The sequence below is a fragment of the Vigna angularis genome, chromosome 2, assembly GCF_016808095.1.
Source record: "Vigna angularis cultivar LongXiaoDou No.4 chromosome 2, ASM1680809v1, whole genome shotgun sequence".
Classification (NCBI taxonomy): domain Eukaryota; kingdom Viridiplantae; phylum Streptophyta; class Magnoliopsida; order Fabales; family Fabaceae; genus Vigna; species Vigna angularis.
In genome coordinates this window covers 15,423,839-15,495,927 of record NC_068971.1, presented here as the reverse complement: position 1 = coordinate 15,495,927, position 72,089 = coordinate 15,423,839, and the positions used below count along the sequence as shown (strand labels likewise).

The 72,089-nt window shown below is 32.8% G+C and overlaps 2 protein-coding genes across 2 annotated transcripts; both read left to right on the top strand.

Moving 5' to 3' along the window:
* Positions 1–40,277: 40,277 nt before the first annotated feature.
* LOC108320378 (ERBB-3 BINDING PROTEIN 1) lies at positions 40,278–45,340 on the top strand. The gene is made up of 10 exons (XM_017551782.2): positions 40,278–40,440; positions 40,602–40,721; positions 40,888–40,972; positions 41,082–41,231; positions 41,336–41,489; positions 44,038–44,253; positions 44,333–44,469; positions 44,557–44,648; positions 44,729–44,908; positions 45,057–45,340. The coding sequence occupies exons 2-10, from the start codon at positions 40,631–40,633 to the stop codon at positions 45,134–45,136; spliced, it is 1,185 nt and encodes a 394-aa protein (XP_017407271.1). The 5' UTR covers positions 40,278–40,440; positions 40,602–40,630; the 3' UTR covers positions 45,137–45,340.
* A 14,422-nt stretch (positions 45,341–59,762) lies between these two features.
* LOC108320405 (ERBB-3 BINDING PROTEIN 1) lies at positions 59,763–65,396 on the top strand. The gene is made up of 10 exons (XM_017551816.2): positions 59,763–59,951; positions 60,095–60,221; positions 60,383–60,467; positions 60,582–60,731; positions 60,835–60,988; positions 64,054–64,269; positions 64,347–64,483; positions 64,577–64,668; positions 64,757–64,936; positions 65,085–65,396. Exons 2-10 carry the CDS (start codon positions 60,131–60,133, stop codon positions 65,162–65,164), a joined length of 1,185 nt encoding a protein of 394 aa, XP_017407305.1. The 5' UTR covers positions 59,763–59,951; positions 60,095–60,130; the 3' UTR covers positions 65,165–65,396.
* Positions 65,397–72,089: the final 6,693 nt, after the last annotated feature.

Here is a 72,089-nt window from a genome sequence, read left to right as displayed (position 1 = left end):
TCCAGAAAAAATTTAAAAAAGTCGAGACGGACGGGCCAGGACATGAAAGAGATGGGTCTGTATATTTGAAACGGACCGATCACGACTACGACATAAGCGTTTATAAAAAAAGTCGAATTTAAAAAGTCGACGACGATCAAAGATCAAACGAACTCTTAGAAAAACTTTTATTGGCCACATTGAAATAAATTATTTTGAATAATTTAATAATTATAACTAGTTATTAGTATAAATGATTATGATATCAAAAAATACTATGATTAAGATTATTTGAAAAACAAATTTGACCCCTCTCATGCATTATTTCTTCGATTTTTAGTATTTTAACAAACATATGATCAATATCCAGCAACATTATCATTAATATGACCATAAATAATCATTAAAAACTCATTTGCATTTCTTAATTTATAACGTTTTGAATCGATTCTTTATTACTTAGAATCGATTATATTAACTTAGCAAAATTGAGAGTGAAATTATATGAATATAGAGTGGCGCATCAAACTTTTTAACTTCAAGCCCTCCAAATCTCCCCTTCTTCGCGGGTGATTCAAAAGTAGACAATTACTGGGGAGCGGGACGTCATTTTGTTTTTAAATGAATCAAACAAAATTTATTGATTTTTTTCTGAATGATGTTTGAACGTCGAATTTGGCGGGGCTTCGACGTTCATACAAGAAGGTGGAGTGTGGCAGTTACTAAGCATAATTACACGATGTACGTCATCAGTTCATCTATAAATATAGCTTGCATTCCACATAATCCATGCCTCCTGTTTCCGTATTGAACATATTAGGATTCATGTTTTTTATATCCTTGGCGTTTTCCTTTCCTTAGATTTCGAAACATGTTTTTCCTTTAAATTGCAATTTGCTCGGTTGAATTTCAAAGTGCCTCATTCATGTCTCAGTTCATATGAAGGTTGTCTTTGAAATTCAAGTGAACAAAATGCTTTTTATAGTACAGAAATGGTTAAGTTATCTTACTGAAAGGGAAGTGCTTAGGAAAAAGAAATATGGTTCACAATATGTTTAATGCTAAAAAAATTTTGAGATCTAAAATAATTATATAAAATTGTTGTTCAACTTCATCATTTAAAATTGTTTGATTCTTTTTTAAGTTGTCCATAACTTGCACTCCTCCGTTAGATTTCAGAGCTATCTTTTTTCTAAGGGAGGATACAACTTAAGGACAATTTAAATTTGGAATCAATTTACACAGTTGACGTCGAATGTTAAGTACCCATGATGCAAAGACCTGGAGTTTAATCATTGTTCACATCCATTTTATGTGATAAATGACGTCCTATACCCCCTTATTACTTTTTCACTGAATTATGTTTTAACGTCGAATTCGGCGGGGAATTGACGTACATTTGGATCAAAAAGTACATTTCGATGAAGTACATTTGGATATATTTTGTTTTTCCCCTCTCATAGAACATCGAAGGCAGCGCGGCAGTGACGTGAAGGGAATTGCAGTATGTTGGGAGCATTAATGATGAGCTCTTAACTTCACATTAATCTAACGTCTTATTTGATAGGGCTTAGACATTTTTTTCTTCCGCAATAGCAAAAGGTGGCACTCTTATGATTCTTTTTTCTTTAAAATCAGACATGAAATTTTTTCTTTTTACTTTTTCCTTAATTGATTCAAGTTAGCAGTGTACTGAAATTTGCACTTTTAACTAGTGATCAATTTTTGATCAATATCATAACAACATAATATTCTATTCTCAACTAGATTGAGGGTTAGTCCACATACAATGCAATCAACATTCACAAATCACAGATCGTTTACTAAAATAAATCTTCATTTCATTTCAATCTAAAACTGAAAGAAATACAGAAACCATAGGTGGCTTGCTAGCCATGATTACAAAATAAAAAACAAAAAACATAGAAATGTAGGCTCTAAAATAATTATCAAGAAGATTCTATTGAATCTTCATCATCAGAATCTTCAGTATGATCTTGATCAAGAGTAGGTGGACTTCCAACAGTTTGCTCATCAATGAAGAACCATCCATTCACAGTCTTTTTCAGCCCAATAGATGACATACTTGGTATACCAATTTCTTCAAACCTTTTGCACACAATTCTTCTTTCTTCTTAAGATACATCTACTCCTTGGAGTTCCAACACCTTGCTGATAAATATTCCATATGGCAATTTGCGTGCATAATCATCTCCTGCAACGATCATGTGGTGTTTTAGTACCGCAACCCAGTTCGTTAGGATTCTAGTCTTGATAGCATTCAATAGAAATACATCTTCTGTTGACATTTTGTCCTCGTTCAATCTTCCAGGCAGTAGTAGCCATGTCAGGACATAAGCAATCATTTTCTCCTCCTTGTAACCCGAGCAACCTTCTCTTTTCCTCTTGATTATGACGATGGAGAAGTCATTTCTGAATAGAATTCTAGGAACGTCTTTCACAATCTCGACTTCTTAACTTCATAACTTCGCAGCTTAAAAAACACAAAGGAGACGTCGAATTATAGAGGACATCGACGTACTAATTGTCAGTCAGAAGACAAAGAGTTAGAAAAAGACGTCAAATTTCAGGGATATTCGACGTTTTCTTCTTCATCCTCCCGCCCTCTTATTTTGCTTTTTTCCTTTATAAAACCGCTCATAAGCTCCCATTACCATTATATTTCAATATAATATTTATATTGTAAGATAACCTCCCATTAGAAATGCAACGTTACCGATATTCGAGGTTTTCTTCTTCAGCCTCCCACCCTTTTTCTGTCCTTTTGTCTGTGATATTTAAAGAGAATAAAATTTTATTTGTTTAGAATATTAATTTAATTTCATATGGAAAATAATAATAATAATAATATTTTATGAGAATTGAATTTAGTTATAGATCACAATAATTAAAATCGTAATAAATATTATTATATTATTTAAAGTAATTTGAAATGAATGTTTTAGGCTAAAGATATGTATGATTATACTAAAAGACTTTGATTGATTTTTAAATTATAATACCTTAAGTTTGAGAAAAAATTAAGTTGACTGATAAACTAAAGGTGTTAAGATAGAATATTGTGGACAAAAATGAAGATAGGTCAGTTAGAAAAAAATGTTGTCAAAAAAATGTTGTCGAAGTATAATTATCCAAAAATATTTAGACAAGTTAACAACGGAGATGCATCACACCAGGTCAAATATCAAGAAGAGACAGCATGTATAGGGAATAGTCAGACAGATCTAGACCAAAAATTAAGCGGAATGGGATGGATCGAAGATTAAGGCAGATTAAGTTTGACGGTGGAGACTGGTTGACCCAAAATGAATGTTCGGAGATTAAGACTAAAGGTCCAGACAAACTAACATAAGTTGGAGGTCGGGATGGGCTGACCCGATCAAAAGGTAGGATAGAGGACTATCTCCATATTAATAATTAGTATAGGAAATAAAAGAAATTGTATTTTTCTTATCAAAGATTAACATCTTTGTGGCGAATCTTTCTTTTAGGGTTTCTTAGGTGCCTTAAACATTTATACCAATATATAGGGACACCAAATACATATGTAGACATTTTGGAAGTCATAAATTTGAATTTGCAATGTTGAGAGAGGATTCTTTTGGTTCTTGGTTCTCTGATTCTTATCAAAGATTAACATCTTTGTGGCAAATATTTCTTTTAAGGTTACTCAGGTGCCTTAAACATTTATACCTATATTGTGGTGTTTCCATCTTTGTCTTATGAACCATAAGTAAAATTTTAAAAAGTCGAGATGGACGGGCAAGGTCATGAAAGAGATTTGTCAGAATTCTAGGAACAACAAAAATTTTCTTAGGGACCAACGATATTTTAACAACTTTTTTGAAAAAATACTATGTCACTATTTTATTGGTCTGTATATTTGAAACAGACCGATCACGACTACCACATAAAAGTCGACGATGATCAAAGATCAAACGAACTCTTAGAACAACTTTTATTGGATGGACTAATTTGACATTTTCGAGCAAAACTCAGGAAAAAATAGGATTTTAAACCTATAAATGATTATGATTTAAAAAGTCGATGACGATCAAAGATCAAACGAACTCTTGGAACAACTTTTATTGGCCACATTAAGATAAATTATTTTGAATAATTTAATAATTATAATTAGTTATTAGTATAAATGATTATGATATAAAAAAATACTATCAATAACATTATTAGGAAAATATTATGAATAACATTATTTGCATTTCTTAATTTATAACGCTTTGAATCGATTCTTTATCACTTAGAATCGATTATATTAACTTAGCAAAATTAAGAGTGGAATTATATGAATATAGAGGGGCACATCAAACTTTTTAATTTCAAGCCCTCCAAATCTCACCTTCTTCGCGGGTGATTCAAAAGTAGACAATGTTTGGGGGGCGGGACGTCAATTTATTCTTATATGAATCAAACTCAAATTTGTTGTTTTTTTTTTGAATGATGTTTGAACGTCAAATTCGGAGGGGCTTCGACGTCCATACTAGATAGTCAGTAAGCATAGTTACACGATGTACGTCATCGGTTCATCTATAAATATTGCATCCATCACATAATCCCTTGCTTCCTGTTTTTGTATTGAACATATTAGGATTCATGTTTTTTATCTCCTTGGCATTTCCTTTTCCTTAGATTTCGAAACATGTATGTTCTTTAAATTGTAATTTGCTCGGTTGAATTTCAAAGTGGCTCATTCATGTCTCAGTGCATATGAAGGTGGCCTTAGAAATTCAAGTGAACAAAATTCTTTTTATAGTACAGAAATGATTAAGTTATCTTACTGAAAGGAAAGTGCTTGGGAAAAAGAAATATGGTTCACAATATGTTTAATGCTGAAACAAGTTTTAGATCTAAAATAATTATGTAAAAATGTTGTTCAACTTCATCATTTAACTATGTATGAATCCTTTAAAAAAATTGTCTTGGAGTTGTCTTCTACCATTAGATTTCAGAGCTATTTGATTTCTTATGGTGGAAACAACTGCAATACAAATTAAATTTATACTGTTGACGTCAAATGTTGAGTGCATTCGATGAAAAAGTCTGGAGATTCTGTCAAATATTTGTGATCGAAGACGTCCTATATCATTATTCATCATAGAAATGTCTTCGTTTAGTCAACAAGGAGTTCATATCAGAATCCAAAGAGATTTTTTACTTTTTTAGTGAATGATGTTTGAACGTTGAATTCGGTGGGGCTTCCACGTTCATACAATATGACAGTTACTAATCATAATTATACGATGTACTGCTTTTATAATGATTTAATTTTCTTCAGCGGATCATCTAATTTTTAATATTTTTTTCTTTCTTCTTTTTAATCATTCAATAGCACGTCCGACTCTGTGGAGTAGTGGGACATTAATGGTGTGTTGTTTCCAACGATGTTTTTCACGTCTTTTGTTGGGGGCTAGATGTCAATTAGTTCTTATCTGAATCAAAAGAGATGTATTACTTTCCACTGAATGATGTTTGAACGTCAACTGCGGCTGGGCTGTGATGTGGCTACAGATGATGGGCTATGGCAGTTGCTAAGCATTATTCATGATATAATGTACGTCTATTTCTTAGACAGTCTGACGTCATCATTTCATCTATAAATATAGCTTAAATTTTTCTTAATGCCCGCCTTCCTGTTTCTCTATTGAACATATTAGGATTCATTGTTTTTATATCCTTTGTGTTTTCTTTTCCTTATATTTCGAAGCATTTTTGTTCCTCAAATTGTAATTTTGCTCACTTTAATTTCAAAGTGCCGCATTCAGGTCTCAATTCATATGAAGGTGGCCTTTGAAATTCAAGTGAACAAAATGCTTTTTATAGTACAAAAATGATTAAGTTATCTTAGTGAAAGGGAAGCGCTTAGGAAAAATAAAAATGGTTCACAATATGTTTAATGGTGAAACAATTTTATGATCTAAAATAATTATATAAAGAGGATGTTCAACTTCATCATTCAACAATATATGAATCGTTTTTTAAATTGTCTTGGAGTTATATTCTACCTTTAGATTTCAGAGCTATTTGATTTCTTATGGTGGAAACAACTCCAAGACAAGTTAAATTTATAAAGTTCACGTCGAATATTGAGTCAATTTGACGCAAAGGCCTGGTGATTGACGTCTTCTTTTTGGGATCACTAACGTCCTATATCTTAGAGGATTTAAAAAAGAAATCTCCTTTTACAAAACACAACATCTAAAATGAAGACCAAAGATGATGGAAGACATTATAACCAAAACCAGGAAGTAAAAAATAAATAATAAAACCAAAGGAAAAAGTTAACATCAATTTGGTTGCGAAAGTAATGTAGGATAGGTTTTGAAAGGGCCCTACTTGAAATTCATAAGTGTTAACTTTTTTCTATGTTTTCCCCCATGCTTTCATGGTTAACAAAGAAATGTCTTCGTTTAGTAAAGGAAAAGAAGGAAAACACAAGATAAAAGTTAACATGAATTTGATTATCGAAGTTATGTAGGATAGGTTTTCAATGGGTCTACTTATTTATCAACGTGAAGGGCATTGGAGTGGTTGGGAAGATTAATTATGTGACCAGAATGTTACGTCAAATTCGGATGGTATTCGACATTTTAATCTTCATCCAAAAGCCAATGTTCGCTCTATTTGTTATTATTTTTTCTTTTTCCTTTTAAACTCTCACTTTAACGTCCAAGCCCCATAGATCTTCGACGTTTTTTTTTGTTAGAAGCACCAAAGATATTTGACTTTGAATGATGTTTGAACATCAAAATCGGTCGGGATTCGACGTTCATACAAGATAGAGATCCACGCCCATTATTGATACCACTCGACGTGTATCGAATGAATTTATTGTTAACGTTGGCTGTTATGTTATTTGACGTTGAACGCGTGACGTTGCGCACCCTTATTTACACTGAATTTGAAAATTGTATGTACACTGAGGTTTTTCTATATAGGTAAGCCCTAATACTGAGGAAAATTATCTGGTATCCAAATTCAAATGGTTTCTTCATCACATCCTTCAAGAGACAGAGGAAAGGTTGTTGTGGCTGTAAGAAATGCTGATCTCTCCGGGTGGATCAGTGATGAGGAGACTCGTCTAGAGTTTCTGAGGTGGATGAAGTTTAAACATATTGTTCCTCACAAATATCTGAACCTCGACTTATTTGAAAAAGGGGGATTTCACTTCCAAGAATGGATTGAAACTCAAGGTCTCTCTACACTTGTCCAGATGAAGGGTGATTGGTACCCTGACTTAGTAAGGGTCTTCTACAACAATATGAGAAACATAGGTGGTGTCCTTCATTCTCGAGTAAAAGGAGTAAATGTTCACATTGACAATGATGTATGGTTTCAACTTGCAGGATTAAAAGCCGAAGAGTTATTCTCTCACTTACGGTACTTAGAAACAAACAGATGGCTGAAGAAAAATGACGTGTACAATAACTGGTTAAGGTTTCCTGGGAGATACTCAATTGAAAGATTATATGTGCATGAGGGACTGAATAAAGAAGAAAAGATAACAACACACATTCTTGCTTGGGTGATTTTACCTGCTAGACCTGTACAAGTACAAGACAGAATGACAACTGAAGATGTTTTTTTGTTGTATGCCATCAAGAATCATGTTACTACCAATTGGGTGGAAGTAATAAAAGATCATATGATTGATGCAGGAACCAAACATGCACAACATCTACCATATGTTGTGTTTATCAGCAAAATCTTGACCCTTCAAGGTGTGGATGTTAGTGTTGAAAAGAAATGCTCTTGTAACTGCTCAAATGTGATAAATCGAAACACCTTGACTTCCATTGGCCTTGTGAAGACCACAAAGGGATGGTGCTTCAAGGATGAAGAGAATATGGTTCAAAGATTTGGAAGCAAACCTGCACTAAATGAAGACCGCACTAACTTCGTCCCTGAAACCAATTTTGAAAGATTTGTTGTTGAAAAACTCAGGAGACTCGAACAGAAGATAGACGCTCTGCATGAGAAAAAAAATAAAAATGATTATCCAACTGAAGATTCAAGTGAAGAGTCTAGTGAGGAGGATTCAATGGAAATATTCTGAATTAGAATAGAGGCTTAGAGTTTTAGTATGGAGTCGATTTTGTGTTTCTGTTATGTGTATGTTTTGCTTCTAATCTGATTGTAATAATTATGAATATGAATGAAATTGTACTACTTGAAACGAAATCCAAATCTGTTAACTTATTTCTTATGTTTTCTATAGCTCTTTCTTGTGTCACCCTAACTTTTGTGATAACCTTGGAAAAGCTATGAGGAAACATAAAAAATATGATATCAGAGAGACAAGTTACGACTAAATTTTATAAGTGGAGGACTAGATCAAGGATCCGCAAGTGTATTTATGGAAATGGACTTGATCTTTGATGTCAGCTTTTACAATATGCGACGTAACATTCATTTTTTCCTATTTTTAACTTTTAAAACATCGACATTTTTAAGAATTCAACGTAATAAAACTTCAAGGATTTAAAAAAAACCATAATAACATTAAACAAAGGAAAAATATGAAAATATAACCACGAAAAGTATATATTAAAATTTCAAACAGAGTTCAAACATACAAAAATATACTAAAATATATTAAAATATTACATTAATTTCAGAAAAATAAACTAAAATGGACTTTTCTTCCTAATCTGAGTCAAATGTCTCCATAGACTCATCTTCTGTTGTGTCGTCTTCATCATTAGATTCACTTGCTGAGGGAGTTATGAGAGCATTGTCTTCATCTGATTTCTTGTGAATCATGATCAGAGATTTTTCAACTTTTGAAATTCTTGTTGAAAGCCTTCGAAATTGATCCACAACAAATCTTTCAAACTCAGCCTGTGGAGTGAAGGTAGAAGGACTTTCGTCAACATCCTTGAACACCCAACCATCTTTTGTTTTCTTTAGACCATTATGTCTCAATGTCGCTTTTCCTATTTCATTTGATTTGGTGCACCAAATTTTTTTTTCACTAGTAAGATCAACTTGATGATGCTTCAATACACGGCTGATAAAAACACCATATGGCAGAATATGTCCATGACTACTTGCAATTTCTATCATGTGCTCACTCATAACAGCAACCCAGTTGGTTGGTATCCGGGTTTTTATGGCATGAACCAAAAATAAATCTGCAGTAGTTAGACGATCACGTAAACATTTTCTAGGTAGTATTACCCAAGTAAGTACAAAAGCACACATTTTTTCTTCCATTTTCAATCCATCAAGTATATACGGCTTGTATACCTTTAGCCTTGTTGGACTTCTCAGATATTCCTAATAAATTTTCTTCTTTTTGGTCAATTGGTTGAGTTCAGAATTTCTTTCATGAGACATGAAGCCTTATGCTTTGAGACCAGTAAAAGATAGCCATATTTCGTCATCAATTTTAATATTGACACCTTTCACCCGAGAGCGTATAACACCATCGACAACCTACAGATTGTGGTAGAAGACCTGTACCAGGTCAGGATAGAAATCACCGATCATTTCTACAAATTTTAGAAAACCAACATCTACAAGCCATTCTTGAAAGATGAACTCCTCCCTTCTGAATAATTCCACATCCAAGAACTTGTGAGGGACCACCTTGAAGAGTTTTCTATAACATCCAAATTTGTATCGTTCTTCGTCATCACTGATCCACCCATTTGGACTACATTTCTTACAAGGTGTGCAGCTTTCTTTCCACGCCGTGAAGATGAAGAAGCCATTTGAGAAAAAGATTTAGAAATTTACAGGAAGACTTAAAGAATTTTGTTTCTGACAATGATACATGATAAATTTAATCAAACTATATGACGACTTTTACATGAACAAGAAACTACATAAAAAAAACACAGGAATTAAATAAAAAAACACCAGAAAAAGTTAACAAAGAAATGTCTTCATTTAGTAGAGGAACAAATGGAAACCCTAAGGAAAAAGTTAACATGAATTTGGTTACGGAAGCTATGTAGTGTAGGTTTTCAAACAGTTGTTCCAAAGGATCTGAAACTGTATTTAAAGAAAATGTCGGGAGCCACTAATGCGCTCAACTACTCCAGTGCCCATCAATAATAAAACTTCGAACCCTTTAGAAATTCGTCGCCCATCAAGTTAATCCTTATATTGTCAGAGTTAAACTTCAACCGCATAATAAAACGTCAAACGATTTAGAAATTCGTCGTTGCTGAAATTATTTTATTGGGATATATAAGATTGAAAATTTTAGTTGGGCCTGAAACTGATAAGATTTGATGCACAACTTTATAAATACTAGATTTGAAAACGCACTCAGTGTTTTCTAAACTGAAGAGTTACAAACCCTAGAAATGTAAAAGACGTTCCAGAATCTGATCAGAAATGGCTTTTTCATCATCATCAAGAAGAAAATGGAAGGTTGCCCGGATTGCAAGGAATGCTAATCCTACAGGTTGGATTAGTGATGAAGACATTCGACGGAAGCTTTTTAGTCTAAGGAAGATTAAAACTATGGTTTCTCCCAAATATCTGAAACTGGTGAGGGTGTTCTACTCCAACTTAGAGATGAGTGATGAAACATTTCGTTCCACAGTCAAGTAGGTTGATATAAAGGTTTGGATTGGTCATCAGCAAGTTTATCCCATCTCTGAATCTTGGAGTGCAAACAAAATAGATTTTACAAAAACTGAAGAAGATGAGTGAGCTAAATGGTATGCGGTGAAAATAGATTGTAGGTCAGAATCGCTAAAAAGATTATTGGGGCTCAAGTAAATTGAAAGCTGACTGCAAGAGAAGAATATGGATTTTCGTTCTTTGATTTTAATTTTGTAATCAGTGGCTTCTTAAGCCATCTTTTGTTTTGTTGGTTGTAATTATCTTTTGTATGTCAGAATTGCTAAAAATATTCTTGGGGCTCAAGTAAATTGAAAGTTGACACAGTCATTGATAAAAGACTCTAAGGATTGAAAAATCATCGACAAAATAGAAAGGAAGGTGATGTGAACAACCAGAAAGGGATCAACAATAATTCTGCAACACAAGAATACGAATTTTCGTTGTTTGATTTTAATTTAGTAATCAATGGCTTCTTATGCCATCTTTTGTTTTGCTGGTTGTAATCATCTTTTGAATATTAATAAAATTCTCTTTTAGCAATAACATTAGTGAATAGTGATAGAATGGTTTAAATTGATTAAATCACTTTTATGATTGTAATTGAAATTTTTAATGTTACATCATTACATTAAATATACCATTGCGCTCTTTTTGCAATAGTACGTCGATTTGTAAACCTACTCGACGTAATCTTAATAGAAAAGTTATGAAACGAAGAGGTTAAGGTCATTTTTCAGACTTCGGCGTATTATTGTTAGCCATATTACTCCCTTTTTATTTCTTTTTCCTTTAAACCAACAATAAACGTCCAATTTATTTTTCCTTTATTCGTTAACCAAACCCAAAGGTCGCTCCCTTGTTTTATTTATCCTTTTTAAATTCAAATAGAACGTCCAACTTAATATGGGAAAACGCAGTTGGTTGGGCTTGATAAATACTATGTTAGAAACGAAGAGCTCCATGTCATATACTGACACCACTCGACGTCCAGGTATATGGGAAAAGACTGTTGGTAGGGCATGATAAGTGCTACGTTAAAACGAAGAGATACATGTCAATATTGACACCACTCGACGTCCACGTTATTTGGGAAATACATAGGGACGTCATTTTCCTTCAGTATTCAACGTAAAATTATTTGAAGGATTTCTAAAAGAAATCCATTATTACGTAAGTTCATAAATGGAAACGAAACAAAGGAAAAACATAATAACACTAAACATAGCGAATGAAATGAAAATCAAACGACGAAAAGATCTGTGGGATTGTTAAAATGTAGAAGGATTTTTGTGAATGGAGGTTGTAGCGTTTTGAAAGGGTGTAAAATCCAAATCTTTCAACCGTTTTCTTTGGATTTCTATCACTCTTACAAGCTCTTCGCCATGACACACTCTTTCAAGCTATTCGCCATGACAAAGAATCAAACCACGAGGAAATTACTCACTTTGGTGAACTTGAAAGAAATGATAGAGAAACAAAGAAGAAAGTTAAGAGATTGTTATGAGATATTTGGTGAATGGAGGTTGTAGTGTTTTGAAAGGGTTAACATGAATTTGTTTACGGAAGTTCTGTAGTTTAGTGAAGGAGGAGTAGCGTTTTGAAAGGATGCGAAATCCAAATCTTTCAACCTTTTCCTTTGGTTTCTATAATCCTTCAAGTTTTTTTGTGTCCTTGAAGGAGATAACAGAAAATACAAAGTAAAAAATAACAAATGGAGTTCATAGCAGAAATTTTATAAATAGATGTCTACAAGTTATCTAAGGCTGCGAAACTGTATATATAGAAAAAAAGAATGATTGTTGGGAAAGGCCTGATGTGGGGTGACCTTTGGCTTCAATAATAAAAGGTAGTCCGAAGGCAAAAGGTTGTTATAAGAAATTTTATAAATGGATGTCTACATAAATAATTACGGTTGGGAAAGGCCTGATATGGGCTTCAATAATAAAAGACAGTCTACTTAAATGATATATGGGAACATGCAGTTTGCTGTTAGAAACGAAGAGGTTGACGTCAATTTCTGCAGACTTCCAAAGTGTCTTTTTGGTTTAATTCTTTTTTATTTTAATCCAACACTAAAGTCTAACTCTAGGGCACTTCGACGTGAAAGGCATTGGAGTGGTTCTCTGTTCTGTTATGGGACGTTGAACTTTGACGTTTTATGCGAGTACGGCACGTCAAAGCCAAATACCCACATAATTTAACTTCGCTTAATAAAACATCGAAGCCACGAGTACAAAGACATTTTTTCGTTTGGTTTAGAAGAAAAAATTAAAAACATACTTTATGGAAAATATAACGTCCAATGCAAAGAAGAATTCGACGTTCTGTGGTTGGTTTAAAAGAAAAAGAAAAAATAATAAAAAAAGGAACTAAATAACAAATCGTCTAACCCAGTTTAAAACTAACATTTTATGGGTTGATTTAAATGAAAAATAAACAAATAACTGCTAGCTGTAATATACAATGTCCTTCTTTTGTTACGGTTGACGTCATATTAATTAAATCAATATTTAATATTTATTTATTTTGTATTGGACGTCGACTGCTTCCTTATGGACGTTATGTGATTACGACCAGCACGTCCAACCCGAACTTGTTCAACGTTCTATATTGTTTTAAACGTCAACTCCATAAAGTGTGGGACGTTCTGTTTGGTTTATAAGAGAAAAGAAATAAAGAATAATTAAGGGATTTACTCTTTGGCTCCATGCTGGCATATAAAACGTCGAATATTTGTCGTGATTGACGTCAAATGTGGGTAGGAGCAATACTGCTGGAAGCAAACCACTATTTCATTATTTTTTTTATTTTAAATTGAACGTCAGATGTTTCTTAAGTTGACATTATGTGATTGTTTTACGTCGATCTTGGCCTTATTTGGCGTTAATGCATTTTAGATTACGTCGATATGCTTCTTGTTTGACGTTAATATATTTTAGACGGCGCACTACTTTAGTAATTGACGTGGAGAGAATCAATTTATTTACGACAATGCCACCAATCATTTTTAATGTTGAATATTAAGTGCTACGACGTTGAACACGTGACGTTATACGCTGTTTTTCCACTAGTGTGACTATAAGTAACTCCCACAATTATTTAATGTAAAAGATTATACCCAATTGGTTAAAATATCTATATGTTTATACAAATAAACATAAGAGAGAGAAAATTCGCATAAAAAAATAAATAGATTAGTTCATTAACTTATTAGTCATCCCAACATTAATTTATATGAATATCAAAGTAAACGAAACAAAACAAAACAAAGTAACAACCTTTAAGTCTAAAGTAACTAAAAATTTGAGTAATAAGTCATAAGGTTCGTCCTATAGTTTAATAATCTTAAACTAAAATATCATGCCACTACTAATAAATTTGTCACCTTAAATATCAAATAGTTGATATACTTATTTTACTTGTATATATCAAAAAATCAAAATTTACCGATGAAACTAATTTGAATTAGTATTATGCAACAAATAGTATATAAATAGAATTAGACAAAAATGCACTTCAAATTTTATTTTAAAATTATTATTATACTGACTTTAGTATTTTATATAAGACTATAATAATTGAGATTTTTCTACTTTATGTCATATCATTTTACTTTATTTTTTTAGATTTATATTAAAATTAATATTTTATATACCATAATTGTATGTTATAGGCCTAGGACCGAACTGTCAACGCTGAGTACCATTTGGTCCACCTCCTATATCAAAGTTGGACCATAATTAGATTAGCGTTTAAGGTATTATTATCATTGGGTCAAGAAGTCCAGCAGACGGTTAAAATAACCAAACGGTTAAAATAACCAAAGATATCTGATTGAAGATATTGATAACCAAAGATATTTGATTAAAGATATTGATAATCGACCGAATCTTCAGATAAGTTTGTTTTCATTTGATTATGTACTTATAAATATAAGATCAGAGCCAAATGCCAGGTACGTTCTATGCACTCTCCACTACGTCCAAATACTCAACAATGATAACAATTCACTGAATATTCTATTGTGAGCAGAAGCTCTTCAAACACACGCCTAACTTGAGTGTCGGAGCACCTTTTGCAGGTACCTCACCCCATCAAGAGTACAAGCGAACGGCCTCCGAAATCCAACCGAGCGGTATACACAACTCAAGCATTGGAAAACAAGAAGATTACGACAGAAAGGTACGTCTCTCGGTCCTACACAAATCCCTATCGAAACATTTTGGCGTCCACCGTAGGGTCGAACGACATCCCGCTGAAACCGCAATGAACCAGACAAGGACGCAGTCTCAGCATCATCATGTCGACCAGGCCCCTACATATTGATCCCGATTGAAGAAACTATCACCATCAACGTCAGCAAGCTTCTACGGCTTTACAGATAAATATTTTGATATAACCATCTTAAATTCATTTTATATTATATCATTTAATTTATACTTCTAAACCATTTGGAATATTCATGATTATCCATCTCAACATATAAAAGCAACCTCTATGATTGATGCATCACCTACGAAAAGACTCACCAACAACATAAAAATAGCTTCAACACCTACGTGCATTCGGCTTTGTTTAAAAATACATATATTTTGATAATTATTCTTCCTTGCTGAATGATTTAATTTAAATATTTTAATTCAATATTATAATATTGTTCAAGATTTATTCAGGGTCCAATGACGACTCATCACTTAGCCAAATTTGGCATCAAGTGCTCAACCATTCAATTGTTTGGCCATTCAGCCTCACAAGTATTCGGCCAATCAGCCTCGTAGGTATTCGGCCATTCGGCCATCAGGTGGCCTCAACTGCTCGGCTTTTCATGGCCTCACGCCAATCGTTCTTATCCATATGATCGGAGAAAAGTTTATGCAGAAAAATATTACTTACAGGATAACAAAGCATAAAACACCTACAGCTCATCCGAGACACATATTAATGTGGTTTGCTCAGTTTGACTTGCAAACATTCCACCGAAGATCGAGCGGTCTTATTTGCTTGGCCGACCAGCCTTATAACATAACCTGTTTTGACATTAATACATTGGTTTGTTTGGCTACTCTTTTTCCACCATGTAAAATTTGAGTTGTTATATTTTTTCAGTGCAGGTGATAGGATCCTGCAAACCACTTGGCCAAGAGGAGTACATAAGACGAGAGGTAAAGTCCTCTCACTAGGAAGTTCTCCAGGAACTCCTAGTGCAGCCGAACGGTAAAGCCCGTTCCCTATGATGAACTCCTAGGTCAAAGTCACAAAGCCAAGAGGTAAACCCTCTCACTAGGAAGTTCTCTAGGAACTCCTAATGCAAAGCCGAACGGTAAAGCCCGTTCCCTAGGAAGAACTCTTAGGTCAAAGTCACCAAGCCAAGAGGTAAAGCCCTCTCGCTAGGAAGATCTCCAGGAACTCCTAGTGCAAAGCCGAACGGTAAAGCCCGTTCCCTAGGAAGAACTCTTAGGTCAAAGTCACAAAGCCAAGAGGTAAAGCCCTCTCGCTAGGAAGATCTCCAGGAACTCCTAGTGCAAAGTCGAATGGTAAAGCTCATTCCCTACGAAGAACTCCTAGGTAGAAGTCACAAATCCAAGAGGTAAAGCCCTCTCGCTAGGAAGTTTTCCAGGAACTCCTAGTGCAAAGTCGAACGGTAAAGTCTCTTCCCTAGGAAGAACTCCTAGGTCAAAGTCACGAATCCGAGAGGTAAAGCCCTCCCACTAGGAAGTTCTCTAGGAACACCTAGTGCAAAGCCGAATGGTAAAGCTCGTTCCCTAGGAAGAACTCCTAGGTCGAAGTCACAAAGTCGAGAGGTAAATCCCTCCCACTAGGAAGTTCTCCAAGAACTCCTAGTGCAAAGTCGAACGGTAAAGTTCGTTCCTTAGGAAGAACTCCTAGGACAAAGCCACGAAGCCTAGAGGTAAAGCCCTCTTACCAGGAAGTTCTCACGAAGCCGACCTCCTGAGAAGTTCAGTGTGGACTCTAATCCAACCTTTAGAACAGGTTTGTCTAAACTATCGATATTCTTGTTTTTTCCAGTTAAAATTCGATTGTGGTTTAGTGTGCAAGGTGAACCCCTCAGCCAACTTTGAGTAAACTGCTCTATGAGAAACGTCCTCCATGAACTCGCACCCAAGACTTATAGATCTACGGAATCATAAACTCCTAGAATATGTTCCCCGACGTAAGGAAAAACGAAAGCTCAGAGAACACCGAACGCAACCTCCCCAAATTCCTTATCATAAGTCCTATATTAACTATAGTTAACTCAGACTTGGGGGCATATGTATGGTATAGGCCCAAGACCGAACGGTCAACATTGAGTATCGTTTGGTCCACCCGCTATATCAAAGTTGGGCCATAATTAGACCAACGTTTAAGGTATTATTATCATTGGGCCAAGAAGTCCATCAAACTATTTGAAACTTCTTTTTACCACTTTCTTTTACTTTTATATATGGTCATAATTCCACTAAGCACACAAACATTCTTAATAAAAATAAATACTTGAAAATATGATTTTCAGAATGATTATATTTTATTTTATTGTTCAAATATATTATTGGAATATATCAAAAGTGATATGCGTGAATGTAAAAAAAGTAACAGTATAAAACGTACCGCGTTTAGTACTTAGTAGGGTCCCGTTTGAGTCTTCAGAGTATTTGCACTTGTTTTCAGCGTTCATATCTTTTGCCCTGTATGACCACACCAACAAACAAATTTCACACAAAAGGAAGCAAGAAACAAGGCTAAAAACCAAACATGCGTGTTCTTCATTCCACTCTCTTCCCATTAACAAGGTTTGTGTAACTACTATATGTATTTCCGTAGGTAGATTGTATATGTGGTATTTTCATAACCATAACCATTTTAACATCTTTCACATGCTTCATTCACACATCCGATTTCCTCTTTCTGATATTTACCAATATCATATTTGGTTGTGTACGTATTTCTTTATTAGAAAAAAATTTATTACAAAAATATAATATCAATAAGTCTAATTTAAATAAGTTTAATTCATAAAAGAGATTAATACACTTTCAATTTAAAACTTTAAGACAATAAGTTTGAGTTTTTTATTCTATATGTGACTTGAACCTTTTCATTTCTATTAAATGTGAAATTTAGACTTATATTTGGATTTTCAAGAATTTTTTTCTCAAAACTAAGAAAAGTTAATAATCCACAAAATAGGGAATTTTCTTAGTTTAAAGGAACTTGTAGTATGAAATAAAATTGGAAAAACATTACAAGCTAAGAAGAGCAACTTACACTATAAAATTGACTCAAAATGTAGAGAAAATTCTACTAGAAGCTTGAAGATATGAAGGGGATTGTGAGGGTATTCTAGATTGAGTAAGTTTAAAGGGTTTGGTCCATTATCCATTACAACAACACTAATGTTAATGGAAAGGTATGAAAAGTTCTAGTTGATTCAGAAACAAGAAGACGGTTACATGAGGTTTTTTTTTATGTACCATATAATTGTTATCTTAAACAATGAAGGTTAATTGTAATTTCAAATATAAGTTTTGTAAATAATATAAAATATTTAACCCTTTTATTTATCTATTGTAAAAAGTTACACGATGTGACCTTGTAATGGAAAAATATTATCCATTTCAACTATTTCAACAATATATTTTGAAGAAGTCATTTAAAATATATACTAGTGCAAAATGAGGATATTACAACAATATATTAGATTGATTGTATAGAAATGATGTAATTGAAAACACGATGACAATTTTGTAAATATTAGAAAGCCTATTAGATCGATTACAGAAGAAACTAGTTTAATATCCACCTATTAGATCGTTTATAGAAGAAACTGATCTAATATTTTTATTTAAAAAGTTAAAAAAATTAAGAATCCCTATTAGATTAATTATAGAAAGAACAGATATAATAATTATCTTTTTTTTATTCCCACATTGAGTTTTATCTTCTCTCTTTGAGAGAACCCAAAACTCTCAGCACATATTCTCTCTTTATCTTCTTTTGTATTCTCTCTCTACATTATGCTTCATCTTCTCTCTTCACTACTAGTATCCTCATCGCACTCTAGAACCCGCCCAGACTAATTTTAAACATTGTCACACTTAAACGCTGGTGGGATTTCCCTACTCACCCCTATCTTGCTCGCATCGACATTCATGCGTCACCGACACCTTTGCTCATGTTGTCTCTAGTGCCCTTGATAGGAAGGTGATCCTTTTATTTTAGTAGCAGCCACCAGTGGTAAGAAGGTGTATAAGAATTTTTCATTCTTTAATAACATTTATGTTATGTAAGTGTTTGAAATTCATGATATTATTGCTCTCTAGAAAATGTTTCACTAATTTCATGTGTGTGCTTTCTATTTTTTATGTGTTGTGCTCTTTGAATGAATGAAGGAGGAAGAATGGAGGATGATGATTGATAGGAAGATGTTGCACGAAGGAGATGAATGGGGGATTTTTTTTCACTTCAATTTCTTATATTAGATCGGTTACCCTAGTCTAACTTATTAGGTCGGTAGTTTCTAGATCGGGTGTAACCGGTGTAATATACTATACATAACCGATATAAAACGTAATTTTGTACTAGTATACAATACATGATGTTGGCAAAGACTATTTTGGAAGAACACATATGTATGACTTTTTGAAGTCAGATTTCAGGCAACAATTGTATCCACGATGTAATTACTTTACAATACAAGATTGTAAAAAACTTCAATATTATCCAAATTAAAAGCAAGAAATGAATTAATTGATAAAAATAGTTACACAATTATTGGAAATGTTGAAGGAAATGTTTGTAAAAGGTAACATGTTACATAATTGTATCTATGAAGTGAAGAAGATATGTATACACTAATGATTTTCTATTATACATAAATGAGTTGGTTGCATTCAAGATGTGTTTTCTATGTGGGTTTTTATGGTTTGAAAGTAAACATAATGCAAGTAGTGGTCAAGAAGAAAGAGAGAGTCCTTTTGTTAAGATGGTGTGGTACTATCAACGATACATAACTTTAAAAGATTGTTTAGAATTAAAAATTATGCAAAAAAAAAAATCTCATATGAAATATAAATGTGGAAAATGTGACAAATTTCTTTGACATTTAATTGATTATCCATGATGGAAGAGTATTTACGAAATATGTCTAAAATTTGTTACCAAGTAAATAAACTTAAGAATTGAACTATTTACAAATGACATGAATCCTTTTGGGAATTTAAGTGGTAATTTTGTTGTTGTCTTAAGTTATAGCTTAGATTATGCCTGAGGCTTATGTCTTGTGAGGAAGATCATACTAAAAATTAAAATTATAATGTAAAGTTTTAATTTGTGAATTATGATAAATAAAGTATGTAAACAAAATTGTTTTGTTTGGAAATTGTATATTGTTATATGAAAGTAATACTGTTTTGAATGGTGCAAATTTGACAAAATTATAAAAAATTAAAAGAAAATACTTTCTTTTTATGTCAAATATAGGAATACTTGTATAATAAGTTGGACTTATTATGTCAAATCTAGAATACCCATCATAATAAGTCACTTATTTTGACAAGTCCATAAATATTTGTCATATTAAGTTGGACTTATTATAGCATGTCTACGATTACCTATCTAAGTAAGTTAGACTTATTATATCAGATTCTTTAATAACAATCATAGTAAATTAGACTTATTATGTCAGTTTTTTTCTTAATTGGCATAGAAAACTTAAACTTTATATATTGCCCATATTTATGAAGACAGAAGGACTGTCATGACTTAGGTTCAAGAGTCTAAGAATACTAGTGAACCAAGGAAACACCCCTCTATGCACATCTCCTAGCTTTGGCTCAACCTAGCCAAGAAGGTTGCCATCATTTGGTATCAAGAGCCTTGGTTCTTCAAGAGCTAAGTTTCCTTGGTTTCCTTATCTATCTTTATTGTTTTTTATGTGTTGTTCTTACTTGTCATAATCTTGTTACCATTTTTCTTGTTTTCATGGTTCTACTTTGTTCTACTCTTGGAACCATTCATCTTTGTCACTAGGTGTTCTTGTGTTTTTATGTTCTATGTGTCTTTTCTATTTTTGAGTCATTTCCATTTTTGAGTCATTTCTATTTGTTTTTGTGGGTTATATACGTTATTTGGTGTCATTTCAACTTTTGAATCCATCCATGTTGTCTATAAGTCATGTTTAGTCATTTTCTTGTCTTTATTTCCAAGTTAAACATTGAAAAAATCACCAAAAAGATATGTTTGTATGTTTCTCAAAAATGCACCTTTTAGAAACCTTTGAGTGTTTTTTCTTTGCATATTTGAATTCATATTTTTTTTATTTCATCAACAAATTTATAGAGTTAGGTTTCATACATGTCATTTTGAGTTTCTTGCCAAAATTTTGATTTTAGTAGGATTTCTTTATCATTTTGTGTGTGTGACATTATACACCTTTAAAGGCATCTTTAAAATCTGATTTGGGGTGTTTGTTTGTGTGCTTTATGTTTTGGAAAGTTACAAGAAAAACAAGAGACAAAATAGAAAAAAGAAAAGGTAACAAAAAAAAGTACAAAATGCAAAAGTAAAAAGAAAAAAAAAAACAAGGTACATTTCACACTACCACCACTAATTTTTGTGTGTGCATTTGTATGATGATTTGGTGGTTCTTTTGCACCTTAAATTCACATCCCAAACCTCTATTGAAACAGCTGGTCCATGCCACTTAGTGCTACAAAGATGGTCTAGTGCCACATGTGCTCAAAAATTGGGTAAAGGACAAAAAACACCTTTTCTACTCTAGTAATTTTTTAGTTTTTGTGATATTTTCTAGAGTTTTTCCTTAGGAATCTCTTTTGAGTGTTGAACCTTTATTCTTAACCATTTATTTTCTTGCTTGTCTCCTTTCTTATCTTGTTTTTGTCATCTAAAAAATCCTTTGAGATAGCCTTGTTCGTTTTGACCTTTTCTTGCTCTTCTCCTTAGCTTTTTTTTCTTTTTTGGTGGTGTTGACCTCTTTGGTGTAGGTTTTTCGTCCTAGAGGTGATCCAAAATCTTGGAGGTAGAATCTTAGTTGAAGAAGGCCTTGTGGAGAGCTTGAAGTCTTGGTTGAAAACAAGAAGACAAGAGAGTATACACTTGGTGAGGAAATTGTCTTTGCTTTCTCTTTGTTTTGTAATATTTGGCTTGTTAGGGGATTTTCCTAACAAGAACATTGAACACTTATTATTTAAGCGTTATTTGTAGTTGGTGGATAAGAAAGGACAAAAGTTCCTTCTAATTCATCATTAGGCCACATTGTGTAGATTTAATTGTTTTCTTTAATCGTGATAGTCTAGTATGTGTCAACTTGTATTTCAAGTTTAAATCCCTTTGAGAAGTTTGGTATAAGGAAACTTGAGGTAAGCTTTGGCTAGGAAAAAACTGGTTTCTAAGCAATCCATAGTGATTCACCTCTCTTTCTTATAAGTGAACTTAAGCTTCTCTTGTCTCCTTAAGACTCTTAAGGAATTTTATTTGAAATACTAAGTTTGTTTGCATAACTTAATTTCAAAAATCTTAAAAATGTCTAAGATTATTTGTGAAAATCATTTTTCAAAATTCTTTTGAAACAATTGAGTTTTTATAGTAGCTTGCATTTAAGTCATGGTGAGAATGAGCTACATTATAAAGTTAAAAGTGACGTTCCATTCTTTGGTGAGAATACTAGTGCATTATCATACCTAGCATGGGAGAAAATAATAGAAGAGCTTCATTCATTCATGGTTAGGCATGGTAAATATCATATACTTAGTTTATGCATCTCTAAGCTTGTAGGACATGCAAGTGAATGGTGGAATCAAGACAATCTAAGGTTGAGAAAGGTAAAAAATCTCTAATTGAGGATTGATGTGACTTGAGAGCATGCATGAGAAGAAAATTTGTTTCTTCTTCCCTTGTAATAAACCAAGAGCAAATATGTGAGATGAGATAACTCATTAAAAGAGGAAAAACTTTTCTAAAAAAGTGTAGAAGGGTTCTTCAAAAGAGAAGATGATTTTGAAGAAAAAGTGAGAAAGCTCTTGAGTGACAAGAGAAAAAAAGAGATTCAAAGAATAAGAGATGAACAAATGAGAGAGATAGAAAAGAAAGAAAGAGTTTAAATAAAGCAATATCTTGCTACCTTAGAAGAAGAGCTTAGAATTCTTAATGAAAACCAAGAAAAAGTCCAAAAGGATTTAACGAAGATTAAGAGAAGAAAAGAGGAAAACAAAAGAAAAAAGAAAGAACAAAGAGAGAATGAGGAGCATGAGAAAAGAAAGAAAGAACAAAGAGAGAGAAAGGAGCAAGTAAGAAGAGAGAAAGAAGAGGAGGAAAGAAGAAGAGAGTATGAAGAAAAAAAGATAAAAGAAAGGAATGAGAAAGAAAATAGAGAAAAAGAAGAGATTGAGATAAGATAAGAAGAGGAAGAATTACTAAAGCCCCCTACCACTCCCACAATTAAGGTTGTGACTAAGATGATGAAGGGAGTTTTTCAATCCTCGAACTTTTCTCAATACATTCAACCATATTTCAAAACTCCAACTTTTACTTTTGAAATATTTCCAACTTCTTTTTCACCTCCCACTATTTTTAACTCAAATTTTTCCAAATCGAACTTTGAGTTGATCTTACCTTTTAGGATACAATTAACTTAAAGTAAACACAAACAATTTTGTGAAATATACATTAAAAGTTTTCAAGTAAATTCTTTTGAAATTAACATAAGGTGTTCTTTTAATCTTTCATATAGATATATGTTGTTTGTGACTCATAAGATTATTGATTTTGTGTTTGACGACACTTGCATATGGATCTTTGATCCTAGTGAAAGAAACACAACTTAACCAATAATAAGAAAAATGTTTTTGTCATAAAAGAACATGAAGATTTGAGGACAAATCCTTTTCAAAAGGAAGGGTGTGATGGCATATCCCTAAAAAATTAACTCTTGTGTTGGAATGGATAGTCTTTCAAACATATGCATCCAACACAAGACAAATAAGAGCTTCAAAGATGTTCCTACTCTCGTAGGATTTGATCATTCATTTGATTTAAGGTGTATCATTGTTGGGAGCTATATTCTTCATTTACACACTATTATAACATTTGTTTTAACTTATGTTATAAAATGGGTATTTGACCTTGGTGAAGAAGCGCACAAAACTCCAAAGAAAATAAGAAAATTTTCCTTGTTCCATGTTGAAGATTTGAGGGAAAATCCTTTTCAAGAGGGAGGGAATGATGGAAAATCCCCTATCCATGGTCAAGCATTTTCAAAAGAGTGGAAGTCATCCATGAAGATGACATCAACTCTACCTTATGGGCCACCTTTGGAGCCATCATGAAGCATGGATTGAAAAGTAGTGTAGGATATCTAGGCCATTGTATTAGACCCTGTAGTGTAGGTCTGTTTAAGGCTTGTATTAAGGCCTAAGTAGCAAAGGATTTTCCTTAAGTTAGACAGCCAAACCAAGAGGAAAGTGTGTGCCATGTGTCATGCTTCCATTGGTAGGATTTGATTTTTAGAAGTGGTCACATGGCACCCTAAGAGTGGATTTTAACATAATCGATTAAGTTCCATACTTAAGAAAATTTTGAACAAAATTTCATTCAAAACAATTTGATGCACTCAGTAAACATGTGCAGACATAACCACGAGTTTTAATCGGTTATCCACATAATTCAATCGGTTAAAACTTGGTATTTTGCCTCTGTTAAACATATACTGATATCTGATGAATTTAACAGATTATGCAAACATAGTAATCAATTAATTCATGAGGATATGCAATGTGCAAAGTGTTTTAGTTACCAATGAGGAAGCATTGGTGTCTTGAAGATAATGATTTTGATGATGTTACAAAGTGAAGAATATGAAGACCCTTGTTGTATTAAGTTTAAAATCATTTCCGTATAACAGAAGATACCAGGACCGAGCAGTTAGGACCGAGCGGTGGAAGGCATGACTGAGACCAAGCGAGGTATGACCAAGACCGAGCAGTTAGGACCGAGTAGTGGAAGGCATGACCAAGACCAAGCGAGGCATAAACGAGACCGAGCGGTTGGACGGTGAAGTGGTGGTAGGAAGAATTGAGTCTTGGCAACCGAGCAGAGACATGATTGAGACTGAACGGTCACAAACAAATGAAGGCCGAACATAGTACAAACACTGGCCGAACACAGTTGAAGACCGAACGACATTTGAAACACAGGCCGAACACACGCCGAACATAGTTGAAGACCGAACCACGTATAACAGATGAAAGTCAAACGTAGTTGAAGGTCGAACGGCATATAGCAGTTGAAAGCCGAATAAGACATAAACACAACACATGTACAAGACCGAACGGTGTTGAGTCTAACTAACATTCTAGAATAAAATGTTAAGAGTTGGAAGGTCTACGAGTGAAGAAGAATTGAGCCGAACGTCTAAAGACAGTAAGGGCTCGAGCCGAACGGTGGAAGGAGGTGAAGAACTAGAGCCGACCATTTGAAGAGTTAATATCATATATGTTGCAAAGTCTCGTAGATAATCGATTATCACTTACAATAATCGTTTATCACTGGCAGTTGTAATATGTCTTTTCAGTTTCTAACACTGCGCGAACTTGGGATTATAAATAGACGTCTTCACAACTCTTAGAAGGTAACTTTTCATTTTGAGAGTATTAGAGTTGTGTGCCTAAGGGAAGCTCTCTGAGAATGAAAAGAAATCTATGTCATTTGAGAATACAGTGTGTTTGAGGAAGTTCTTAAGTGATAGTTCTTGCTTTTGTCAAGCCTTGTGAATAGGAGAAGCTCGCGCTTTGTGTGTCAAAGGTTGGAGCGGTTCTCTTCAAGTTGGCAGAGTTGTTGCTTTCAGTTCGTTCATCGAAGGAAGGTTTTGTTGTTCTAAAGTTGCATTCACTTTCATTGTAACTGTGAAACTGGTTTTAGTGAAACAGTTAATCACTCTTTATAGTGATTAACAACTGGACGTAGAATCTGTTAATTCGAACTAGGATAAAAATCATTTGTGTGATTTTCTACTCCCTATACTCTTTACATTTTCTGTACATCAACTATCGTTAAATCGTTTATAAGAAAATTAAAGGAATCATTCTAAAATTGACTGAACAAGCTCTTCGCTTTTAACAATCCGTATCGAACTCTGTTTTTATTTCCGCTGCGCAAAATCGGTACCGGTTGTTGTGTTCCAATAGTTTCAACCAAATGATTCATTCTTAATCAATGAATACACATATCACATAGTTCAACCACAATCACATATGTAATCAAACAATTGTTTTGCCATTTTGTTGTGCAAGAAACTATAAAACATTTCTTTTGTCATAATCAAAAACACATATGTGAGATATGGGTTCAGTTGTACATAACTCCCTCTATCAACAATCTCCCCTTTTTTTTATGATGCACAGCAAGAAACTGTTTTCGAGTTACTCTCCCCCTTTGGGTATTAGCAAAAAATGACAATACAAGTAACATGGAAACAAAGTGCTAAGAGGTACATCAAAAAGAAATTCTTACAGACCATTTTAAGAATATGATGTTCCCTATCATGAAGAAGTGTAGCACTTTAAACAGTATGAGCAATATGAGATTTATAACAGTTTAAATCAAAGCTCATAACATTATATTGAAAACAGTATGACAATATATTAGTGTATATAGATTAGAGTATATACTGATATCAAATGAATGTATCATGATGTATCATGTTCAATTAGCAAAATACTCAATATGATTATGCAACAAATACGAAGCTTAGAGTATAATTGCAATATAAATGCATGATACCATCTTATGCAGCAACAAAATTGATATCACAGTGTAAGAAATTCTGCAACATGTGGCGCAATTTTTCAAAGTGAAGCATATGGATGATTTTCAAAAACATTTTTGAGCAATATGAAACACTTGATATCTAAGATATGCTTAAATTGTATCAAAGTACCAATCATAACATATTAAGCAGTTAATATCATCAATTATAAGCGTGTAAACCAAGTAAGTGACTTTTAATCGATTACGTTATGAATCTAACCGATTAAACTCTCTATTGAGTGAGTTTTTAACATATTATTGATCTGTGTAATCGGTTAAAGTTCGTGAAAGTGCTCAAATGCATAGTTTTGATCAATTTAAACCTTTTGAGATCAATGTTCATCTTGCAAACACAACTTTCTCAACAATGCTGAGTGTTAGCATAGTAATAAACATTATGAAAGCAATAATTGTTATGCAATTTCAATATTCATGAATGAGTATGAATGTCCAACAGTGTATGACAATAAAATAGATCAGATTTCATCCATACAAATAGATTCATCAGTTAAATCCCATTATTTGACATAGCTTTGATCGAGTATGCCTAGCTCATTTCTTATTGTGTAAGATTTTTCTTTAGACATAGGTTTTGTGAAAATGTCAGCCCATTGATGTAGAGTATCAACAAATTCAATTTTAACTTTCCCTTTTGAAACATGATCTCTGATAAAATGATGTTTTATCTCAATATGTTTCGTTTTAGAATGCAGAATGGGGTTTTTTGGTTAAATTTCTAGCACTATTATTGTTACACTTTAGAGGAATATGCTTTAGATGAATACCATAGTCCTTAAGTTAACTCTTGATCCAAAGAGATTGAGCACAACAACTTCCAGTTGCAATGTACTCAACTTCTGTGGTGGATAATGCCACAAAAGCTTGTTTCTTTAAATGTCAAGTGATTAGTGAACATCCCAAAAGATGATAAGTACCATTGATGTTTTTTTTGTCTAATTAACAACCTTCAAAATCTGAATCATTATAACCCTCAAGAGTCAAATTTGAACCTCTAGGGTACCATAGTCCAACATTTTTTGTCCCTTTGAGATACTTCATAATTCTTTTAACTATAGTTAAATGTGATTCTTTTGGACATGATTGGAATCTAACACAGAAACAAACATTGTGCATAATATCGGGACGACTGACAGATAAATAAAGTAAATAACCGATCATACCTTTGTACATCTTTTGGTCAACATCTTTACCTTTTTCATCCTTGTCAAGATAACAGTTTGTAGCCATAGGAGTAATAGATTCTTTGCATTCATTCATCTTAAATTTCTTCAACAGATCAACACAGTACTTTGATAGATGAATGAAAATGTCAGCTTTTTCCTACTTCGCTTACAATCCAAGGAAGTAATTTAGCTCTCCCATCATGGACATCTCAAATTCCTCCTGCATATACACAAAAGAGGATTAGTGAAACCAAATATTATATCAACAACATATATTTGTACAAAAAATAAATATTTTCCAGAATTTTTAATGAATAATGTTAATCAACTTTACCCCTTTTGAATTCTTTCTTGATAAGGAACTCACTCAACCTTTAATACCATGATCTTGGAGCCTGTTTGAGTCCATATACAACTTTTCTCAGTTTGTAAATGTGATCAAGGATCTCAAAGTCTTCAAAGTCAGGGGTTTATTCCACATATACTTCCTCTTTGATATAAAAGGAAACATTTGATGCAAGCAATGGTGAGGAATAAACAAATAGTCCTCTTGTTGATGTGTTGTGGTACTTCCTAGTGATACTAAATTTAAAATATTGTTTGCAATTAAAAATTATGTAAAAAAAGTTACATGAAAAAGATTTATTTGACATTTACTTGATTCTTTAAAATAGAAGAAGATTGATGAAACATTTTTAAAATTTAATGTCGAAAAAAAAACTTGAGAATTGAACTATTTTAAAATGACATAAATTCTTTTGGGAATTTAAGTGGTAAAACACAATTTAGAGCTAATTTTGTTAGTCTTTTTAAAAAAAAATCATTCTTTATGCATGAAAAAAAAATATTGTGTTGTTTCTAATTATTTTAGGATCTGAAAAGAAAAAAAATAACATATATATGTATTAATTATAATCCCTTTATATAAAAAGAATTAAGAAAAATTAATCCACACAGATGAAATAAAAAAATTTGCTAGTTTAAAGGAATTTGTGAAAATTGGTGAAACAAATTTGGAAAAGCACTGCAGGCTAGGAATGAGAGTAGGTTACATTATCAAATTGGCTCAAAATGTAAAGAAAAATTTTATACTAGAGAAGCTTAAAGATGAAAATAGTTTGTGTGCATGTTCTAGATTGAGTAACTTTAAAGAGTTTGGTTCATTTTCCATTACAATAACCCTAATGTGTATGAAAAGGTACGAGAAATTTCCAACTTATTCATAAACAAGAAAAAACTTATATAAGGCTATTTCTAAACTTTATGAACCATCTAATTAATTAAAATCAAAATCATTTAATATTTTATAAATAACTATATATATTTGTTGTATTATATGAATCATAAAGTTTGTATGGTTAACAAATATTCTACCTATTACTCATTTTTTTTTTTTGCATGTGATGTTGAGTTGCAAAAATAAACCACTAGATAAAATTATTGATAAAATTTATGAAAAATATCACTAGTGCAGAATTGGCTTTTAACGTCCCCCAATAGACGTCTGTCCACAAAAGTCCCAACGTATATAATTGACCGGTGGCATATTCGTAAATAAGTGAAACTCGAGACGTTCGTCCTTGGTCGAGCCGGACGTTTATAATATTATAGACGTCCGTCGTAGGGGGATGGACGTTTAATAGGCTGAACAAGTGAACGTTTCAAGTACCCATGTCAGCCCTTAAACGTCCGTCCTTGGTCGAGACGGACGTCTATAATGTTATGAACGTCCGTGTGAGGGGGACGGACGTTTAATAGGCTGAACAAGTGAATGTTTTCAAGTACCCATGTCAGCCCTTAAACGTCCGTCCTTGGTCGAGACGGACGTCTATAATGTTATGAACGTCCGTGTGAGGGGGACGGACGTTTAATAGGCTGAACAAGTGAACGTTTTCAAGTACCCATGTCAGCCCTTAAACGTCCGTCCTTGGTCGAGACGGACGTCTATAATGTTATGAACGTCCGTGTGAGGGGGACAGACGTTTAATAGGCTGAACAAGTGAACGTTTTCAAGTCCTCATGTCAGCCCTTAAACGTCCGTCCTTGGTCGAGACGGACGTATACTAGGCTGAACAACTGAACGTTTCAGTCCCATGTCAGCCCTTGAATGTCCGTCCAGGGTCAAGACGGACGTTTACTAGGCTGAACAACTGAACGTTTCAGTCCCCATTTCAGCCCTTAAACGTCCGTGTGAGGGGGACTGACGTCTATAATATTATAAACGTCTAGCCCCCCATATCGGACGTTTAATGTGCTGACAGGGTGGTTGGAGATTTGATTGTCTTCAGCCCCTTAAACGTCCAAAATGGGGGGTCGGACGTTTATAATATTATAGACGTCAGGGCCCTCCGAGGACGGACGTTTAAGGTCCTGACATGGGGAATTGAAACGTTCAGTTGTGTCAGCCTCGTAGACGTCCGTCCCCCTCACACGAACGTTTATAATATTATAGACATCTGAGCCCTCCCAGGACAGACGTTTAAGGGCTGACATGGGGAGTTGAAACGTTGTAGACGTTCGTCCCCCTCAAAAGGACGTTTATAATATTATAGACATCCGAGCCCTCCCAGGACGGACGTTTAAGGGCTGACATGGGGAGTTGAAACGTTCAGTTGTTTAGTGTAGTAGACGTTTGTCCCCCTCAAAAGGACGTTTATAATATTATAGACGTCCGAGCCCTCCCAGGACGGACGTCTAAACCCACCCGCGAATATCATTTTTAAATCCACAAAGACGTCATATTAGTGACGAACCGGACGTCTATAATATTATAGACGTCCGTGGCCCAGAGTGCCGGACGTCTATCTATATTAATATTGCTCCCGCTAACCCGTGACCAGTTAAGTTTTGGAAACGCGAAGCATTGTTCATCGTCTTCCTCCGCGAACGCTGCTGCACCATTGATTTTCCAGGTGCGTTTTCTCTCTTTTGGACCGTTTAAATTGATTTTCAATCCGATTACATTGCTTTGTGATGAAATACCTTTGATTTGAACCGATTAAAAATCGTTTTCGGTCCGTTTTTTTGCAGTCTCTTGCGTGTTCTTGGGCGGCTTCTTTGACTATTTTTGGGCTGCGTTTTAGGTCGTTCCCTCCTCGATTTCCCTCCCTTTCATTTCGAATCTACTTTTCAGGTTAGCTTATTGGTTGAAAATTTTTTGTATGCACTTAATTGGGTTTTGTGTATGCATGTTTTTTACTCTAAAATGTGACTGTGTTATTGGCTTTTGAATATATGTGTATTAGTTGTGTTATTATAAGTATCAAATCATTGAGTGACACTTAGTTCCCGTTTGAAATTTAAGACAAACGATTAATCTTTTAATTGTTTATGTTAAATTTTGAATTGTCCAATTGGACAGTTTGAGAAAATTATTTTTCATAATTTGCAATAACATGTCAATTGGAGTTTAAGGATAAGATTGATAAAATTTCGGTTCAGTACTTGTGTTGTTCTCCGGATGCATATTTGATTGTGGTCATCGTTGACTACTCTCATTTCGTGTATTTCGGAGACCAATGCGAAATGCTGCCGAAATCTTATCAATTTTATGATGTAGACTTCAATGCTCGTGGCTGAGCAAATTATGAAAATTAATTTTTTTGAATGGGTAGGGCCTAACCTTGTGAGAGTTAAAACACTTGAACTGATGATTTTACGAACATAGTATGGATCGAAGCTGGATGAACGAACGTCGCATTAGTGAAGAATATGAGAAGGGTGTTTCAAAGTTCTTGCAATACGTTGAACAAAATGCTAAGTCTGTCAACGGGACATATTTTTGTCCTTGTGTGCGTTGTCTTAATCAAATACTGCAAGACTTAGGCAATGTGTGTGACCATCTATTCATGTACGGCATAACGAGGACTTATACCGTTTGGACTTGGCATGGAGAAGTACTGGAGCAGCCTACCACGTCACGAGGAACGGATTATGTGGAAGAATGGATGAGTGACCATTTAGAGGACATGATGCGTTCTGTCGGTGAAGATAATTTTGGAAGGGCTAATTTGTATGATTCTCTTATTAATGATTCAGAGCAACCGTTGTTCCCAGGATGCTCGAACTTTACACGTCTGTCTTCAACTTTAAAGTTGTTTAGTTTAAAAGCAAGGAATGGATGGACCGATAAAAGTTTCACTAAGTTGTTGGAGTTGTTGAAGGAGATGCTTCCAGAAAATAATACTCTACCTATTCGTAATTACGACGCCAAAAAATTTTTATGTCCAATGGGTCTTGAATATCAAAAGATACATGCTTGTCCTAATGATTGTGTTTTGTACACAAAGGAGTTTGCTTCGTTAAAGTATTGTCCAACATGTGGTTTATCCCGTTTTAAAAAGAAATCTGACAGAGTCACTGGTAATGAAGGTAATGATGGTGCACCTGCTAAGGTGATGTGGTATTTGCCTATAATACCTAGGTTCAAACGTATGTTCTCTGTTAAAGAAGATGCAAAGAACCTTAAATGGCACTCTGACGAAAGAAAGTGCGATAATCTTCTTCGACACCCTGCTGATTCTCCACATTGGAAAAAGATTGATGACAAATTCCTTGAATTTGGTGCAGATCCAAGAAACTTAAGGCTTGCACTTGCAACTGATGGTATGAATCCTTATGGAAACTTAAGTAGCAAACACAGTTCGTGGCCAGTTATGTTGATGATTTACAATCTTTCTCCTTCGTTGTGCATGAAGAGAAAATATGTGATGTTGTCCATGATGATATCGGGTCCTAGACAACCTGGAAATGACATTGATGTTTACTTAGCACCTTTAATTGATGATTTGAAATTGTTGTGGAAAGAAGACTACTTTGGCCCTACACAAAAAACCCCCCAATCAATGAGTCAGGAGACACTGAGGCAGATGGATCTTCAGTGGGAGGAAAGACTCAACCAAAGCATGAGATCAATGGAGCAACGATTCATGGAGCAGCTACAAGAACAAAAACAAATACAAAGAGCGATTGAAGAAAAACTGCAGTCCATGATGCAAGGCAACATGGGGGCCGATGACACTCCCACACCACCTCGTGTCAGCACTAGAGGATCATGCTCTACTGTAGACCCCACTCAGTATAGCGGTCAATATGAGTTGTTGGTTGATGGGGATCCCCCACGCATTGTGGCTGTCGGACGAGTGCTTGAGGGAGGGCAGACCATTCATGGTGTTGCCATATTACCCCAGCACGTGCGTGTGACCATTGACGAGGTTCGGGATCCCCAGGCTCAGGTGCCTGTACCCACTCCAGAAATTAACTTTGTGGGGGAGGCCATAGGATCATTTATTGCCTGGCCTAGAGCATTAATCATGTCCCACATCGCTACTCCACAGGTATAATTAACTTAGTATTTCTATGTTTATTCTACAAATAATTGTTGATAACGCTTTGACGTAAATTCTTATCTTCAGTTCACACATCCTCAGAAGCAGCCGATTCATGATACAGTCATACATGAAGATGATGACATGGATGAAGCGGAGGATGATCCTCTATCAAAGCTAATGACAAAATTACCCAGGTTGAAGAAAGCACCATTTGAACTATACTGGGATTTGAGAGTATTTGGTCTTCCCCCACATGTGCCAGTTTATATCACATTATCTGATGCATTGGAGATGATTGGGGGAGACCGGATGTTGAATATTTCCATCATTCAGCTGTGGTGCATGTAAGATAGTCAATTTGGTCTTTCATATTACTTTTATTTACATTGTTATAGTTTCTAACAACTTAACTTTGTTGTTTTAGGTACATGGACACAATCGTTGTAAACCAAGGTCGGTCTTCCATGTACAGATTTGTTGAACCTCAGACCATTCAACCGTCTAGTAACACACTTCAAAACAGACAACATTATTTGCAAACATGGATGGATGAGTCAAAAAGAGACGTATACCTTGTGCCATACATTGAGGCGTAGGTGCTGTTATATGTGGTCAGTTTATTATTATAGTTTCCTTAATTAGTTGAATAACTATTTGTCCTTCGTGATAGGTCGCACTGGCAGCTGATGGTCATCATTCCCAAACAATGTAAAATTATATGGTTTTGTTCGTTGCACAGGAGGATGAAAAATGAATTGAGAACCATGCTTCAAGGGTAAGTGTTTCTCCAAAAATGACTTTGAATTTGATGTTCACCTTCAACTTTTATGATAAATATAGTCATATTAATTATACTTTGTGTTTTCAATCTGTACAGAGTTATTGGTAAATCTCGTGGTCAACTGGTTCAAATTTTGTATCCAAAGGTTGTAAGTCATTTATAGTTTCTAATTCATTTTCTATGTTATTGAATGATCTAAATTCTTAACTATTTAGTTTGTCATTTTAGTGTAACCAGCAGCTAGATTCATGTGAATGTGGCTTCTATGTGATGTGTTGGATTAAGATCATCATTCGAGCTGTCATTACAGATGACTGGAATGAGGTAATGATGTATACCTTCAATACATTACAAATCAAATTCATCTACAACATATATGAAACCATAATGAATCTTTCTTGAATTTTGCAGCGCTTCAAGAGTACATCGCCTATTCCAGAGGACACAATTAAACAGATAAGGCAGGAGTGGACCGCTTATCTTCTGCAAAGATGGAGTTAGGAATAGTTTTATTTCTTATGGAACATTGTTTAGTTTTAGTTTAAGTTTTATGTTGATAGTTTTGGTAGTGGATTGAACTCCACATTATGTAGAACTTTGTTTATATGAAACGCATATTTGTATTATTACAAAATTATTCTGGGACATTTTTCTGCTTTTCAGGTGTGGTTTTATTGAAAAAATAAATCAATTTTTAAAAAAAAACGCCCAGTAGACATCTGTTAGTGCATATTCGGACGTCTATAGACGTCCGGCAGTGCACTAACGGACGTCCAACCCCCCAGACCCTACCACTAACAATTCAGCCAAGTGGACGTCCAGGGGGAGAGGCGTCGGACGTGTATATGAACGTCCGAGGGTTCACAGCGGACGTCTATGTAAACGTCCGGCCTGACATAGCGGACGTCTATATAAATGTCTGGCCTCACACCACGGACGTCTATATAAACGTCCGGCCTGACACAACGGACGTCTACATAGACGTCACCCGCATAAACATCGAGGGAACGTCGGACGTCAAAAGGCCCAAAGAACGGACGTCTATAGCCCTTTTTACACTAGTGTATGCACCATTTAAGTGTATTGCATTTTGGCATTTAAACAATAATCGTGTGGTTGTTAAATTTGACAATGACTATAGTAAAACATGTTTACATTGATTTTTTATCTCTTGTTTTATAAGTATGAACTTATACAAAGTTTTGAAAAAAACTATGGGCACATAGACCAATCTAAGTATCATACTATCACGACAATCCATTTTCAAGCAAAAGTTTGTCTCCAAATGATAATTAATTTTGTGATTTAGTTGAAAATTAGTTTCAAGTAATTTTGATAATGTAAATTACTGATTTTTTAAATTTTGTAGTGGTGTTAAATTATGACTTAGATGATAACTCGAGCTTAATGTTTTGTGATCCAAATCATATATCAAATCAAAATTACAATTTGAAGTTTTTTTTAGATAAAGTAAGTCAATGAGGTTGTTTCATTTAGAAATTGCATATTATTATGTGTAGGTAATATTATTGTGAATGGAGAAAAAATTATAAAGTAAAATAAAAATACTTAGTTACTATACCATGTTTATGAATATATGTCAAAGTAAGTGACTTATTATAACATGTATTCTTAGACCTGTCATAATAAGTTGGACTTACTACAAATATTAATGGACTTGTCATAATTAGTTGGATTTATTATGTCAAGTTTATCAATATAAGTTAGATTGATTATGGGGTCTAAGAATACCTTTTATAATAAGTCAATTGCTTCATGTCCTCTCTAAACAAGTTAAGATATAGAAGGAGTATGATTTAAGGGATTAAAAGTCCCTAAATTGGTCATATCAAAATTCAATGGCTAACCTAAAGACAACAACAATTAAATTAAAATAGAAAGAAACATGGATGGATTAACTAGATTATAAAATAAAAAATTAACAAACATTGATAGAGACTAAATGTTATTAATGGATAAACAAGCTTAACCAAATTGCATACTACTCATTAAATAAACCACAATAGAAATTAAGATCATAAATTGAAATTAGTAGAATTTAATTGAAAAATTAAAACTAGAAAATGACAAGAATTTAAAATAGTAAACTAAATAAAAAAATAAAAAAATAGAAAACAAGATTAATTGAAAATAATAAACTAAAAAGAAAACAAAACAAAATAAATAAAAAATAAATAAACTCAAATAAAATTAAAAATTGAGAGACATGAAAAATTAAAATTGAAATAAATGGAGAAAAAGTGGGAGAACCTAGAAAATAGTACTTTAGGAGGATTGATAGAGGTTTTAAAATGGTGACACTTAATTATTTTAATAACAAAAGGTTTTAGTATAAATAGTTTTATTATAAATGAATTTCATTATCTTAAAACATATTATCTCTTTTGAAACCATTTTTCTATAATTTTTTACATTCTGTTTAAACTCCCTCACACTCTGCTCCCCTAGTTGAAGATCAAAAAGCATTGTATAACTCCTATCGGTGAGAGCTACAATTCTATCTGATCTAATCGTGGAAAATACTAATTTCTCCTTTTAACCTTTTTAGAGTTGATTTGGGGGCTTTGTATGCATGTAGAGCAATTTGCTTTTGTATGTGGGGGTTTGGGGTTTTCTAAGGATTCTCTGTCTAATTAGGATCCTTAGGGCGTGATCGCATTGTTGATTTGCATATTCTTTATGCGGTTTCTGCCCATCTTAGTGTTTAAGAATGCTTAGAAATGAAAGACCTTGGTGTTGCTCCTAAGCAAGTAAGGGAAACTATTTTTAAAGTTAATTCTTATTAAGGATTAATGAACTGTAATATGTATGATGATAATTTATTATGAATTTAGTGAATGAAATTGTTTTAGAGTGGTAATTATACATGTATGAGGAAATTGATTAAATTGATGCTTGAGTTATGAATTTGTGGTGTGATTTGATTAAAACTGTGAACTTTGATACTAGGCACGTGGAAATTAATTGATCAGGTTGATGTGTGATGAGGGATTAAATGAGAAAATTATGTTGTGTGTTGAGTTTGATATCTGAGTTGTGAAGTTGGGAAATGAATAGGTAGAATAGTGTTTTAGTCTTTAATGGGTCAATTTTAATTGAACTGGCTAAATTGATGAATTTAGATATAAATGATATATGTAATTGAAGGATTAATTAATTGTGTTTATAAGATGACAATAATGAGTGTGTAATCAATTTATTATTGTAGGATTTCTTTAAAGATAGGGGAGTTTAATTAGATTGGTGTCAAAGGGTGATTTTATCTTGTGAAATCTAGAGTTTTGTTGTTTATAGGAGCTTCTTTATGAGACCTTTGATTGATTTATTAAAACATTATGAATTTTATTAAGTGGAGAATAACTTAAGAAAAGTCAAATTGCTAAATTAAAACTTAAAGAGGAAGTTAAAATATCTGATGCAACGTTAGGCGCCACTATAGTGTTGTTGGGCACTAGTTGGACAAGAGCCACTGACTTGGCTAGTGTTGGACGGTACTTTAGTATTGTTGGGCGCAACCAAAATAGTGAATTCACTAACTTGTTAGGCACCACCTTATTTCCAACACTGAGTCATCTTGGGAAAATTGGGATTCCCTCTTCATTAATCGTTGGAGCAAGCTAAAATTTTTACAACTTATCTCAGACATGTCAATCTTTATTGTAATCATAGGGATCTGTCATTAGACGTTTATAGTTAGAGAAGTTTTTTTACCATCTTGATCTAATTATTTGAAATATAGTATTTGAATGTTATGCTAATACAATAGAAAATAAATGATGAATTCTTAGCTTGTAATTTAAAATAAACAATAAGTGACTTATGTTATGATATGAGTTTTAATTGAATTAAAGTACATATGTATGAAAGTGTGTTATGATTTAAGAAATTTTAAAGAATGTGATGAAGGAGCTAAGTGAGATACATTGTGTTTGCTAGTTTTCTTGTGGTTGTGCTATATCGATAAAGTTTATTACCAATTGAAATGTATGTGATTTGGATTATGAGGTAGTTATTCCTATGGTGAGAATACTACAGTAAGTTGGTTTTTGTGTGGGGGAGTATCGACGATAGGGGCTGGAACAAGATAATCTTGAATCTACTAGTAATTATATTCATATAAGTGAAAATAACTAGTTGTGAGAGTCAATGGGATTCATATATAAAGTATTGGTAGTGGTCAAACTCGTTAGATATAGAATTTACCCTATCATGCTCTATGGATCGGGAGAAGGCTCAAACATGTTATAAATGTAACTTTTGATAGGCATGAGTGATTGAGTAATGACAAGTGTATGATCTATAGGAACTAGTGAGTACACCATTACTCTAGAGGTTGTGTCATGGTTATTTATATATGATGAGCTATGAAAATCTTTATGTTTAGATGTCAATTGTAGGAATTATGAAGTTATGTGGTTACTTTTTGAATTTCTAGTATATTTTTTTTATTTAAAACTTATAAGTTTTAAAATATCTCTAACTTACCTTATTTGCTTTTATGTGTTGGTATTATCTACCTACAATGATCGTGATTTCCACTAAAACAGAACATAACATAGGATCTAAGGAGGAGCAGCGTTGAGTTGTTAAATGTAGCATTCGTTCAGGATGTTACTATTAAGATGTCGGCAAGTGTACCGAATCGTATCAAGTAATATAAAATGGTAAGACCAAGTATCATATCCTAGAGGACTCACGGCACTAAACAGTTGTGTAATTGCTTAACGAATTAAGACTTAAGAACAATTTTTGGGGTTTTGAATGCAAATGCAATATAAATAAACATGAATGTAATTTGATCAATTGAGGCTAAACACAAGAATAAATGGATGATGTTGATAATATGAGATGAGTATGTTGTTGGGGGTTAGATTTCACCATCTTTACTCTCACGCATATATGAATTGTTCTTCTTTATTAATTGTTAACATCACTTTCTAAAATACTTAGAACCCGATGTCTCGGCGAAAAAAGTCTATCCTTAATTACTAGATCACAATGTCTTGTATCACTAGCAATTAATTTTGCATTACGATTGGAAGCTTAAGATGACCAAAATTCATATCCCTATGTCTAGGCAATACTGCTTTTGGGAGAAAATTCTCCAGATATAGGTTTCCCCGTATGTGTCCATATCACGAAAACCAATAATCATGTCATGAATGAGTTAAACATAACAAGCATAGAGCAAAGAAGAATAACCCTAACAATTAATGAAAGAAGCATATATAAATTGGAATCAATTCAAATACATGAGAGTTTAGAGGTTACATCTTCCACAACAACAAATAAGATTAGTTCTTTATCATCATGAAGAAACTAGGTGTACAATAGATTGAAAGAGATAGAAAAACCCTAGAAACTAAAGAGAAGAGCTCCCGCATCCCTAAATTTGCCTCCAAACACAAGTCATATGACCATTAAAGGTGGAAACCACAATCATGAACATGTAAGGGTGAGTTAACTTAAAAGAAAGCATAATAACTAAACTTACATATAAACTTATCGGCGAAGTATGCAAGTGTCACTACCCACACTCTCCAAGAGAGCTTTCACGAAAATTTCACCTATGGTATAACTGTGTTGAGTCCACCATTCGCTACTACTCTCTGAAAGACCATAATTAGAGTCCTTATGGTAAGCTCCTAGAACCCCCTCACCTTTGGTCGATATGCACCACTCCTTAGTGCTCTCCTAAAGACCAATGTTGGAATCCTCAAGGTCAACTCCCATAGCCTCCTTACCTTTGGCTAAGACGCACCACTCTCCGTTGTTCTCCTAAAGAGCATAGTTGAAGTTTTCGATGTCAATTCCCATAGTCTCCTTAGGGACAACTCCTAGTGTCCCTCATCTTTGGCCAAAACACACCTTGTTTGAGTAATGGTAAATGCATGATTTTTAAGAACTAACCATTATATAAGTCATCCAAATGTTGTGTTTAAAGTTATTTATATATGAATGAGCTATCGAAATCTTTATGTTGATTATAGTAACTGTGAAAGTTATGTGATTGAATTTCTATTATATTCTTTTTTATTTAGAACTTATAATATGGAAGTATTAATGTAATTTATTCTATTTCTTAACTAGACAAATATACTGTAGTATAAAAATTCATAAACATATATCATAAAATAAAATAAAAAGAGAAAAGAATAATTATTAATGTTATTCTAATTTCAGACATATGAATATTATACATTTAAATTAATACCAATTTTATCTTTAATATATTAAATCTTACTTAGTATGTAATAAAATTTATGTGTATTCTACTAAATTATAAATATCAGAAATAATTTAAATTATTATTAATTAAATAAAAAATATATTTATATCTAATGATAGAAATAAAAAATTTTCTGCTGCTATCAATCCAGTAATATTATTAACTTGTTCTTGGTTGCAGAATTATTACCGTTCCCGAGTAGCAAAAGAGTAATGAACTACATTATAAATATATAAAATATAAAAATATAAAATTAAAACAAATAAATAAACTAAGGCAAGAAATGGAGTGTAAAAACCCTACTCAAAAGGTTTGTATTCTTACGAAAATGAAAAATCCTATATAAGCCAAAGCTGTCTCTGTGGCTGTAACCCTAGTTGCACAGAGCCACCGTTTGGTTCGACAAGACTTTCTATTTCCCCAGCCTTCATCTTCTTCATTCTTTTGCTCTTTCATAATCCCAACAACATCCTAACGGTGAGTGTTACCTCAAGATTCATTCGTCAATTTTCTAAACTTTAATCTGGGTATTTGTTTGTGCTGTTTTTCTTATTCTTTATAACGACCCATCTGGATAAAGATTTGATTTTTGTTGTTGTTTTTTTCATTTATTGTCCCATCTTATTTGGGTCTCTTAGAGGTCAGAGGACTACATAGTCGTGCCACCATGTCGGACGAAGAAAGGGAGGAGAAGGAGTTGGATCTCTCTTCTGCCGAAGTGGTAACGAAATACAAGACAGCTGCTGAGATCGTTAATAGTGTGTTTCTCACTTTCTCAATGTCTTTTTGTTTTCTCAAACTGTTTAGATTTTTGTTATTTTCTACCTTGTCCATGCATTTTTCTTTTTGTTGGAATCCAATTGAAGTTCCGTTCTTTATATATACATTTATACGATTTCAAAAACATCATTGCTGTTTTTTCAGAGGCCTTGAGGTTAGTTATTTCAGAATGCAAACCTAAGACAAAAATTGTGGACATTTGTGAGAAAGGGGATTCATATATCAGAGAGTAAGCTTTTGTTTATTCTTATACCATAGAGCATTGCCTTTGAGTTTTTTTTTTTTATATATATATTTGTAGAATTTTTCTCATAGGGTTAGCTTTTTTGTCTGTGTAGACAAACTGGAAATGTGTACAAGAATGTGAAGAGGAAGATTGAGAGAGGTGTTGCTTTTCCAACATGTTTATCAGTAAACAACGTTGTTTGCCATTTCTCCCCACTAGCCAGTGACGAGGCAGTTTTGGAAGAAGGTGATATATTGAAAATGTAAGATTTTCAGTGCTTGAATTTGTGATTATTTGTGGGGAAATGGATTCTGTGTTTTTTGCTATTATTTGGACATTGAAGATTGTTTCATTGGTTGTTTGCAGTGACATGGCTTGTCATATAGATGGTTTCATTGCTGCGGTGGCTCACACCCATGTACTTCAGGATGGTCCTGTTACAGGAAGGGCAGCCGATGTCATTGCCGCTGCAAATACTGCTGCAGAGGTGGCCTTGCGGCTTGTCAGACCAGGAAAGAAGGTAAACATTTGTAACTAGTTTTTATTGTGGTTGTATTTCATTGGTGGTTTGCTTTTGTTTCACAACATGTTACCCTTTTTTACTGTGCCTTTGTTTGATAGGTGTAAGTTCATATAATATATAAGCAGTTAACCTTGTTTAATTTGTAGAGAAATTACGTTGGTTATCTGTGTTGCTTGATGGAAGGTTCTTCTTTGCCTTAGTGTGTGCCATGTTGATTTTGATCTCTAAATGATGTAAACTGTTATGAGCTATGGATAAACTCCGGTGAAGCTTAATTGTCATAGTTACACTGATAGAGGTCATTTATTTTTTTACTGGTAGTGTTGGTACTGTGTCATGTATAATGAATGTTATTATTGAATTTTTTTGAAGACTTGATTTGTTATTGTGATTGAAATCGTTGCTAAAAACTCTGAATATAAATTTTTCCACTTTTCTACGTTTTCTTAAAATTATCTTGATTTGATTTATAATATATTGCTCTTGAACAATTTATCTCTGTATGATGAAGAAATTATTGGCTACGGATAAATTCCAATGAAGCCTGTTTCTGTCATAGTTACACTGACAGAGAATTGTTGATTTTGTTTGCATTTTTTTGTTATTTTACCTGCATGATGTATCCTGTCATCCACTGTCATGAAACACTTTTTAACTGGGATGAAATTTAGAAAAATTATGAACGGGATTTCATTGTTCTCTCCATATCACCTCTTCAAAATGTCTTACTCTGGTCCATAATATCATATTGAACTGTATGAACTTATCTCTATTTGATGACGAGATCGTAGGCTATGGATAAAGTTCAATGATGCCTATTTCTGTCATAGTTACACTGATAGAGTTGTTCATACTCTGTTCTATATATACCTGACTGACTGATTAGTACACCAGGAAAGAATATGTGCAATCTAGGATGGTTCATGTAATGTGAAATATGCCAGTTTCTATTTTTTATGCTAAATATGGTTATGTTAAAGGTTTAAGGTTTTCTTCACCTGTTTAATGTCTTGATATTAAAGGCAACTTTGCCAAGGTGATCAGTACCAAATTGGTTTCCTCTTTTCCCTGTTGCTGATACTAGAATTGGCTGGAAATAGTTTCATGCTGTGCTGATTTATATAGTCAGCACACCTGTCTAGCATAGCCAACAAAACATAGTGCCTTAATAAACATTTTTATGTTTCTGTAATTTGCCTCTCCTGTTAGCGTTGTCAATGTATGTGTGAATTCTGATTTTTTAGCAAAATATAAATTTGTAAGGCAACTTTGCCGAGGTGATCAATACCAAATTGGTTTCCTCTTTTCCCTGTTGCTGATACTAGAATTGGCTGGAAATAGTTTCATGCTGTGCTGATTTATATAGTCAGCACACTCGCCTGGTATAGCCAACAAAACATAGTGCTTTAATAAACATTTTTGTTACTGTAATTTGCCTCTCTTGTTAGCGTTGTCCATATATATCTGCATTCTGATTTTTTAGCTAAAAATTAAATTTGTAAGGCAACTTTGCCGAGGTGATCAGTACCAAATTGGTTTCCTCTTTTCCTTCTTGCTGATACTAGAATTGGCTGAAAATAGATTCATGCTGTGCTGATTTATATATTCAGCACACCTGTCTAGTATAGCCAATAAAACATAGTGCCTTAATATACATCTTTATGTTACTGTAATTTGCCTCTATTGTTAGCGTTGTTAATGTATGTCTGAATTCTGATTTTTTAGCAAAAAATTAAATTTGTAAGGCAACTTTGCCGAGGTGATCAGTACAAATTGGTTTCCTCTTTTCCCTGTTGCTGATACTAGAATTGGCTGAAAATAGATTCATGCTGTGCTGATTTATATAATCAGCACACCTGTCTAGTATAGCCAACAAAACATAATGCCTTAATATACATCTTTATGTTACTGTAATTTGCCTCTCTTGTTAGCGTTGTCAATGTATGTCTGCATTCTGATATTTTAGCAAAATATTAAATTTGTAAGGCAACTTTGCCGAGGTGATCAGTACTAAAGTGGTTTCCTCTTTTCCCTGTTGCCGATACTAGGAATTGGCTGAGAATAGTTTCATGGTTGTGCTGATTATATACCGTCAGTGCTCTTGTCTAGTATAGCCAACAGCGTGCTCTATTTAAAACATTAATTATTATTTACCTGTCTTTAATCCTATTATTATTCTTTTAATGTTATTGTAATTGGCCTCTCTTGTTGGTCTTGTCTGTGTATATCTATCTTGATTCTAATATTTGTAGCAACATTAAAGCTTTAACAAAGGCAACTTTGCTGAGGTGATCAATATCATATCGGTTTACTAGAATTGACTGAAAATAGTTTCATGGTTGTGCTTGTTTATATTTTTATTGCAGTACACTTGTCTAGTATAGCCAACATAATAATACCCTATAGAAATTATTACTTATCACTATTGTTTATAGAAATAGAAAAGATGGAAACGGCATATTCAACCCATTATTCATATCCATAAATGACCTTATTTTTAGAAGGAGATGCTCATTCTGTTTTTTAATCAAATTATTTTTTACAGAACAAGGATGTAACTGAAGCAATTCAAAAGGTTGCTGCTGCCTATGACTGTAAAATTGTTGAGGGTGTTCTCAGCCACCAAATGAAGCAGTTTGTTATTGATGGGAATAAGGTTGTGCTCAGTTTGTCTAATCCGGAAACAAGGGTTGATGAAGCAGAGTTTGAGGAGAACGAAGTTTATGCAATTGATATAGTAACAAGCACAGGGGATGGCAAGGTGGGTTAGTTATATGAACATATTTAATAGAATGGTATATCATACCATACGCAAGAAATTAATTCCCCTTGTCTTGCAGCCCAAGTTGTTGGATGAGAAGCAGACAACCATCTATAAGAGGGCTGTTGATAAGAGTTATCACTTGAAGATGAAAGCATCTAGGTTCATCTTCAGTGAAATCAGTCAGAAATTTCCAATTATGCCATTTTCTGCTAGGTAACCTTTAAATTTTTACACTGCTTCTACTGGTGTTCTAATTCTGATCCTTTCCATTTCTCTTAAAATTTCGTTTGTTTTGTACAGGGCTTTGGAAGAGAAAAGAGCTCGTCTGGGTTTAGTTGAATGTGTCAACCATGAGCTATTGCAGCCATATCCTGTTCTGCATGAAAAGCCAGGTAAAAAAAGCCTTTGGCTGGTAGCAAAATCACATCACCAAAGTGCCATTTATTTAAGGTTTTGTATAATTGTTTTTCAGGTGATTATGTTGCACATATCAAATTCACAGTCTTGTTAATGCCAAACGGGTCGGATCGGGTCACATCTCATCCACTCCAAGAATTGCAGCCTACAAAAACAATAGATGATCCTGATATTAAGGCCTGGCTAGCCTTGGGCACAAAAACAAAGAAAAAGGGTGGTGGAAAGAAGAAAAAAGGTAGCTGGAAGAGTTTGTTGCTGTTATATTACTCCTTGTGTATCATACTTTTATATTATTGAACACAACATTTACATATCTAAAATTTCATTATTCCTTGTGTTGAATGGCTCAACAAATAGCTATGCTTGTGTTTTTTCTATCACAGGTAAGAAAGGGGACAAGGTAGATGAGTCAGCTGAAGCTGAGCCTATGGACTCAACAAATGGGGCCACTTCTCAAGATTAGTTAACCACGTCCTCTACCCCCGAACAATGAAAGAGATTTTCTTTTCATTACCCCTTTTCAATTTTGGTACATGGTACATTGTTCGCCAAATTGTATTTTGTTTGATTATGAATTTTAGTATAGTTTTCCGACCTTGATTCTAACAGCAATTTTCATATGGTTCCTTAAAAAAACCAAACCGTACACTGGTGGGTTATATTTTCATCCAAACTGTTTGATAATTTGATAAAATGGTTTGGTTTTTGGTAAACTGAATCTGAACTGAACTAGATTTGGGCTGATTTTTAAAGCCTAACCAGTTTCAAATTGGTTTTTTAGCCATTTTTTTGTGTGAAACCCTCGATTTACTATCTTTCCAATAATAACTTAACTTTTGAGATTAGTTTAGGTTGAATGGGTGAGAATTGTCCTGGAGGGAAGTTGACAAACCGGAAGGTTTGTCGAAAGAAGTTATCTAAGACATTTAAGTTCAAAATGAAAAAGAAAAAAGCAAGAAGTTATCACTTTTTATTCAAAATCTGATTTTATATATTTATATCCTTATTTAAACTTGTAAAATTAGAATCATTATTAAAAAAGTTAGCTTTTTAAATTTGTATAATGGAAATGGCTACTAAATGAAGAGGAACTATTCTGAAAAAACATTTATAAAATATTAATTATTTTTGGTAGAGTGGAAGAAATGAGAAAGTTCCTTGCAATGTGAAATACTAGATGATTTACAGTGCATAGTTATACTTCATCATCTTTTCACTTTTTATTCCATCTCTATTGTCATTGGATGGCAATGGGTATGTATGATGACCCATTTAATAAAATTGTATCTGGATATTTACATAAAAAAATTTGCAATTAAAAAAAATCGTGGATACTTCTTGGATATCCATTTTCAACTAGTGAATATTTTAAAAATATTATTTTATAAATTTTTAAATGAAATTTAAATTAAATTGTAAAAAAATTCAAATAATATTTAAAATATATATTAAGTAAAGTTAATGGATAGTAAATAAAAGTTAAAACATAAATTTAAATTAATACAAAATAATAATAAAATATATATCTAAATACAATTAATTTTAAAAAGGTTTAATACTTTATTCTGGAACAACAGTTAACTATTTTTCTTAATATACATTTTAATATAAATTCTTTATAGAACTTTTTTAACCATTTTTTTTCTAGTCTCCATAATAACCTTTTAGTTTCATTGGTCCAATAAAATAGGGTAGGGTGAGCAAAGAGAAAATTGTAGAATGAGATTAAAGAAAGAAGGCTATTAAAAATAAAATCTAAACTCGTATCTTTTTATTTATAGAGTCATCTTCCAATTACTTTTCATTTAATTCAGATTGTATTTTTATACTTTTTTTTTAATATTGTTTCAATGTCTTTTTTTTAATATTGTTTCAATGTCTTTTTTTTAATATTAAGTTTCAATTAGAGATAATTCAGGATAAAATACTTTTGAAATAAAATCTGATGATCTAAAATATAACATTTTTAATGGCCATACTTATTTTAATTATTTGACAAATAATACGCAGTATTAATATTCCAATTGAAATTCATAGTAAAAACTAAAAAGCTTGAGTTAATTGCAGCAAAATTTCCTAAAATATTCTTAATTACATTTACATTTTTCTTCAGATATAAGTTCAAAAAATTTATAAAAAATCAAAGATATTTTTAATTTAACTCATAATTTCACTTTTTTTTCTTCTACATTATATCATAACTTAATAAGCTTCATTACGTTGTTCTTTTTTTAAAGCCATGATTCTTATGATTAGTAATTAAATTCTTTTCTTAAATCTCTAAATATAATAACTAGTGTTTTTTCAAGGAAGAATAATAACCAGGTTATTATACAAAAGTCGTTTCTTTTCTAATATAAAAATAGCTCATAATTGAAAAAAAAATACACAATTATATCTTAAAGTTATAAAAGAACTAAAATATAGAAAAATAATAATAACATTATTAGTTAAAATTTATATACTAAACAGGTTATTATTTAAAATAAACGGGACACATTAATTTTTGTGTACGAAAGGGACAAACACCATTTTTGATACAAAATAATTGCAAAAAATAACAGCACGTTGAACCCTCACATGGAAAGTAAAGAAGAGTATGCATGGGAGGTAAGGGGCTACGTGAGTGATATGGGAGGAGAGAGTATTTGAGTGATATGGGAGGAGAGATTATTTAAAGTAGAAGAAAAGTAGAAGAGGAAAAAAAACTGACAAAAACCTGCATTGCATAGAAAAATAGAAGAAAAGTATAAGAGAGAGAAAAATAGTTAATGTCGTTTGTACGGATTTAATGAAAGGGATTTCATTGATGCAAATTTTATTAAGTGAGGACATAATTAACGCACTTTTTAAAGGATTGACTAATTTGACATTTTCGAGCGAAACTTAGGACAAAATAGAGTATTAAACCTTTTAAAAATAATTGTTCTAAAAATAACACTCCAGGATTTATGTTTCTTCTCCTACATCTTCATTTTGACCACTTAATTTCTAAAACAAATAAATACAAATAAATACAAATAAAGTCATTAATCAATGACAAATTGACACTATTAATAAAATCATATTAAAATATTATAACCAAAATCACTAACATCATCATCAATTATCTCCTTATTAATCTTCATGTTATCCACTTTCAATTTTGAAGAACCTGAAAAAGAAAAATAAATTCATTTGTCATAGGCAATCATTTGAATGAATATAAATATGTAAGTTGAATTGTTCATTTAATTACCTTGTATGTCACTCCATAGCCAATCTTGAACACACATCAATGCCTCTAAAGTGTCTGGGTGTAATCTACTCCGATGTGGAGTAAGAAATCAACCACCAGTACTAAAAGAAGACTCAGAAGCAACTATTGAGATAGAAATGGCTAGAAAATCTCTTGCAATCATTTGTAAGATTGAATATTTTAATCCATTAGTCTTTCACCAAATTATAATGTCAAATTCTTCATCTGAATCCGGTAGTGTCAGTTCCTCCAAGTAAAAATCAAGTTCTAACATATAATTTGATGGTTCATTTTTCTTTGCAATATGATGTTTTGCAAAATCTCTCCTCCAAGCATCTTTTCTATCGTCAACAATTTGGCCTACATTTATGTTCGAATTTTGACATGAAGAAAGTGACTTCTTACCTTTCATGTACATTTCATACTCTTTTACCAAGTCCTTAAAAAGAATCTTCACCTTTTCAATTTCAAAATCAGATTCATTGCCATATATATGAGGGAAAAAATAATCCAACAAATCAATTTTGTACCTGTGATCTAAGACAATACCTATAGCCATCACTCCACTGAACACACTCCAATACTTGTTAAACTTTAAAACCATAGATGCATTCATTTGGTGAATAATAGAATTGGGAGAGTTAAGTCATTCCATCAAAGCCAACTTAATTTCACATACCTTTGGAAAGAAAATGTTGGTAGTTGGATAAGAGGTACCAAAAAACAAGAGTGTCACATCATAAAATATTTCCAACTTTTGGCAAATTTCATTTGCCATTTCCCAATCATGTCGCTAGGCAAAACCTTATATTGACTCTCTCGTTGTGATAAACGATCAAATACATCTTTGTATTGTATGGCTACTTGAAGCATTAAAAATGTAGAATTCCACCTAGTTCTACAATCAACAACTAATTTTCTTATGAATGGAATATTCAATTGAGCACATGTCTCTATAAATTTTTCTTCTCTTTTAGGTGTAGCTGTCAAAAAATTAGCACTTTCTCTGACCTTTTCAATGACATTAGCAATTATGGACAAACCATCCTTCATAATCAAATTCAATATATGTGCACAACATCGCATGTGAAACAATTGGTCACCCAAAATAAGAGACTTAGGTGAAATCTTGTCTTAAATGCGATCAATCATTGCATCATTTATAGTGCAATTATCAACTGTCAAAGTAGAAATTTTTCTATCTAGATTCCAATCCATTAAACATTCAACCAATTCAGCAAGAACTTGACTAGTATGAGGAGCAGGCACATGCATAAACCTAAAATTGGAAGTCATATTTTATTAATTTAGTGAAGAAGAACAATGTTAATATAAAAATTACACTTAAAATAGAGAATAATATAATGTTATTACCTTACAAGTTGACTTTGTAGCCTCCATAAATCATCAATAAAGTGAGTTGTTATAGTCATGTAGCCTCTATTTTAATTACTAGCAGTCCATAAATCAGTTGTAATTGCAACTCGACTTTGAATCTTTGACAACAATAATTTCAATTTCTCTTTTTCAGCATTGTAATTCTAATATCCTTTTTTAAGGTGTTTCGAGAAACCACTTTAAATAGAGGTTGTACAGCAACACAAAATTCTTTAAAGCCTATGTGATCAACCATTGACATTGGATACTCATGTAGAATTATCATCTTACGGAGTGCATCTCTAGCTATTTGTTGATTAAACACATAATTGCCAACAACTAGAATTTCACCACCTTCTTTATGAGTTTTTAAAAATGATTGTTTGATGTCCCATGTTGTTCGAAGCTTACAACTCTTGAAATGGTTTCTCAAATGTGACGTACCTTGCTTTTCCTAACCTAGAAAACTTTTGGAACAATAATTGTACATCTCTCCATTTCCCATTTACCTTTTGTCTCTTAAAGTGATTCCAAACATCTGACAATAATCTTCTTGAGTTAACAGTAGGAGTTGAACTTTCAGTTTGATTTCAATCTACAGGAAATCATTTTGATTTGAATCTCCTACATTAGGTTCTATAGATTGTCCTTGTTGGCCATCTTCTATAGGAGAAAATGTATCTTGGGTAGACATCCTAAAAAACAAAAAAAAAATTTGATCAACATAAGTTACTTAGTTTTGTAACTTATTCTATTTTATAATAGACTCAAGTAATAAAATTTGTTCTATATTACCAAAATATTATATCAACCTTGTCCTACAAAAACCCCATCCTTATACTATCTATATAAACATACAATATATTCATCACTTAAATCATTTTAAAAATTTCTTGAGCATACAAAAAGATTATCTATATAAACATACAATATATTTATAGCAGATCACACACAAAAAAACATACAATAAGACTATCTATATAAAAGGTATGTCAAACCACGTTGACAACCCCCGTAACACCAACTTCAATAACCCTGTCACATCACAAACCAAAACAAACACATAACATTTCACTATATATAATTATGCCTAACCCTTTTCATAAAAGTGACGTCTCATCATCATCACTACAATGTAAGCCTCAATTTTAAATTCTTTAGTTATTCTTTCATGATTACATTTAGTTTTCTAATGTTCTTTGTATTCAAATTTGGGAGCTTTTGTTGCTTTCTCATATCTACCAAGCTGTGTTATTGATTTGACCAAGAACTTTGTCAAGAAGAACTAGGAGAAATATTTGTGGAAGCTAAACTCCCCTTTAAAAATATGTTTTTATAGAAATATAATAAAAAACTTTACAATAAAAGAATAAATTTGTTAGTTAGCATAAACAAAAGAAAGTGAGCAAGGTTTGGTGAAAGAGATGTTATGATTGGTTTAACTAAATATTTTGTCTCATGCAGAAGATGATAGAGACTGTTCCAAATTGTAATACTTAGTTTCAGATTGTAATACTTAGTTCTAAACAATCGTAATTAACTAAATATTCCTTTTCCTTTATTCCAAGTATTTGTAGGGATTGATTGTGAATTTTACTGAGCAAGATAACTAAATACAGGGGTATGAAGTTAAAAAAAAATACAATGGTGTGAAAGACAAAGGAACAAACAAAAAGCTACCAACATTGTGGTTCATCCTTTTTGTTAATGAACTCTTGCTTTTTAAGAGTTAGGCTACAAGAAACTAAATTGACATATACTCAGTTTACTAGTTACTAGGTTGCAAATTTCATTGAATGCAACTGAACCAATGCTTACATTAACAACTATAGATAAACATATTTCCAAAGCAAACACCTGCTTTCACCGCTTCAAAAACCTTCACTGACTTTTGTTAAAATACTCTTCATTGAGTCAATAACACAAACACGTGGGTTGCTTCAGATGGAATGCACAAGATAACCAGACCAAAGTAATTGCAGCACCATTATATCAACAAAGCAATTGAATCCACCCCGCAGACACAACATGCGTAGATAAAACAATGCTCCAATACTCATTGTGTCTCGACCAACATACCAAATAAAGAGTTGTCCTAGCTACTTCAGCTGGAACTAAATCCTCTTTGCTACTTCAGTTGGAACATAAAATAATTTAATAAAGTTCGAACCAACATCAACAAACTAAGATAAAATAAAACAGAGAAAGAAACAATGTATAAGAATGCAAAATCAATTGTTCCTTATAGGCTAGAACCGAACTCGAGGAAACAGTTCACAGGATTTGGCAAGAGTCCGATAATGAAGGCAATCTCATCATCTGCAAGGTTTGTTCTGTTTTTCTTTCCTCTAAACCGCAATGGGAAAAGGGTTAATTTGTTTTTGGATTTCAGCTTTCAGAGAAGAGAAAGGTGAGCATTCAGGATTTCAGAGGCAAACATTGATCTCCATCAGAAACTTAGAAGTTGTAAACAAGTTAGGGTTTGAAGAACTTGACGGCAGAGCAAAGAGAATACGAACATAGAGTGAAAGTAAGAAAATTTATCATGGTAAAATTGTAATTTCATTTCTCAAACGGGTAGCGGGTACCCGCGGATACAAATAATGTGATACCCGAATTCGGCCCGTTAACAAGCGGGTATTAAATACTTGTAACGAATTTTACCCGCAGATATTCATGAGTACAAATTTTTCTGTCATTCCTGGTTGTCATATTGTGTTCCGTGATGATCCATATTCCTCTCCTTGGGAATATATTCTATTAGCCGATAATCGATTTAATTTTGTGAGAATTGATTCAATTTTGTTATGACTTCTTTCTATTTGATTTCGCAAAATGAATCATGAAACTTTCTTTACAAGTATTCACTCTTATTTTCTTGTAAATGACCTGATCCAAACATAAGCATTTCTTGCAAATTTGAATTATAGATAGATAATAGAATGTTTTAATTAATGTATTTTACAAATTAATGAATTGAGTTGATTTAATGACTTCTGGAGGAATTAAAAATGTTCTAATTTATATATAATTGTCATTCTAAAAGTAAGTTTAATTAAATCATATATTAAAATTGAAATTAAGTTTAACTTAAAGAATGTGATGAAAGGCATGATTTAGATTGACATGTTAAGATAGGTGTAGGAAAATATGTTAAAAGTGGAAATTTGTATTTGTACGATTATTAAGAAGTTTTTAATCAGTGTATTTGTTTGGAACATTTTATGTTTTTTTGTTCCAAATTTCTTTCAGGTACTTTAAAACCTTTTTATTTTAATATTCTCTGGTCTTTAGATCCGTGCATACGACACGGTTCGTTTTTTGTTTTTATATAAAATTGTGTTAAAACAAATAATATATAACTATTGTTATAGTGATGTATATTTATGAAGATAACATTTAAATTTTGGTAATATGGAATATATGAAATTATTAATGAGAAGTATCTTTTCATTATCATTAATAGTAGTAATATATTATACTAATAATAGTATTCTTAGTAAAAAATAATAGTAGTAACAATATAAGTAATAATAAAAATAATACCGTAGTGTTTAAACATGTATTTTTATTTATAATAGTTAAGTTTGAAATTAGTTTTCCGTATTGTATATATGTAATATATAGTTGTCATGTCATTGGAAAAAATTATGCTTAGACATTACTTATTATTATATTATTAGTACTAATTTATGTTTGTTGAAAAATGATTTTATTTTTTTATATTATCCAATATGTTATTTTAAGATTATCTTTATAAATAGAATTTTTTTAAGATTTAAAAAAATAATGTAAATAATTTATTTATTTAAATAAGTTATATAATAATATAGCAATTAAAAAATTTACAAAACAATATTATAATTAAAATTGAGCTATATATTATATTAAAAATGAAATAGATATACACACGTTTTTAATAAAATAAAATATAGATATACTGTGAAATAGGAACTGATATAAAATAAAAATAACATGAAGTTGTTAATATTAACTTTTTAAAATAAAAGTACTTAATATAAACAAACAAAGATATATTAAAAGATATTAACGTATGGAATCAAATATTATTTTTTTAATAAAAAATTTAAAGTTAAAAAATAACATTTATATATGAATTTGTTGGTTGGTATTGTATAAAAATGACAATAATAAATATTAGTGACTGTGACGTGATATGACTAAAATTTAGAATTATACATTTTAATTGAATATTATATTAAATGAAATTATTTTACTTATGTTTTGTTGGTGTTGTTTGAAAAGTTATCGTATACCAATTATTTGTTAATAATAATAATATAATAATAACTAATATTTATATTGTTAATAATTGTAATAATAATATAGATAATAACACTACTAATATCAAATAATAACAATTATAATGTAATAATAATAAAATAATAATTATTGGTATTAATGATATTAACAATGAAATATCTCATTGTATTTTTAACATTATTACATAAACATCACGAATTCAATAAGAAGATAGCAGTTAACTTAAAAAAGATTATATATAAAATATTATTATAGTTATCAAAACATAACTATAGCACTAAAATATATATACAAGATCCTACACTAATGATAGTTCTATTACATTAATCAACAAGTGAAAAATCAACAAGTGGAAAATTAGAGTTTTTCAAAAGAACAAATATACAAAAATAAATTAAAGTCCTACTCTACGCCTCAATTTCATCACCACTTAGCACTTACTCAACAAACTCATTTACTCACACCATTAAGGTGATCATAATAAACAAGTCAATACACAAACAAAGATAGGAGAATAACTTTTTTTACCAAAGAAACATACATACAATTGAGTTATGAATATAAAATTAAACACAAGTAAATCATACAAATTCTAAGCATACAAACATTAACTCTAGACTTGACTATCAAAATATATGTATTAATGTCAAACTCTGGCAGATTATGCATTTGTGGTGATGATCTCTACTGCTCTATAGAGTCATTGTTAATGGGTTTCACCCTATGATCCACAAGGTTAGTCTATTAACGCCAAATACGTGTTTTAATGTCCAAGGGAATACCAATTTACTCAAATGACTATAAACTTATTTTATCAACTTAACACCAAACCAATCAATTCAATAAATACACAATCATTTTGAACCAACAGATTTAAGCACATGCTTTTAACAAATTCCAGACAAAAACTTCATCACTCAACAAACCATTTAAACAAAATTTCCATAACAGACAATATATTCATATTAAATTCAACATACATCATAGACTAAAAACATATCAATGACTTTAAAATATGGTAGTTAACTTCCCTTACCTGTTAAGCTCAAATTGCTCTATTGTACCTAGAGTGACTCTCTTAACTCAAGGAACTCTATCTGTTTCTACAAACCACAAAATCATGATTATGACATATTGTTAGCACCACTAATCATCAGAAAGTCTTATAGAAAACTTATATGACACATGCGACATAACAATACTCATATGCATGGAAAACACGCAAACTAGAGATAATTATAGAAATTAATTTATTCTTTTGTAAGAATTGATCATATAGACTTGAAGACCTTGCCTCAGTGATTACCAGGTCATGTGCGTGCCCAGTATTCATGAGTGCTCTAAAGATGATGCCAAGATCTCATGGAAGCGGCCCCACTTGATACTCATATAGGTGATTTAATCAAGTGTATACTACAAATCATACACCACTTGTAAGAGAGATGAAGATCATTGAAACCTTTGTTTAAACTAAAATTCTGTCACCACATAGAATTTTAATTACAAAGTTTAACCTTTTAATAATGCAATCTCTAGCACTTTCACACATAAAGGAATGGACATATTTGATTTAAAATCAAATTAGTGCTATCAAAACTAATAAGTGACTTATTTTTACCCATATGAATTTTATTCATGTGATCTCCAATCACAAAGGTTGGGTTATCATTACTTGTTTATTTGCAAGTGACTTAAGTCTCATTCCATTCGATGTTTCTAAGATCATATTTTTTCCTAAGGGTTTTATCAAATGATATGCTATATTCTGTTTTGGCTTCACATAATCAATGGAAATAGTTCAACTCTTTAGTAGTTGCATCACCAAATTATGTCTTAATTATATATGTCTGTTTTTCCATTGTAATTTTTTTTAATTATACCTATTACCGATTGATAATCATAGTGTATTGACACAAATGAAGTCGATTTCATTCTTAGTGGAATATTTGTTAAGAAGTTTTTCAACCACTTAGTCTCACTACCAACCATCTCAAAAGAAACAAACTCATATTTCGTTGTTAATCTAGCAATAATTGTTTGTTTGGTTGATCTTCATGTAATCGCACAACCCCAAGTGTGAATACATAACCATTAATGGATTTTGTCTCATCCAAATATAAGATCCAGTTAGCATCATTGTAGCCTTCTAGTATAGTGTGAAACCCTATTCAATATCATAATCCATTGAATCTCTTAAGTATCTCATAAGCCTTATGTTAAAAAAGAAAGGCTTAGATTCTCACACCAAGAGGGGGGTGAATTGCATGATTCAATTAAGTAAAAACACTTAGCACATTTTTGAAAATTTTTCTTCACAAATTCATCACAACACACTTAAAAAATATTTGTGCAAACACACGAGTTTTAGTCGATTTCACAAATAATGTAATCGACTTAAAACTGTTGTTTTGTCACACTTTAAAGTTCAACTTAAGTGCTTGTGGTTTTTCATTTTTGAAACCTTATATTATGCATACACAGATAAAATCACATATCAATCATAGTGTTATGCATTGATCAACATAATATGTTCACATACACGCTTTAACAAATACAACATAGTAAGCATATAAGCATGTAACATGTAACATAGTACAACCACATGAGTTTTTATTAACTATGTGTTGTCATCATCAAAAACACAAATATCACTGAGATTGTGGGTTCAGCTAAACCTGTGCTCCCCCTATCAACAATCTCAACACCTTATAAGTGCATCATAGTGTTTATAATTTGGACATTAAGTATATCTACTCAGTCTACCTACTGCATAAGCAATATTAGGTCTAGAAAATTAAATTTTTTGCAATTAAGAATAATTTTTCAAATAAATTGAATACAATTAGTATTTACAACCTAAATATTCAAGTTAAATTGTTTGCAAATACATAAATCTATAAAACCTTTTTCATAAAAGAATACAACTCCTACAAAAGTCCAACATTAGTTTTCCTCATCTTTCAACGTCTACACAGCTCCTGAAATATTTGCATCCTATATAACACAAACATTATACGAACATCGCCACACACAAACAAATATGAGTGAGCTAACAAAAGAAAAAAAACATCAAAACATCAATACGACATATTGTTCTCAATCATCTAGTCAATACTATAAACCTATCACATTAACCAAAGTCAATAAGTAGTAAAACTATAATGATCAACCCAATTCTAAACCATACTTTCTGTCTGAGGGAATCATGCCTATACCTACAATCATTACACAGGTTTGCCGTCTAAAAGCAACACATGCCAATATCAACAATCTCTACAATCGTATGTTATCTTCCATACTCCACGACAACAATCCTGTTCACCAAAAAATGGCTAAACTAGGGACATGTTACCATACTTATAATGCACTACAACCACGTAATTCAACAAGGAAATAACTCTTCAACCAGTTAAGAATATTAGTTCTTTACCCAACCAGTAAACAAGTTAATTTCTCATATAATTTAAACACAACATAACTGAGAACTACACCAAAGATATAAAGAACTTATAAATAAAAATGTTTAACGTGTTTATTGTTGTTGCTTCTAAATCAAGTTTCACGATTAAAAGGGCATAAATACCTAAAATTTACACATCTCCATCGCCACAATGTTGGCCAAAGCAAACAGGAAGAGTAACACAATAAAGACCATCGAAAGCTCGGATAATCTTTATATCAACCAACATATTAGTTGCTATTCATACAAATATAGCATTTGGTTTATCATCTTTTCATACCATGACTCATGCCCTCAAGACAAAGCACTCACAATGACATTTATGATTACAGTGAAAGTTCATCAAATAAATAAAGGCATCAAACATCCTCCAGGAAAATTATTTAAACATCTGAAATAACCACAAACAATTTAGTAACAACATAACCATAGCAAAAACAAACATCGTGTACTATTTTACAGTAATTAATAACAGGTTATCACCCCTTACTATAATAGACATCATATGCTCCACCACTAAAGGTCTTAAATCATTTTATAGTTAAAAAAACAAACAAACTTAGGAACCAAGAGTCCATACCCATCACCGCACTGCTTACTTCTCCATGCCAAGGCCATTCAACCAAGCATGACATGTTAAATACATGATTATTTTGTATTTTAGATTAGGCCTTTCAGTTTTTCAATTTTGACAGACTAATGATATAAGTCATGACATGTTTAATTCCTATTCGGGACCTAATTTTATAAGCAGCCTCTAGAACCACAACAATATAACAAAATTATATCATCCTCGAGACACACTCTAACTCGAATTCAATTGGAATAATAACACACTATACTTATTTCATCGAAAATATCATTGATGTTTATCAATACATCTATATCAATGGGAAGATTCATACGAGCACATAAGTACAAAGGATGCACAATTATCATATATCAATAAACTAATCAAACACACAAAGCGTTAACTCCTCATACCTTGTCCGAAATCCTCGCGACAACTCTCGATTCCAACCTTTGCTTCTCTTGCTCTCCAACTCTCACGTTCACCCTTTGCCTCACATAACTTATTCTCTCGGTGCCTTCTACTCACCTTTTTGGTTTCTCACTCGAGCATTGAATGCTCACACTCTCTCTCAACACACACATACCCTTCCCCCTTCCCCCCTCCCCTCCCCTACATTTGTCTTAGAATTTATGAGTTTTGAAGAAAAAGAAAAAGATGAGAGAATGACAAGGTTTTAGGTTTCAAAGGTTGAAGAAGAGAATGGATTCTTACTTCACTCTCGCGATTTTGTTTTAGCCCAAAAGCAAAACTACAGTTTTGGCTTCAATAAGGTTTAAAGTCAGGCCCTCGCGCCATTACCACATGCACACAACACATACCACTACACCAACTCATTTTGTTTGATTATATTACCAACTATTAACCTTCTAAGTTATTTCATTTCACATATAGCATATTTTCATTTTTAATGCAAACGATTTATGTTTCAAACCACATATCACTTGCATACAAGACTTTCACACCACCACGATAAACTCTAACTAATTAATCACATGATACTAAAAAACCTTATTTCAAATATTCTTATAACTAACTTATGCATATAATAACACTAATTTTCCATATCTTACCATTAACATAAAAAATTATAGAAGATAGTTACTGTTAGTGCTGTCAAAATTGGTTAGAATCCGTGGGTCAACCTGGCCCACCATGGGTTCGGGCTAGGTTGGGATTGAAAATAATGAAATTTTCTTATACAAGTTAATTTTTAACCTGACTCACCCGGGTTGGCTCACCAATCCACCTCGTTTAATTTAATTATTAATTATTAATTATTTTATGTTTCAATATTATTTGTTAACATTTTTTTTATTGTATTGTAAAGGAGAATAAAGAAAAAAATATTTCAAGAGAGAAAAATATTATAAATTAATCCATTTAAGACTCCAATCTTATAAATGGATAAGTGAAACAAAATTATCAATATTATAAACTTATTTATTCGTTTTTTGAGTTTGTTTTTGGATTACATTTGAGTTGTATGTTACTTTTTTTTATATTTTGAATTGTCTTTGGAGTTTAAATTATTTTAAACTTAAATTTTATTAAATTTGAATTACAAAAAAATTGTATTTTTTATTAAAAAAATATAATTAAGTGAGCCAGTGAACCAACCGTTGACCCACAAAACCAAGTTTAAATTTGTTCGACTCGCTAATAAATGAACCGAGTTAAGTCGGTTCACTAAGTAATCAACCCGTAGTGGGTCGGGCTGAGTGTCTGTTTGGATAGCACTAGATACTCTAAGTTTAAAGATAAAATAATAAAAAGATATATTTAAAAAACAATTAAATCTCCGTTAATTATTATAAACTTATTTTAATAAGTAAAAAAAAATGAGTAAAATACTAAGAAAACTTGTACAACAAAAAAAATCAACTAAAATATAATTTTTATTTATTAAAGGTAAAATGAAAGTAAGATGGTCAGGAAAAAAAATAGTTAGAAAAATATATCATCTTTATTTTTTATATTATAAATTATAGATAAATAAATAAGCAATTATAATTTCAAAATGAAACTGTAAGAAAATTTAGAAAATATATCAATAAAATAAATAAGTAGAACAATGTATTTGTTGTTAATTAATATAGACAAATAAAAAAAACAATAATAGAAGATATATAGTGTGTAAGAAAAACCCTACTCGAACGAAGCTTGTATTGTTGCAATGAAAGTGAAAAATCCTATTTAAGCCAAAGCAACCTCAGGGTGTAACCCTAGTTCCACTAAGCCACCCTCCATTTGTCTTAGCAACACATCCCCTTTTCCATTTCCATTCCAAAAACCCTTAACTTATTCACTCATTCTTCAGCACTTTGTCATCTTCAACCCTCTTCACTGTGAGTTACTTCAAATTCAATCAATTTTCCAACTTTTCATCTGGATATTCGTTCTTTCTTCGATTTTATTCTCTTTCACGACCCAATTGGATTTATCTTTTGTTTTCTTTATTGTTTTTTCCCGTTTCATTTGGGTGTTCCAGTGGTTACACACAGAGGGGCCACAGAGTTGTGCCGCCATGTCCGACGAGGAAAGGGAGGAGAAGGAGTTGGATCTTTCTTCTGCCGAAGTGGTCACCAAATACAAGACAGCTGCTGAGATCGTTAACAGTATGTTCCTCACACTTTTTAATATCTTTGGTTTGTAAAATTCTTTCTAGGGTCTTGGTGTTGCTTACATTGGACACAATTTTCTTTTGGGAAGTCGGCTTACATTTCCTGTTTTTCTTAAATTTTGATGTTTTGTTTCTGTATTCCTCTTCGATTTACAGAGGCCTTGAAGCTTGTTATTTCGGAATGTAAACCTAAGACCAAGATTGTGGATATTTGTGAGAAAGGGGATTCATATATTAGAGAGTAAGCTTATATTTATTTCTATTTTAACCTGTGTACATGTTATCTCTTATTTTTTGTTTTTCATTTCTTTTTATACTTGTAGAATTTTGCTAATAGTTGTTGTTCCTTGTCTAGGCAAACTGGAAATGTGTACAAGAATGTGAAGAGGAAGATTGAGAGAGGAGTTGCTTTTCCTACATGTATATCAGTAAACAATGTAGTCTGCCATTTCTCTCCACTAGCCAGTGATGAGGCAGTGTTCGAAGAAGGTGATATATTGAAAATGTAAGATATTCAGATCATGAATTTGTGATGTGTGGCGGGAAAATGGAGTCTGTGGTTTTTGTTATTACTTAGAAGTTAATGTTTATTTCTTTGGTTGGTGCAGTGATATGGCTTGTCATATAGATGGTTTCATTGCTGCTGTGGCTCACACCCATGTACTTCAGGAAGGTCCTATCACAGGAAGGGCAGCAGATGTCATTGCTGCTGCAAATACTGCTGCAGAGGTGGCCTTGAGGCTTGTCAGGCCAGGAAAGAAGGTGATCAATTGTAACTAGTTTTTATTGTAGTTGCATCTTTGTAATGAGTTGATTTGGATTTTACTACATATTGCCTTTCTTGAGTGTGCCTGTCGTTGATGGTTGTAAATTCAAGTGTCATGTTAGCATTAAAGTTGGAGAGAAATTTGTTTGGTTCATGTGTATTATTTGAAGGAATTTCATTGCTCTGTTATGTGCCTTGTTGATTTTGATCTCTAAATGATGCAAACTGTCTTGAGCTATGGATTAACTCCGATGAAGCTTAATTGTCATAGTTACACTGATAGAGGTCATTTATGGTTTTTCTTCCAAAGACTTGATTTAATTTTGTTCTGATTGAAATTGGTTTATATCTCTCTGATTTCTTTCCAGTTTACCATGTTCTCTTAAAATTATCCTAACGTGGTTTATGTTATATTGTAATTTGATCAATTTTTCTCTGTATGATGAAGAAATCATAGGCTATGGATGAACTCCAATGAAGCCTGTTTCTGTCATAGTTACACTGACAGAGAATTGTTGATTTTCTATTCCATTGTGTTATTTTACCTTCTTGTTGGATGTTATCATGCACTGTCGTCAAATACTTGTTTGCCTTATAAATTAATTTTTATTCTGATGAATTTTGCAAAAACTATAAATTTGATTTTTCTTTCCAAATCCGCTGTACAACTATCTTGTTATGATCCATAATAACATTGGATTGTGAATTTATGAACTGATCTCTACAAGATGAAGAAATCATAGGCTATGGTTTAACTCCAATGATGCCTCTTTTTGTCATAGTTACACTGATAGGGAGAATCGTTCGTTCTCTATTCTATATATGTACCATGAGGGTTGTTTCATTTTTACGTGTAATATGACTTTTTCTCAAGTTTTTGGGGGCATTTTTGGTTGTTGACTATGATTATATATTAAAGGTTTGCGGTATCCTTTACCTCATAATCTCTTCATATACTTCTAACAGTACTGTAATTGTCTCTTTATTTAGATTCATGACTGTATATGTGGAATTTAACATTTGTAGCAAATTAATTATAACAAAAGCAACTTTGCCGAGGCAATCAGTACCATATTGGTTTCCTCTTTTCCCTGTTGCTGATACTAGAATTGGCTAAATTTTTTTCATGGCTGTACTGATGTATTCAGTCAGTGCGCTTGTCTAGTATAGCCAACATACTATGTACTAAATTCATTACTTAGTACTTGTTCTTTACTTGTATGTATTCCATATACGTAACATGTTACTGCTATATGCCTCTCTTTTTAGACTTGACAATCTTTGCTTACATTCTGATATTTGTATAAAGTTTTTAAGGTTATATTAAAGGCAACTTTGCTGAGGTGATCGGTTCCATATTGGTTTCTTCTTTTCCCTGTTTCTGATACTAGAATTGGCTGAAAATTGTTTCATGGTTGTGCTGATCTATACTGTCGGTGCACTTGTTTATTATAGCCAACATACATTACTTATTCTTTACTTGTCTGATCATCCCTTAATATATTTTCTGATGATGTTACTGTAGTTTGCTTCGCTTTTTAGCCTTTCCAGTCTATGCTCTGATTTTGATATTTGTATCAAATGTGTATAATTAAGGCAACTTTGCCGAGGTGATCATTACCATATTGGTTTCCTCTTTTCCCTGTTGCTGATACTAGAATTGGCTGAAAATAGTTTTATAGTTGTGCTGATTTATATAGTCAGCACACTTTGTAGCCAACATAATTCTGTTAAAACCATTACGTATCTTTTACCTGAGTGTAATCCTATAGTATACTTTTTCAATGTAACTATTATTTGCCTCTCTTTTTAGTCATTTCTGTGTGTATTTGTTGCAAATGTTTAAAACTATACTAAAGGCAACTTTGCCGAGGTGATCATTACCATATTGGTTTCCTCTTTTCCCTGTTGCTGATACTAGAATTGGCTGAAAATAGTTTTATAGTTGTGCTGATTTATATAGTCAGCACACTTTGTAGCCAACATAATTCTGTTAAAACCATTACGTATCTTTTACCTGAGTGTAATCCTATAGTATACTTTTTCAATGTAACTATTATTTGCCTCTCTTTTTAGTCATTTCTGTGTGTATTTGTTGCAAATGTTTAAAACTATACTAAAGGCAACTTTGCCGAGGTGATCATTACCATATTGGTTTCCTCTTTTCCCTGTTGCTGATACTAGAGTTGGCTGAAAATAGTTTTATAGTTGTGCTGATTTATATAGTCAGCACACTTTGTAGCCAACATAATTCTGTTAAAACCATTACGTATCTTTTACCCGAGTGTAATCCTATAGTATACTTTTTCAATGTAACTATTATTTGCCTCTCTTTTTAGTCATTTCTGTGTGTATTTGTTGCAAATGTTTAAAACTATACTAAAGGCAACTTTGCCGAGGTGATCATTACCATATTGGTTTCCTCTTTTCCCTGTTGCTGATACTAGAGTTGGCTGATAATAGTTTTATAGTTGTGCTGATTTATATAGTCAGCACACTTTGTAGCCAACATAATTCTGTTAAAACCATTACGTATCTTTTACCTGAGTGTAATCCTATAGTATACTTTTTCAATGTAACTATTATTTGCCTCTCTTTTTAGTCATTTCTGTGTGTATTTGTTGCAAATGTTTAAAACTATACTAAAGGCAACTTTGCCGAGGTGATCAGTACCATATTGACTTCCTCTTTTCCCTGTTGCTGATATTAGAGTTGGCTAAAAATGGTTTCACACTTGTGCTCGTTTAAGTAGTCAGTTCTCATGTCTATTATGGCCAACATAAGTCTCTTTTAAAACCAATACTTTTCACTTCTATTGCAGAACTATAAAAGTGCGCAACAGTTTTGTGTGGATTGAATGCATACCATTTATAAAAACCTTTAGACTAAGGAAAACTTTACTATAATGATTAAAAGGATATTGATTTCCTCTTCTCCCTGTTGCCTAGTTTAAAGTAAGCTTGGAATACTGATTTCCTATTATTGTGAGAATTATTGGCTATTTTAACTAGCAAAATATTGAAATTAATGTGAGCACATCAATGATCTTCATTTTTTACAGAACAAGGATGTTACTGAAGCAATTCAAAAGGTTGCTGCTGCCTATGACTGTAAAATTGTTGAAGGTGTTCTTAGTCACCAAATGAAGCAGTTTGTTATTGATGGGAATAAAGTTGTGCTTAGTTTGTTTAATCCGGACACAAGGGTTGAAGAAGCAGAGTTTGAGGAGAATGAAGTTTATGCTATAGATATAGTAACAAGCACAGGGGATGGCAAGGTAGCATAACTATATCAACATGTTACCCAGTAAGATACATCAAATGCTTGATAAAGTAATTTTTTTTTCTCTTGTAGCCTAAGTTATTGGATGAGAAGCAGACAACTATTTACAAGAGGGCTGTTGACAAGAGTTATCATCTGAAGATGAAAGCTTCTAGGTTTATTTTTAGTGAGATAAGTCAAAAGTTTCCAATCATGCCATTCTCTGCTAGGTAACCCGGCTACTTTCAATGTTTAATACTGTCTCTGTTGTTCTAATTCTGATTCTCTTCGTTTGTCTTAAAAGTTCATTTGTATTTTAATAGAGCTTTGGAAGAGAAAAGAGCTCGTCTGGGTTTAGTTGAATGTGTCAACCATGAACTCTTGCAGCCATATCCTGTTCTGCACGAAAAGCCTGGTAAAATTCCTTTGGCTAGTACCATAACTAAATAACCAAGTTGTCATTTATTTAAGCCTTGCCATGCATTATTTTGTTTGTTTTTCAGGTGATTATGTCGCACACATCAAATTCACAGTCTTGTTAATGCCAAATGGGTCTGATCGAGTCACATCTCATCCACTCCAAGAAATGCAGCCTACAAAATCAATTGATGATCCTGATATCAAGGCCTGGCTAGCCTTGGGCACGAAAACAAAGAAGAAAGGTGGTGGAAAGAAGAAAAAAGGTAGGTGGGAAGGGCATGTTGCTGTTCTATTATACGTTGTTTTGCCTCCTGCTTTTATGTTATTGAACAGAAAATTTACCTTTCTAAGGTTTTAATGTTCCTTGTTTTGAATGGCTCAACAAATAAGAGTGCTTGGTTGTTTGCATAGGTAAGAAAGGGGACAAGGTAGATGAGTCAGTTGAAGCTGAGCCTATGGACTCAACAAACGGGGCTACTCCTCAAGATTGAGTTATCCCAGTCCTCCAGAAAAAATGAAAGAAGATTTTCATTTCATTTTCGAGCCTCCTTTTTCAAATTTGGTACATTGTTCACCAAATTGTATTTTTCTTGGATATGAATTTTAGTATAGTATCCTGACATTAATTCTAACTGTAATTTTACCTTTGAACATTTTAGTTATAGGCGTGGGACTGTTTCTGAACCGGTTTGAAAAGAATATGTTTCGAGCTGATTTCTATAATCAGTCCAGTTTTGAAACTTTTTGTTTGTGAGAAAATTTTATTCCGGTATTCCAAAGTTGCAGCTTTTTAGATGCGTGTTTCAAGGCTGGACTAGATTGAAAATAGCAGAACAGGTTTTTTATAACAAGGAGCTAGAGAAATCATCTTCCACCAACTTTGGTACGTGTTGGTGTTCTTTTCAAACCTTCCCTGTAATTTCCAAATCTTTTGTTTTGTTTAAATTACTTGTAATATGAAAGTAATAGATTTATGTTAAAAAGGTTATGTTGAAGTTAACTAAAATTATTGTGAATTCAATTCATATTGATGCACTTTCGAAAAAAACTAAGGCATTTTTTACTGGTAGAGTTGAGGGGTTCCCAAATTCCCTGTGGATCCTTGATGAAAAGCAGTTTACAGAGTCTCTTAGAAACCAAACAAAGCATTATAATTGATATAACAATAAGAGAAGAAGTAAATTAGAGAGGAGAAAAAGGCTATGTTTGTTGGCTTGGATCACAAATGTTCTAGAAAGGATCAATTGAAATTGAAATGCAATCCAGAATTTGTAATATAAATTATATGTACTTAAAAAATATTTTTTAAACATTCATCGTGTTAACGTGTTTGTCATCTGTCAAATTTTCATTTATTGTGAACATTATGTTAACAACGTCAATTAATATTTTTATTTAATTTGTTATTTTGACAATTTATGGATTAAAATAATTTATAAAAATAGAAATTAATATTAAAAAATTGATGTAATTTAGCAAAGGAATAATCTCTATATAAGAAGTTGATGAAAAATAATGAAAATTCGTATTAAAATTATTATGCAATTCTGATAAATTTGATATTTTAGTATTTGAAGATTCGTTTTAGAACATTGTTATGATTAAAAATTACGGGACATTCAAGAAAAATATGCCATATATGTCCGCGAGAGTGTAAGTTATGTTAAGTGATTTTATAGTTTATCCCACTTTTACTGAACAATTCAATTTCGAATGATAAATCATTAGGTGTGCCTTTGGAAAAGTATTTGTGTGAAACTACATTATAAAATGACAATTTTGAATAGATGAAGAAAGAAGCTAATGTTATTTTCACAATAGCCATTTGTTTCGTGATTACTACTTGCCCTTCACATGTTAAGGATTAAAATATCTCCTTTTGTAAGAGTTAGACTTTAAATTTAGTTCTTAGTGTTTTGTTAGAATCCACAACTTCTTTCATTTTTTTTTAAATCTTTCAAATCAACTTTATAATTTTAAAATGTCATAAAATAAACCCACAACTTTTCTCAACCTTTATTCCAAAACATCTAGTCACCAAATGCTAGTTGTTTATATACTCTTTATATAGAGGTGAATTTCTAATACCTCAGCGTTACGAAGACACCAAGACATAAATACAGCATAAATCATAAATAAGGAATCTTATTAACAACATTATCGACACCATACCTCAGCTTTACGAAGAAATAGATGGATTATTTATCTGAATTTTCTCATACCATTATTATGTAATACATAATTAGAAATCACTATTTAAATATTCCATGATGATAGAAAGAATATAATAATAAAGATATAATAATCATTTTAAAGATTATGGAAATGAGGAAGAAAACAAAAAGACAATTTAATCTAAATATGAATTATATGGGTTGATTTACTTGAAATTCATTTGTCACCCATATAATACGTGTTCGCTTGTTGCACATTTGTTTACGGGACATAAATTAATTTTTTCAAAATATAGTCTAATTCTAATTTATCTAGATTGGACCAATAATTCATATTGATTAAATTAATTAAATTTGAATTTTTTCTCAAATCCCATTTAAATTGGATCAAGCCTAAGTTAAATTCACTTTGTTGATTAGATTAAATATAACTTGACCAATATACTTGATCATTAGGTCTATTAGACATTCACTGAGTGTTGTAAATGTTAATAAAAAGCATAAATAAATTATATTTTTTGAAGCGTGTCCTACCTACGATGTGTTGCTTTAGGATATATCATGAACTTCTTGGATTTTTTGATAAACTAAAAAATTAACAAAAAAATATCTTAAATAGTAAATAACCTAGGATTTAGTAAGGAGACAAAAAGAGAATGAGAGAGAAGATGAAAAGGAAAGAAAATAACCCATATATAACATGAACTTCTCGAATTTTCTAAGAAACTAAAAAACTAGCAATAAATTATCTTAAAGAGTAAATAACTTAGGATTTAATAAGGAGAGAGAAAGAGAATCAGAGAGATGTAAAGGAAAGAAAAAAATGTGTGGTGTTTCTTCGAGGAAAGTATGAGCTCCTGTTTATAAACCCACGAAGGAACCGCTCATTTCTTTGACTTGTGGAGAAGAAACACAACGTTTAATATTAGTTGTTGCGATCCTTAAGGTTGAAATTGGGTAAGATCTGTACGGTTAAAAAGACCCTTGCGATTAAATCTATGCAACACAATAGATTTACACGTTAGGAGGATAAGATAAAACTTTTGTGCATGAATTGTGAAAAGGTGGAGTTGTTGAGAAATTTAGGTGTCTTCCATGATTCGTGACAACCAATTCGGAGATGAAGCGATTAAGGTCACACCCTTAAATACTTGTAGGACACTTCCTCTAGGTTGAGTCATATAAATTTCTTCCTCTAACTCACAATTTAGAAAAGTGGTTTTAACATCTATTTGGTGTATCACTAGTTTATGAATATAGAGCTAACAATACCTGAATAGAGGAAATCCTAATCAAAGGGGAAAAAGTATCAAAGTAATCTATGTTGAGTTTTCGGGTAGAACCTTTTGCTACTAATATTGCCTTATACTTCTCTATGGATCCATCAGAATGATATTTTTTCTTAAAGATTCACTTAAAACCAATGAGTTTCGCTTTTTTTTTTGGCAAATCTATTAAGGTACAAGTATTACTTTTCTTAATTGATTCAATTTCAATCATAATGACCTTATCCCAATGTGTTGCATCAGGAGAAATAACAAGTTCTGAAAAACTTGTTGGATCCTTTTCAACTAGATAAGTATAAAAGTAATCTCCAAACGAAGTTTTCGTCCTCTATCTTTCACTTCTTCTCAAATCCTCACACATGACATCATTATTAGTATTTGAGCTTATTTACTTGGATGGTCCCACTTTGGGGACAATGTGTCAACTCGGACCCCACTTTTTAAAAAGTTTCAATTTCGTCCTTAAATTTGTTAATATGCATCAACCAAGTCCTTAGTGTTAGTTTTCCAGAAACGATGTTAGCAGCAAGGTGACGTGGCAAAGGAAAACATATACATGTCAAAATTTATAATTATACAGTGGAGAGGTTAAAAGGTCTGCAAGACATTCGTAAAGCTTAGTTAAGTGTATACTCAACAAGACATCTAGAGAGCTCGACAAAGTGCTTCGAGAAGTCACATAACTAAGTGTTAAAATAGAATGACTCAATTTCTCACACCAAAACGGGGGGGGGGGGGGGGGGGGGGGGGGGGGGGGGGGGGGGGGGGGGGGGGGGGGGGGAGGGTTGAATTGGTGATAAAATCTTTTTCACAAAATGTGTTGCCTTTACACTTTTCTTGAATCACAAGGTAAATATTAACAATGCAGCGGAAACTTAATCGAATATGCAAAGAACTTAATTGAATGAATAAAAGAGAGTATGGATCAGAAAATTCAAACGCTGTGTTTTTATACTGGTTCGACCAAGCCTACATCCAGTGTCCTTCAAACCACAAGAAGAAAATGCACTATAAAGATCAAGGTTTTTACAACAAGGTTTTATAGAGACCTCACGTCAAAAATATAAAACACCTCTCTAACTCTCTAATCTAATATAGGTAGTAAACAACAAGACTAGTAGCAAGAACACCATCTTCTGCTGTCTAACCCTTTGAGACACCCCCAAGTCAAGAACACCACCGTTCTTCTTCCTGTAATTTGACTAAATTTTGTGTTTTCATGTATTTGAGGTTTGGTTTTGTGAGCATTTCATTCCTCCCGAAGGTCCTATAGAGATATTTCCTAGAATATTGCATTGGTTGAATAAAAATGTGGGTGACAACTTCATCAGATGTGTTATGGAGACGAGTGTGGTATGTGGTTTGTTGTTTGAGTTTTGTATGTTGTAGTATATTCAGTGATCTTTGTTGATAAAATCAAGGCTTAATAGCCTCTTTTGTCCTCGGTTTTACTCGATTATGTCAATTTGGTCCCTGGTTTTAAAAAAGTGTCAACTTGGTCCTCACTTATTAAATTTTGCATCAAAATTGTCCCTTCCGTTAAATAAAAATAAATGGCGTTAAGGATGGATGATCTGACAGAAGTCGTGACATTTTTAAATTGTATGCGTGGTGACGTGTTTAGTATTTCCTTTAATTATAATTAATTTGGATTAATCTTTTTCTTTTAATTACTTTTAATTATAATTAATGTGATAGTTAAGAATGACATCCCATTTCTCAGATCAAATCTTTTTCTTCTTCTAAAAAGAGTGTTGCAGTTAGTAATGGATAATCAGCAATGGCGTCCCACTCCTCCACCGAATATCTATCCCACTTGCTCCCTCTCTCACTTCCCCTTCTGCCCCGCTCCGCCTCCCACACCCTATCACCACCCCCACCCCCCAAACCCCTCTTTCTTATGCCCCCGCCAACCCAAATTTCCAAATGGTTGTGTTGCGATTTATCCGTTCTGGTTTGGTTCTCTTGCTTTGCAGGTCTGAGGAGGCATGATGTTGATGCGCGATGAAGATTCTTGCGGTGGGGATGGTTTCTACGTGATTACGGTTCTACAATTTGGGGCTCTTTTCGATTGGGGTTTTGGATGACGCTATGGTTGCTGCACGACGCTGGTTGTGTTCTTGAGCGTGGTTGAGGTGCCGCTGTCGACGACCGATGGAGAAGAGACCTTCATTTTTTATTTCCACTATGAAGGAGACCTCTTTGATTATGACAAAAACAACGAGGCTTACTCTCATTTTCTACACTCCGTGGACTCTTTCTTACTTTCGCGTGATAGAGACCAACCCCTCCACAGATTTCGCCTCAGACCTGACTCTACCTCTGGTCATCTTGTAAGTATCCAGACATGGATCACGACTGTAGTCAGTGGAAGCATTCGACACCTCGACCTCCATTTCGATTTTGGTTGTGCAGAAGGGAGAAGGTGTGGGAGAAGGTGGTGGAGCTGAAAGTCTCGGTGACGAAGAAGGCGAAGGACGTTTTGGCGGGGGAGAAGATTGATCTGGCGGAGGTGGCGACAGAGAAAGGGGAGGTGGTGGAGAAGTAGAAGGGGTAGGTGGTGGAGAAGTAAAAGGAGTTGGTGGTGGCAGTGAATGAACCAGCGTTTGTGGAGGAGGGGAATTCTCCGGTGCCGGCAGAGGAGATTTTTTCGGCGGAGATACGGTAGGTGGAGGAGAAGAGATTTCTAGGGATGGTGGTAACGTTGATGGTGATGGTAAAGGCGATGACTGTGAAGGCTACGATGGCGATTCCGAGGATGGCGGAGACTCTGCGTTGTCCGATGACTGCTGCAACGAGGACGTTGGCGGAGGCAAAGCCATAATGAAATTCGACATAGGCGAGCATAAGGTTAAAGTAAATAAAGGTTAAAGTTTAAAGGGTATTTTGTAATTAAAAAAGTTGTGGAGAGGTGCAGGGAGATTTAGGGAGGTTAAAGTTTAAAGGGTATTTTGTAATTAAAAAAGTTTAAAGGGTATTTTGTATCCAAAAGCACTCCTAAATTCCATCTCTGCACTCATTCTCTGACACGTCAGCATAAATATATCTACAAAATGTCACGTCTTCTGCCATAGCATCCATCTTTAACGCCGTTTATTTCTATTTAACGGAGGGGACAATTTTGATGCAAAATTTAATAAGTGAAGACCAAGTTGACACTTTTTTAAAATCAAGGACCAAATTGACACAATCGAGCAAAACTTGGGACAAAAGAGGCTATTAAGCCTAAAATCAATGTTTGTATACTATGTTAATTATTGTTAATTTTCAGGTGGGTGATGATGTTGGTGCTTCAAGCAAGGAGACATTTTCATGCAAAGTTAGAGAGGTTAAGAAAGAGGACCAACAAACACTGAAAAACTAAAAACAAACAAAGCATAGAGAAAGTTTTATGCGCACTTTAGAGGAACAAGAATCTCTAATTGAAGAATTAGAAACAGGCAGAGTTGGCTGAAGAGAAGAATAAACAGAGGAATAAAGATGATGGTGGACACAGTACGCCTCGTGAAGAATCCCACATGAACACTCCCTTTGTAAGCTCGGGAGGCATTTACACCAACCAACTGACTGTATAGAGGTTTATGAGGATCATATCAAGAAAGCGATACAAGAGTAGAGCCCTTATAACTCCGTACACTGCAAATAGGGAGAAAAATGAGTGATTTGTGTATTTAGTTGTTATAGAAAGTAAAAGATCATTGTACATAGATGAACAAAACAATGTATTGTAACATTTTTTTTAATGTTAATGAAGATGGATCTTGATTTACATTCATTATTGTGAATGTTATTTGAAGTGTTATTCCTTTCCCTATTGGCATTGTCAAATGAGTTGTTGTTTGGAATGTTAAAAACAAAGTGTCCAATATGATTGAGGAATTGAAAAAGTTTTATTGGATTTCAGGAATGTACAGGGTATTCTGACACTTGTATTCGATTACAAGAACCCTGCAAAA

Excerpts from the sequence above, each read along its gene's own strand:
- LOC108320378 (XM_017551782.2), top strand. The coding sequence starts at position 40,631 with ATGTCGGACGAAGAAAGGGAGGAGAAGGAGTTGGATCTCTCTTCTGCC. Across the intron at positions 40,973-41,081 it reads GGGGATTCATATATCAGAGA|ACAAACTGGAAATGTGTACA; the intron begins GTAAGCTTTTGT and ends TTGTCTGTGTAG. Across the intron at positions 41,490-44,037 it reads TTGTCAGACCAGGAAAGAAG|AACAAGGATGTAACTGAAGC; the intron begins GTAAACATTTGT and ends TATTTTTTACAG.
- LOC108320405 (XM_017551816.2), top strand. The coding sequence starts at position 60,131 with ATGTCCGACGAGGAAAGGGAGGAGAAGGAGTTGGATCTTTCTTCTGCC. Across the intron at positions 60,222-60,382 it reads AGCTGCTGAGATCGTTAACA|AGGCCTTGAAGCTTGTTATT; the intron begins GTATGTTCCTCA and ends TTCGATTTACAG. Across the intron at positions 64,484-64,576 it reads ATCATGCCATTCTCTGCTAG|AGCTTTGGAAGAGAAAAGAG; the intron begins GTAACCCGGCTA and ends GTATTTTAATAG.